General features: G+C 44.3%; 2 protein-coding genes across 3 annotated transcripts; one reads left to right on the top strand and one right to left on the bottom strand.

Annotated features, from left to right (window-relative positions):
- Positions 1–43,338: 43,338 nt before the first annotated feature.
- ALG2 (ALG2 alpha-1,3/1,6-mannosyltransferase) lies at positions 43,339–58,708 on the bottom strand. Of its 2 annotated transcripts, none has more exons than XM_073630651.1 (3): positions 58,690–58,708; positions 46,275–46,620; positions 43,339–45,178 (listed from the first exon to the last, which is right to left on the bottom strand). In XM_073630651.1, exons 2-3 carry the CDS (start codon positions 46,584–46,586, stop codon positions 44,270–44,272), a joined length of 1,221 nt encoding a protein of 406 aa, XP_073486752.1. In that variant the 5' UTR covers positions 46,587–46,620; positions 58,690–58,708; the 3' UTR covers positions 43,339–44,269. The 2 variants fall into 2 exon arrangements, with proteins under 2 accessions (XP_073486752.1, XP_073486751.1); XM_073630650.1 differs by lacking the exon at positions 58,690–58,708 and adding an exon at positions 58,341–58,650.
- Positions 58,709–58,796: 88 nt separating this feature from the next.
- Positions 58,797–66,336, top strand: SEC61B (SEC61 translocon subunit beta). The gene is made up of 4 exons (XM_073630652.1): positions 58,797–58,964; positions 61,809–61,906; positions 62,438–62,539; positions 66,103–66,336. The coding sequence occupies exons 1-4, from the start codon at positions 58,962–58,964 to the stop codon at positions 66,188–66,190; spliced, it is 291 nt and encodes a 96-aa protein (XP_073486753.1). The 5' UTR covers positions 58,797–58,961; the 3' UTR covers positions 66,191–66,336.
- Positions 66,337–72,089: the final 5,753 nt, after the last annotated feature.

Genomic DNA, 72,089 nt, shown 5'->3' with positions numbered 1-72,089 from the left:
ATTACTCCCCAAAATACTTTACATTCTTTGGCACACCCCGACATACATACCCTTAAAACATTTTAAGTCACTCGAGGCCCTTCTCAAACCCTTTGTTTGGGGAAACAGTAGGCACAAGTTAACATGGCAGGCTCTTAAAAACCCGGCAGATATGGGGGGCACAGCACTTCCAGACTTCAACCATTACTACATCACATCCCAACTGTCACAGCTTTTTCACATAGATAAAACAGACAACGAAAGATTCTTACTCCTGTCGTGTCCACGATGGGCACAACAAACCGCGGATCTGATCTATACTATCACCATGGGCACAAAGACCTCGGAAGGAACTGGAGACAAGAAGTCTTCACTGTACCATTACAGACGTATCTGGGAACTTGCTACTGGCAAACTAGACATCCCTTTACACAATGATTATACTCCCCTGTGGTATAACAAGGATCTTCAGGAGTTTCAACATATTCAAAATCCGGGGCTCTGGATTAGATAGGGTATATTTTATCTACACCACATTCTATCAAACGGGACTCTCAAAGACTTTAACACCCTCAAGCAGGAATTTGCACTGCATGACCGTATGTTCTACAGATTTCTCCAATTGAGACATGCAACTCAATCACAATTTTTACAATCCCCCCCCACAACTCACGCCTAATTCCATTATAGCAGTTTTAAAAGACACAGATCCCAAAAAATTGATCTCTTGTTTTTACAACATGCTTAACACACCAGTGTCTGCCAAAGTTACGTATAATCTTAAACCACGGTGGGAGGGGGATGTGGGACCAATGGAAAACGAGGAATGGGAAGAGGCGATGGAATCCTGTAAAGAAGTGTCACCCAAACTTTCAGACAGGTTATCTCAAATATACATACTACACCGAGCATATCTGACCCCGCTTAGGGTAGCCAGATACAGGAGGAATCAACCTACTACATGCCCCATGTGCGGCACCGCTAGCAGTACATTTTTTCACCTCATTTGGTCCTGTCCACGGGTCCAGGGTCTCTGGAAGCAAATTGTAACCTTCCTACACGACAACATGGGTTCCCCAGTAGCGCTGGACCCGAAAACAATGTTTGCTTGGAATATTTAGTGACCCCTCTGACAAATTCACTAAAATATTCTTCCAGGAAGGAAAATTATAGCTAGGAGGTGGATGCGATCGACACCCCCGGAGATTAAGGAATGGAAGGCGGACATAAAGGTAACTCTCCCTCACAAGAGGTTTCTATATATCAATAGAGGTTGCCCAGACAAGTTTAATAGAATATGGGATCGCTGGGTACAAGACTCGGAAACCTGCTCATAAATGATATATATCTTTATTACATCTGCATTAACCCTTTGTATTAGGTGTCTTGTTTCTACATGCTAAACTTGATGATAAAAACAACTATAGATAGATTTATAAAGAACTACCATGATTATGAGCTATATTATCACATTGCACTCTGTAAATGCAAACATATGTATGCCTTACAATACATGTATGCACTTTTGTTTAATAAAAACTCTTGGTTAAAAAAAAATAAAAAAATAAAACATTGCAATCTGTGCCTAAAAAAATATATGCCGAAGCATGGGGGCAATCCACCCCTGTTAGGAGCAAATCGCTCCTCCACCCCTGCCCCTATGCTTCGGCATATATGCTCTTTTTTTTAACTGTGGTGGTGAAATCACCTCCGACAGTGCTGGAGTCACTGCTTTATGTATCGTGGGAGCAAACGCTGTTGCTGTCAAGATAAATAAACCCGTGCTGAAGCTGAATGGTGTACCTGCTAAGCAAATGATGGTTAACAATAAAACAAACATTGAAGTATAACATACCATACCTGCAAAGCAAATACATTAAAACATAGTAAAAATAAAACAGAGAGAGAACGATAGCTATAGAACAATAGTGAGCGAACAGTACAGCGGACAGTAGAGAGCGAACATAAGAGAGAGAACAATAGAGAGAGAGAGAGAGAGAGAAGAAAAATCCAACCACAACTATTTTTGGCTTTTTTATTTTTTGTGTTTTTGTGTGTTTTTTTTTTCACTTTTTTCACTTTTATAAAAACTGTAAAAAATCTATAAACTGAACGTTGCAGATTAGGGTCTCTCAAAATGTGATGGCCATCACATCTTTCGAGACACTGAGACCCTGTGTACGTGTGCCTAGGACTGTGTAGTGCTGTACCCTATGCTAATACTCAACTAGTGTGTGGTAGCGTTAGAAAAAGTCACCCATGCAAAGACCAGGTTGGTCACGCCTATATCCGCACTTTATACAGACACGTTATCTTCTTTGGGGGTTTCTTTGGGGAGGGGTACCAGAGAGGAGATGCGGAAAATGCCTCTCATGCAGCTGGCTTACTGCATTTGCATTGGGAAGTTGGGCCAAAGCACCGTCTGGAAACAGAAGGGCTCTAATGATCTCTTCCTGGAATTTAAGGAAGGATCCAGTTCGTCCTAAAGCTTTGTATAGCACAAAAGCATTCAGCAGAGCCAATTGAAATAAATAGACACTTTTTTGTACCAGCGTCTGGCCTTACGGGCAATTAGTTACGGCGCCAACAACTGGTCATTGAGGTCCACCCCTCCCATATTAAGGTTATATTCTTGGACACAGAGGGGTTTCTCCACAACACCAGTCACCCTAAGAATTTGGACTGTCGTGTCTGTGTGAAGGGAGGAAAGAACGAAAACATTCTTATTATCCCTCCACTTCACAGCGAGCAAGTTATTACACTGCAAGCAGGCTCTCTCCCCCCAGCCTAAGACGGGAATCTACAAGCCGCTGGGGAGAGCCCAAGTGATTAGATTGCACAGTGCCACATGCTCCAATTTGATGATCAAACAAGTGACTAAAAAGTGGCACGCTCATGTAATAATTGTCCACATATAAGGGGTACGCCTTTCTGAATAAGGGTGACACCAAGTCCCACACAATCTTACCAGCCCTCCCTATGTACTCTGGGCAGTTCTCCGGCTCTACGTAACTATCTCTTCCCTCGTAAACCATAAGACTATATGTTTAGCCTGTGGCCCTGTCACAGAGCTTATACATCTTGACCCCGTATCTGGCACACTTGCTGGGAAGATACTGTTTGAATGACAAGCGGCCAGAAAACTTAATCAGGGACTCATCAATGCAGACAACTTGATGGGGAGTAAACAAGGCTGCAAAACGTTGGTTGAAGTGGTTTACAACGGGCCGAATTTTGTAGAGCCAATCAAATTCAGGGTCACCCCGAGGATGACAGAGTTCATTATCCTTGAAATGCATGAACCACAAGATCTGCTTGTACCGTGTCCTGGTCATGGAGGCAGAGAACACGGGCATATGGTGAATTGGGTCAGTGGACCAATATGACCGCAACTCACTCTTTTTTACTTATGCCCATGAGGAGGGATAGGCCCAGGAAGATCTTAAATTCGTAAACCGTAATTGGTTTCCATTCTCTGGCAAGGGTCAGCTGCGGATTAGCGGCGATTAATTGACCAGCATATAAATTGCTTTGGTCCACAATAGATCTATAGAGATCTTTGATGAAAAACAGCGAATATCAAGTGACGTAAAATCAACTGTTTCCACCTGAATTCCAGGTTGGCCAGTGAATGGGGGAAGTACGGGTGCTGCAGAAGTGGTGGGTTTCCAATTAGGATTGTTGAATGCATCAGGAAGGGCTCTATGGGCTCGACGGGCCTGCCTTTGTCTTCTTCTTGGTGGCAGTGGGACACTACGCGTGCTTGCCACCTCGCCAGCTTGAACTGCACTTATGGGACTAGCCACGTCACCAAGTGTTACTAAAGTGCTGGATGTACGACCAGGATGTACTAGGCCACTGGTGCTTGCCAGTTCACCAGAAGGATGAGCGGCGCTAGTACTGGCTCTCTGCTCCATATGAGGGACCTGTAGTTCTTGCACCTCGACGACAGCAAAAGAACGGGGTCTGGTATGTCTGACCTTGGCAGGGACCACAACTCTGTCATCAGAGCTATCTGTCAGGGTGCTGCTGCTAGCTACAGGTTTGTATTCTGAGCCTGAATCTGACAGATGAGTGACTTCCACTTGACTGTCATGCTCAGAAACGTGTAGGCCTCATCGCTACTGTACCTTTAATTTGACATTTTGGTCTCTAAATTTACTGGTACAGTAGTGAGACTCACAAGAAAAAAAGCACCTGACTGTCAGCGACTGATTCAAACGCTACCAAAAAAACTGTTAGCATTCGCAGGGATCAGGACTGACTCTGCGAACGCTGCAGTTATGTCTGCTATGTTTTGTAAGTGACAGTGATTGATTGATACTGCACTTGGGTGCGCTGGGCTGGGCGGAGGGGCTAAACGCAGGTGCTAGCAGGTATCTGGGCTGATCCCGCTAACACTGAGTTTTTGGGAACCCTAAACTGCTGGGGAAGCTAATATAGTTCTGATCAGAACAGATATCGATCTGTTCAGACACTATACTACTAAGGGAGGCGTATGGTGCGTGCGTGGGTGTTAGCGCTACTGGCACTAGTCTGACGCTGCCTGGGGCGATGCAGACCCTATCTGACACTAAAACCTAACTTTGATCACCTGTCGGCTGATCAGGGGGTTAAACCTTTATTGGGTAAAATATGGTGGGTGCCCTGACGCTATAAAAATTAAACTAGCTAAACTGCGTCACCCGTGACACTTATACAGTGATCACAGGTGACAGGGGGTAATCAAGGGGTTAAACCTTTATTGGGGGGGATCTCTAGACCTATCTGGGCCTAAGACTAATTACCCTAATGCTGATTTTTGTCACTAATGACACCAGTACAGCGATCAAAAAAAAATCTGAATGCTGTACTGGGTGACACAGTGACAGGTGGTGAAGGGGTTAACTGGGGGGTGATCGGGGGGCGAATGGTGTGCCTACATGACCTGGTGTCAGTGTAGTGTTGTGAAACTCACTGTTAGATGTTATCACTCCTCGGTCTGGAATGGAAAAGACCGACACGAGGAGAGATGACATCCCTTCCCCTGTCAGTGTTTACAGTTACATGACAGGGGAAGGATCTAATTCGCCAGGACCGATCACCAAGTCCAGGCCAGATTTCATTGGCCTGGGCCTGGAGACTGATCGGTTCTGGATCGAATCCGATCATCGCGGCCGCCGAGGGGGGCACGATGATTAGATATGTAGTATGACGGCGATTCACCTGCCCGTGCCATTCTGCCACAGTACAACTGTGGCGGTTGGTCGGGAACAGGTTAAAGGTAACCATCCTCACATGTGATATGTTTGCTTGTAATTAGTGTGTATAAAAGGTCAATGAGTTTCTGGACTCCTGACAGACCCTTGCATCTTTCATCCAGTGCTGCATTGACAGTTCTGGATTAGTCATGGGGAAAGCAAAATAATTGCCAAAGGATCTGCGGGAAAAGGTAGTTGAACTGTATAAAACAGGAAAGGGATATAAAAAGATATCCAAGGAATTGAGAATGCCAATCAGCAGTGTTCAAACTCTAATCAAGAAATGGAAAATTAGGGGTTCTGTTGAAACCAAACCACGGTCAAGTAGACCAACTAAAATTTCAGCCACAAGTGCCAGGAAAATTGGACAGGACTCTCTGAAAACATGGTGGTGTGGCTGTTTCAAGATGCACAATAAGGAGGCACTTAAAGAAAGATGGGCTATATGGTCGATTTGCCAGAAGAAAGCCATTACTACGCAAATGCCACAAAAGTATCCCGCTTACAATATGCCAAACAGCACAGAGACAAGCCTCAAACCTCAAAGTCATTTGGAGTGATGAGACCAAAATAAAGCTTTCTGGCCACAACCATAAACGCTACATTTGGAGAAGAGTCAACAAGACCTATGATGAAAGGTACACCATTCCTACTGTGAAACACGGAGTTGGATCGCTGATGTTTTGGTAATGTGTGATCTACAAAAGGCACAGGAAATTTGGTCAAAATTGATGGCAAGATGAATGCAGTATATTATCAAAAAATACTGGAGGAATATTTGCATTCATCAGCCAGGAAGCTGCACATGGGACGTACTTGGACATTCCAACATGACAATGATCCAAAACACAAGGCCAAGTCGACCTGTCATTGGCTACAGCAGAATAAAGTGAAGGTTCTGGAGTGGCCATCTCAGTCTCCTGACCTCAATATCATTGAGCCACTCAGGGGAGATCTCAAACGTGCAGTTCATGCAAGACAGCCCAAGAATTTACAGGATCAACTGTGGGTATAGGATTGTATGATTTTTTGATTTTTTTATTGGTTGAACTAGATGGACTTGTATCTTTTTTTCAACCTGACTAACTATGTAATTTGGAAAAAATTAAACCGCTCGATGGGAGGCATCTCCAAAGCGGTAGTGCAATGGGAAAGGTTAAAGGGCCTTTTGTCCACCATAAAAAAGATTCTGATTTCCATGCCTGGAGGGAAGGCTAGGGTATGGAATACATGATCTAGGGGACTGAAGTCGGAAACCAACACTGGGTTATTGCGAATGCGATCCTAAAGCACAAAGGAATGAAAAAGCGTAGGTGCCATAATGGGAGGTTGAGCTTTACTTTAGCTTTATTGTAGAAGGATTCTAGAGCAGAAAATCGATAGTATGGGATGGAATGGCTAGTCTTTCCAGAGACACCCAATCAGGGTGTTCCTGTCTTGAGTATATTACCGATAACTGCATGAGTTGCGCTGCTTTATAGTATGTCCAGAGGTCCAACACCTGGCCCCCTAATGTTTGGTATATATAGAGCGGCTTGAGGTAATCTAGGACCCTTAGGGCCCCAGGTGAACTTAACACCTTTTGATTGAAATTGTACTAAATCAGCACTATTAAGGGGAACTGGTAAAGAGCATAACAGGTAAAGCAACTTAGGTAGCAGGGTCATTGGCTGATCTATTGGCTCTCTGAGATATCAGCTGGAGGCAGGGCCGGCTCCACCATAAGGCAGCTCAGGCAGCCACCTGAGGGCGCCAGGGTGGGGGGGGGGGGCAGTAAATTCCCATACCTTATGGATCAGTCCTGGGGCCCCGGCGAATCCTGGGGCAGAGCCAAGTATCAGAACAAATTCCGGCACTTGGCTCCAGTCACTTGCCCGGCAGGAGTGCGCTAGTGTGGGCACCAGTGTCACCTGCCCCGCAGCTTGTGCAGGATGTTTGGTGTCTCACGTGCCATGATCTCGGCACTGCACCCGGCATCTCTGCCAATCCCTGCCCACAGGCCGCCTTTTACAGAGCAGACTGAAGCCGCAGTCTCCTCCTCCTCGGCTGTGATGTATTCCTGCACACAGACAGGAGGAGGAGAGACATCGCTGAGCATGCTCCACGCTGATGTCTGTGATGATTAAATACAATACGGATGACACTTGCAGGGGTGGGGGGATTGAGAGAGAGAGAACACAGCAGGAGGGTGAGGGAGACAAGCTAGAATTAAATACTTGCAGTGATTTGGGGGGAGGGTAGGCTAAGAGGGTACTGTATGTCCTAGGGGGAGTTTTGACATACAATACCCTCTTAGCGCCCCCCAATCAAAAAGATGCTGGCTTCTACACGGGGGACCAGCAAGGCTAGAGATGTGGGGCACTGGGTTTCAGGACTCAGGGCCAGTTCACACCATGAATTGCACAGGAACACACTGTGCATTCCTGTGTAATTCATATGCGTTCCTGGTGCAGTGCAATTTCAACCCATTCATTTGAATGGGCTGAAATCATGCCAGACCGCACAAAGAGTTATAAAATGCACAGGAACTGGATCACATGGTACTACTGTACCATACAATCTAGTGCAGGCAAACGCATTACATTTGCTATCTGCGTTTGGGGTGTCATTGAGTTAACATTGACACCCACGGCAGATTGCAACTGCAGTGCGTTTTGAATGCAGTGCAGGAAACGCACACAGAATGCAGATTTCCTGCACTGCGTGCTCAGGGCCAACTTTAATATTGATTGGACCCTGGGCAAACATTTTCTTGGGCCCCTCCCCCCTCCACGCAATTTCACTCTCCACCTGCTCTGAGACATACAATAAATAGCAGGCAGTGCTTGCCATTGGTTGCCAGAGGTTACAGCATATCATTACTGCTTACTGACTGGTTGCTAGAAGTTACAGCATATCATTACCGCTTACTGACTGGTTGCTAGAGGTTACAGCACACATTACGGCTCACTGGTTAGTTGCTAGAGGTTACAGCACATGATTTCTGCTTGTTGATTGGTTGCTAGAGATTACTGTACATCAATCCTGCTCACTGGTTGCTAGAGCTTACCGAACATCATTACTGCTCACTGATTGGTTGTTAGAGGTTACAGCACATCATCTCCTCACTGCCTGCACACCATGGACTGAAGTAATGAGGGGACCCATCAATAGATAGAAAACTCCCAGGGATCCTAGAACTTCTGGAAACAGTGGCAGTGCTGGGGGGAGGGTGTGATCAATGGCAATGCTGATTTTGTTACCGATTACCAATATAAAGAGGAGTTTCAACACTGGCCATCAATGTAATTGGGGTTTACACTGACCACTAATGTAATAGGAGCATTCACAGTATTCACCAATGTAAGGAGGGATTTACACTGACCACTAATGTAAGGGGGACCTTCACACTGACTGCTAGTGTGAATGAAAGGATTGTACACCAGGCCCCAATGTAATGAGAAGATTTATACTGACCACCAATGTTAACAGACATTTAGCCTGCATTCACATTTGTGTGTGTCAGAAATGCATGTAAAATTGCTTTCCTGACACCACAGAAATGTGCTGCCCTTTAGCAGATACCCAGCATTGCTATTAATCGTTAATGACACCCTCACACATCTGCTGACACGTGCTGTGGTTTTGAAAAAGCGTTAGGGACGTTCTTCCGTATTTCTAGCGCATAGAGCAGCCCATTGAAATGAATGGGCTGCCCAACACTTGACCTACATCTTTATCCACCCTGTTAGTACACCATTGCATTCTAAAACCCCTGCTAAAATCTGCACCCCAAACCTCCCCCATCCTCTCCACTCCAACCCTCCACCCCTTTAACTCTACTTGCCTCCTCTGCTCATCTTTGCACCCACCTTCCTTACCTCTATACATCCTCTTCTTGCTCACCTGTGCACCCAAACTGTAATTCCTTCTCTACCTATCTCTGCACACCCCACACTACCCCTGCATGTACATATCAAGAATTACACCCCAAAATACATTTTGCTACTCCTCCTGAGTATGGCGATACCACATGTGTGACACTTTTTCACAGCCTGGTCACATAGAGAGGCCCAACATTAAAGTAGCACCTTCAGACATTCTAGGGGCATAAATTACACATCAAAATACCTGACAACCTATCACAGTTTTGATGGCCCTGGAGCTCCAGGGCAAAGGAATTACCCCACAACATTACCCCATCTTGGAAAGCAAACGCCCCAATGTATTTTCTATGAGGCATAATAGGTTTAAACATGTTATTTTTTTCCACGTTTTTGGAAAAAGTGCAAAGAAATTGAAAACGTATTTTTTTTTAACAAAGTTGTCAATTTATAAGATATTTCTAACACACAGCATGTATATACCAAGAATTACACCTCAAAATACATTCTGCTACTCCTCCTTAGTATGGCGATACCAAGTATGTAAGATCCTTTTAAATGTCTGAACAGATTATGCTCCCAACATTACAAACTATGTAATACAAAAATCAACCACCACTGTATAGAAAAAAATGTACTTTAATTCGTGACTCTGTGAGAGTGGTGAGTGAATATATAATAGTATAGCTTTACCTACAGCAGTTCTTGTTCCTAAAAGCCAAGTATGCCTAACCTACTGGAACGCGGCTGCCACCACACAATTCTATGTTCACTGGCCAGGAAGTATAGTATATATGGTCATGGTCATATGGTATATATGGTCAGCACAGCCAAAGTATTGGTCCATGAAGCAGACAGAAACATGGTCCATTAAAAGTCCTGGTCAATACAGGGAGCAGGCAGAGATGTGGTCAGCACAGCCAAAGTATTGGTCCAGGCAGCAACAGGGTCTATAACAAGTCCTGGATCATTACAGGCAGTAGGTAGAGATATGGTCAGAACAACCAAAGTATTGGTCCAGGCAGCAGGCAGGAACATCAGGCTTTAGGGCCTTGGACAGAAAAGAATGGGCACAGGGCTTCCTCCCAGCCAAATCTCTTCAAAGCCTCCAGTCTCCAGACCCTGATCCGGGAATTACAAAACCCAGAGAAAACGGAGCTGTGTGCTGATGCCATTGCATTCCTGGAAGCGCGGGTGCTCTGTTAGTTTCTGCTGACGAGGATTATGTTGTATGGCGCAATATATATATATTTTTTATTTTCATTTTAAATAGATTAAGATTTTTCTCTATTGGAGTGTCTGTTCCCATATTTATATGCGAATGCCTGTGGGATGATGTCATGCGGAGGACCAACATAAGGATTTTCGCTTCTTGGGGAGGACATTTGTAGTCGTTTGATGATCTTTAATCCAGTTGTCTCTTATGAGTCCTTTGTGACTTGTCTTTAAATAGAGGGTCATTTGCAGCTGGTAAGCTTGCATTTCTACTATTGAGGTGGCTGTCTTTAATGTTTGGTGATAGACATTTACTTTGATGATATAATCCTATAAGCATCTAAGAAGAGGATCTTTATTTCGCGTTGACTTTTTTCAGTCACTGATCATACCCAACTTTATATTAAACAGTATGCTGTACACGTTTGTATTTATATTGTTATATTCTGTTAAAAAAGTTGAGGATGCACTTGAAATTTGGTATTTTATTTTAGTGCAGCTCAATATTCTGCAATTTTGAAAAGTGGAAATGCTAGGTCCCAGACAATTTTTCCATGCATGCTGATGTAGGTTGGCCACTCCGGGGCTGGATTTGGGAATCTTTGCCTTCGTACACGCAGAATGCATACAAATATTCTGTGGCTCTTTTGCAAAGCTTGTATAGCTTTACTCCGTATCTGGCCCTTTTGCTTGGAATGTATTGCTTGATTCCCAGCCGGCCAGTGAAGTGAACAAAGGACTCATCTACACAGATATTTTGGTCAGGGATATAAAGTTCAGCAAATCTCTGGGAAGAAAAAATAGGTGGGCAAATATTGTATAGTTTGTCATAGTTAGGATGATCTCGGGTAGGGCACTGGGTATTGCCACTCGTATTGTGTTCATATCCACCCTTGCTTGTTTGTGTTCTCTCTTCATTCTAGTATACTACATGGACATCCAAAGATACCTTATCTCTACATATTTATCTCACCTTTATGGTGTTTACCATTAGATCTACATACATTTTTACTGCCAACAATGTGAACATACTATATATGGCTATTGAGACACACCAAGGAACACAATTCTTTTCTTTTCCTTTCACACCATGCATCCTTTACACTCTCTTATTATCATTTTCCTTTCTTTCCTGTTTGCACCCACACCTATTATGTCATGGATTTCTCTACATAAGAGCGACATCATACTATTTATACCCTTATATTACTCTAGAAGATACATACATATATATAATTTTTATTACAGTTGTCATGACATATGTGGCCTCTGGGACATCCTAGGATATACAACATTCCTTTTCTTCCTTTTCCTCGCCATGTCCGCCTCCTACTGGACCCCCGCTCGGCTTACTGCGGGCTACGCACCTACAGCTCCCGGTTGGAGTACCTTCCGCTGTTGCCTTTGTAGATCAGTCCTATGGACCCATTGACCATAATGCAAGTATGGGGTATTTCCTTTAGGCCACGTACTTCTTCTTTGACCATTATCATCATTGAATGTTATATCTTATTGATACCTATTATTTTGTAGATATCCTGCATATACACCAACTCCTGAGGAAGCGAGCAGAGCTCGCGAAACGCGTCGAGTACTAAGTTGTATATGTATACCATGTATTTTTATACTGTAACCAATATGTCAATGGTCTAATCATGCCCTATGATGTTTTTATGCTCATTATAATTATGTTTTTGGAACTTCAATAAATCTTTATACTACTCATCATGACCTATATGACCAACTCATTTAAAGTCCCATGGGCGAATTTTCTCTTGTTCTGAAATTAAGGAAGTGCATGATCATTTGATAGCATGACCTGGGCATTACAGTATAATAAATGTGATGATTGGGGTGGGTGGGTGGGTTTTTTATTTTAAACCCCATGTTCATGGTGAGGCCCAAAAATAACTTGAACTCCTCCACTGTGAGATGTCTCCATTCAAACGGATGGGCATAGGATGAACTGGGGTTGTTTTCAAAATATTGTTGGGCAAAAAGATTGGTCCACAATAAAATTAAGTAAACTCTCAGGCAAAATTAAATAAAAAAAAAATTCTGAAAAACTTTCAGTGTTGGCCTGCACACCTGGCTGTGCAATGAAAAGGGGAATACTTGTTGATCCCACATTGGAGGGCAGCCATAATGGGTTTGCCAGTGTGTCTGGGAGAGTTGTATGGACGCTAATCTTTGGGGTCTGATGTGATATGCCAGTGCTGGTACTGGGCTCTTCATCCTAGGGTCTAGCGCCATTGGTGTTTGCCGATTCACCATTGCCGCTGCTAGTGGCTGTCTGGATTTCGGAGCACCTCATCCTTTTAGGAGGGACCCATTCCTCCTCCGATTTGGTTACTGATCCACTACTACTTTTGACAGGTTTGTACACCAAATCATAATCGAATGGTGAGAGCTCCCCACTGCTCTCATTCAGTGCTGGGACAAGGCCATTTGGTGCCCAGGGCAGAGATGGCAAACTGCGCCCCCCCCCCCCCATTTTTAAGAAAGAATCAATGTCATTTCAAAACAAGGATATACTTAAAACAATACAAATTCAATTAGGTTTAATGCGATAGAAACAGAGTTCACTCACACACTTTAATTATATGTACAGTCAGGTCCATAAATATTGGGACATTGACACAATTCTGGCTCTATACACCACCACAATGGATTCCGCCACTGGTCCACAGTGGGAGGATTCCCCCTTCCACCTGGAATGTGTAGATGGGGGAATTGGAACATTCTTTTTTTTTTCATTCAACCTAATAGTTGAATGAAAAAAGTGAACAATGTATGGGCAGCCCAAGAGCTAACACTAAGATAGTTTAACCTCTTGACAGCCACGCTATAGCTGAATGACGGCCACAGCGTGGACCTGAATTTCCGGAAGGGCACGTGCCCTGTGCATGCTGTGATCACCGAGTCACTGAGTCCCGGCCCCTTACAATGTGATCAGCTGTCAGGCAATGACAGCTGATCACATGATCAAAACAAAAGCTCTGTGATCGTTTTTTTTTTTCTCCTCACGCTGAAAGCGCGAGGAGAAAAAAAAACCTGATCACCGGCTTATCTGCAAGGGACTTTGGTCCCGAAGAGGAAGAGGCAATTATGCCTCATCTGTGCCACCTGCCATTGCCACCTACCTATGCCCATGAGTGCCACCTATCAATGCCCACAAGTGCCACCTATCAATGCCACCTAGCAGTGCTGCCTATCAGTGTAACTGATCAGTGCCCATTATTGCCACCCATCAGTGCTGCTTCATCAGAGTACATCAATGAAGGAGAAAAATTACCTGTTTTAAAATTTTATAACAAAATCTAATAACTTTTTTTTTTTTTTTAATTCGGTCTTTTTACATTTTTTTTAACAATAAATAAAAACCACAGTGGTGATCAAATACCACCAAAAGAAAGCTCTATTTGTGGGGAAAAAATGATAAAAAATTAATTTGGGTACAGTGTTGTATGACCGTGCAATTGTCATTCAAAGTGCGTCAGCGCTGAAAGCTGAAAATTGATCTGGGTAGGAGGGGGGTTTAAGTGCCCGGTAAGCAAGTGGTTAAATCTTGGCTGTTTCAGCGAGAACTGGCTGAGATTAGAACCATTAATGAGCAGGCTGAATGTACCAAGTTGATCGATCAAATTGGGTACAACCAGCCCTGCCAGATTCTTATGATTATCACTAGCGGTTGCTGTATCTGCTAGTGATAATCACTGTTTGTCGGGACAATACAATTGCTCAGCAGAAGGGATTCCGCTGTCAGCACTGACTGTGCTGACAGGAGAATCATGTAAATTTCTTCCCTGCAATCTGTGGTTACTGGAAAGAAATTTGTACCAACTATTGTCTAACTGAAAGTGAAAGTTAGTGAATCTCTTGAAAGAACATGAGGGGGGGGGGGACAGATGGGGGATGGAGATAAGGACAGTTCAGTGATCACTGTGTACTGTAGTGTGCACATGATTCACCCAGGTCCAGGCTGGAAGCTCAGGCATCTTTGGCACACAGGATTCTGCAGCTTTTCATATTTCCCACCCACACATCGCTTCTCTTCAGATACATCTGCACGTCGGGGATAGTGTGGGCGGGGTGGGAAGTCACTGGAGGAGCAGAGGTGGGAGGAGCTGTATTCCTCCCTGATCTCCCCTGTGAGGGGGGAGGTGATGTGTTCGCTGGGCTGTGTAAGTGTCGCAGACACTAGAGAGCTGCAGCCACCAGGCTCACAATTTACAGACTGATTCTCCAGTCCTGGACGGGAGAAATCAGTCTGTTTCTTCACAGTTACCAAGATAATGGGAGGCTTGTCTGCCCCTCCCCCTGCTGGTTCAATCCTTCCTGAATCGCTCTCCTCCCTGCCAATGAGGGAGAGGGAGCAGATCGGTCGGAGCGGCTCTCATATTATGCTCAGTCAGCGAGCAGAGGGAGGGGGAGAAATCCGCCCCCCTCACACTCCGCCCAGGGCACCCGCCCCTCTCGCCCACCCCTTGCACCGGCCCTGCTCTCATTTGTCATACTGAGGATTTGAAATGCCTCCTCACTAGTATAATATTTTTTGGACAAGACTGGCTCTGATGACACTGGAACAGGTACTCTGTTGATGGGAAATTTTGTTATGGGCACTCTACTGATGGGCAACTGTGTGAGGGGTACTCTGCTGATGGACAGTTGTAGGACTTGTACACTGCTGATGGCCACTGTGTGACTTGTACACTGCTGATGGCAGTACTGATGGGTGATGTGGGATAGGTACACTGCTGAAGGGCACTGATTGGTGACAGCTACACTGCTGATGGGCAGATGGATGATGTGACAGGTGCTCTTTACTGCGAGTGTTGTGCAGTACACTGTACAGTACTCAGATCGGCAACTCACAGTTCCCTGAGCTCTGTGCGTGAGAAGAAGAAGCTGGTAACAGTGGGTTACCAGTCTTTGTTTATGATTGGACACAGCTGATCACATGGTAAAGAGTCACTGTCATTGGCTCTTTACCCCGATTGGTGATGTTCTGTATCAGAGGGACACAGCTCACCACCGATCGCCGCACTGTGTGGCAAGAATGGGAGGATGTCATATGACGTTCTCCCAGAACAAAACCGGTCCCGCCCAGCTGTCATTGTATAATAGGCTGGTCGGGAATCGGTTAAACGGTGAGCCACCAGTTTACCCCGCTCTGTGATCTTTGCACACATATTTCAGATTGTACTCTGTGAAGTCGTTATATTAAAGTCTTAAAAAGAGGAGAAGGGTTGTGGGACTTTATAAGAAGCACACTTCTAAATTGAAGGAACCAATCAGTATAAACATTATAAACATTATTTATTGTTACAAAAGGCATACATACACATGTAAAATAATAGAAAAATAAGATAGTAGGTCTCGATAGATATCATCTAAACAATTCATGAATATACACAATTATTCTAACATGATATACATAGTAATGGACCTTAGGTATGAAGACCAAAATTGTAACAGTAGCAAATATGCATAATAACAATGATGAATTGATTCATTAAATTAAGCTATAGTAAAATACAGGTATTACCCGTTGACACTGGGATATAGCATCATAGAAAAGCTCTACGCGTTTTGTGGTTAAAATACCACTCATCAGAAGCAGATGCAGAGTTTGGGAGTATCTATAATAGAGTAGCAATGCCAAAAAAGATACAATAGTAAAAAAAAAAAAAAAAAAAAAAAAATTATAAAACAAGGAAGAAAGAGGAGGGACATGAAAGATCCCAAACATTCTCACCTAGCTGTAGTATATGAGTAAAATTGTTGATGATATAAGAAATGAGAGACACTATAGGAGATGTCATCCCTGGGAGCTGAGGCGGTAACACCTGAGGCGCGACGGCGGCACCAGCAACCATTTAGTAAGCATTAAGATGGGATCTCCAGTTATCAGCTGTGGTATGTATGTTGGTACTCTATATAATTCGTACTGTAAATAATTCCCAAGAATATCTGTAAAATTAATGAATTAACAATAAGGTAATTACACAACTGATAAAGAAAAGGTTCCCAAAAACGTGTAACGATAGTAGGTAAACCAAGTGGGTGAAGAAGAATAGTGTTTAGCATCAAAAAGGCATAGAGTGGAACAAAGGTAGCAGTGTGAAGAAAAGTGAGTAAGTGTGATAAACCACAAAGTACCTAAAGAAGTAGATAGCAGAAATAATCCAAGATGGTGCAAAGGTGTCTCATGAGTGAAGCAAACCAAGGTATTGGCGCAGTGCAGGTGTGGTATAAGTACCAGCCGTGGACCAGAGGCGACCCCCAACGTCACGCAGCGTAATGAGGAGGAGGCAGCACCACCGCTTGAGCAACATACCAAAAAACACCCCCCTTTTTAAACATACCAGGAATGGAGGTATTTGAACTATCATAGTCATTGCCTCATACAAAGTCCCAATCTCCTTTCTTGTTCTCGTTATATTAAAGTCACCAAAAAAGTTTCAAAATAGAGAACACTATTGGGTCATTTTTATAAAATATATATCTGCCCACCCAGAAACGTCTTTCATTTCCAGTATTCTGTTAATGGGAAAACTACAAGTACCAACAGCCTTTGCGGCTGTCGGCTTGTAGTTCCTAATGAACTTCCAGGGCCCTGTTGATCACTCTAGTCCAGGTGGTTCATTGAGCTTCCTGTCAGTGTATAACTGCTTGCCCGTATCGGAGGTACGGGCAGACAGCTACAGTGTACAGGACCATGGCATTACACCCACGATCCGCTGACAGTGGGTGCAATGCTTTACAGGTTCCTAACAAAAAAGTGCTTTAATTATTTTTTTGTAAAAGTGAACTTATCCTTTAAAGAAGGAGTGAAACCTGAACAGAGAGACTGTCGCCTAGAGCTGATCCCAGCTGTAAAGGAGAACCTTTAAAATTAAGGCTTCACATTTCAAGGTGAGCAGCCAATCTGCGTGGTGATGATTTTACTATCCCTTGCCATGAGGATATTAAAAGTTAATCCAGAACCCAAAAGAACTATATGCTCCTGACCTTATGGCACAAGGGTCCTTTTATTTGAGCGCAGCAGCCATCTTTTGCCTCAAGGTGGTAGCACTATTTATACTAACACGGTGGGCGTACACAGTGAATTGGATGTGAAAATTACAGTAAATCTTCATTTTTAATAATTTTGGGACTTATTTATGTACACCAATTGAATTCTTATTACATGAATTACATATACAGTGGGGACAGAAAGTATTCAGACCCCCTTAAATTTTTCACTTTGTTATATTGCAGCCATTTGCTAAAATCATTTAAGTTAATTTTTTTCCTCATTAATGTATACACAGCACCCCATTTTGACAGAAAAACACAGAATTGTTGACATTTTTGCAGATTTATTAAAAAAGAAAAACTGAAATATCACATGGTCCTAAGTATTCAGACCCTTTGCTGTGACACTCATATATTTAACTCAGGTGCTGTCCATGTCTTCTGATCATCTTTGAGATGGTTCTACACCTTCGTTTGAGTCCAGCTGTGTTTGATTATACTGATTGGACTTGATTAGGAAAGCCACACACCTGTCTATACAAGACCTTACAGCTCACAGTGCATGTCAGATCAAATGAGAATCATGAGGTCAAAGCAACTGCCTGAAGAGCTCAGAAACAGAATTGTGGCAAGGCACAGATCTGGCCAAGGTTACAAAAAAATTCTGCTGCACTTAAGGTTCCTAAGAGCACTGTGGCCTCCATTTTCCTTAAATGGAAGATGTTTGGGACGACCAGAACCCTTCCTATAGCTGGCTGTCTGGCCAAACTGAGCTATCGGGGAAGAAGAGCCTTGGTGAGAGAGGTAAAGAAGAACCCAAAGATCACTGTGGCTGAGCTCCAGAGATGCAAGTTGGGAGATAGGAGAAAGTTGTAGAAAGTCAACCATCACTGCAGCCCTCCACCAGTCGGGGCTTTATGGCAGAGTGGCCCGACGGAAGCCTCTCCTCAGTACAAGACACATGAAAGCCCACATGGAGTTTGCTAAAACAACACCTGAAGGATTTCAAGATGGTGAGAAAGAAGATTCTTTGGTCTGGTGAGACCAAGATAGAGCTTTTTGGCCTTAATTCTAAGCGGTATGTGTGGAGAAAACCAGGCACTGCTCATCACCTGTCCAATGCAGTCCCAACAGTGAAGCATGGTGGTGGCAGCATCATGCTGTGGGGGTGTTTTTCAGCTGCAGGGACAGGACAACTGGTTGCAATCGAGGGAAAGATGAATGTGGCCAAGTACAGGCATATCCTGGACGAAAACCTTCTCCAGAGTGCTCAGGACCTCAGACTGGGCCAAAGGTTTACCTTCCAACAAGACAATGACCCTAAGCACACAGCTAAAATAAGGAAGGAGCGGCTTCAAAACATCAAGTGTTGGTTTGGCTGCCATGGCGCATGCAGCTTCGCCCGCACACGCGCCGTAGCCTTTATCTGGGCACCCAAAAATTTGCATCGTACGTGAATACAGTCACGCCCATTCGCCGGGACCGTGCACATGCGCATGCACACACGCATAGAACGTTTCCGGCGCACACCCACACTTGCAGTGGTTCATTTTTCCTTACCCGGGTCACTTGAGTCACCAGGTGTTGCTTGGCAGGCTAAAGGTGCTTAGCAGGATGTTGCATAGGGGCTTGGGGAGCCCTATTAAAGGGTCTCCCTTCTGAGGTGTTTTTATTACACCCAAGTACTCTTTGTTTGCAGGCATTGAATGTCTTCCAAAAAAGAGGAGTGGGACTAACACCACAGGGAAGGGCACACCTACGTCATCAGTAGTTCCTGATGAATCTAGTCATATCCCTAGTTTTGTATCCCCCTAAAAGACCAGAGGCTCCCGGGCAATCTGAGCAGCTGTGCCTATCTGGTATTGTGCCTACAGTCAATGCTGCTGCTTCACCCTTTATCACTAAGGATGAACTGTCCTCAGCCCTAGCCGGGTTAGAGCACAGGATTGCTGGCATGATTGCCTCCATCCCGCAGGGTGGCAGGAAGCTTGACAGATCCCCCTCCCCAGAGTCTCCTCATCTGGAGCAGGAGAGGGTTGAGGATGGGGAAGAGCTTAAAGCTCAGGATTCGGTGGTGTGCTCGGCGGTTGAGTCTGCTTCCAAGCAATCTGGACAAGAAGATATCCACTCGATATCTGCCTCTCAGTCGCAGAGGTTTTTGATCCTGACTGACAAAATAGTTCGTTCTGTCTTTAAGTTGCCTCTTGCAGAGGTGACTGAGCCTCCCTGGTTCTCTTTGGGAGCTCTGAGACATTTTCAGGTCCCACAGACTTTCCCGCTACAACCCCTGTTGGAACAGGCGGTGTATGCCGATTGGGAACATCCTGACAGGACTTTTTTGCCTCCTAAAAGGTTTTCCCTTTTATATCCTATGGATGAAAGGTTCATTAAAAAATGGAGCATGCCAGCAGTAGATGCAGCTGTCTCTTCCTTAAGCAAGAACTTAACTTGCCTGGTAGATAACGCACAGGGCTTGAAAGACCCCATTGACAAGAAATTGGAATTATTAATAAAAGCTTCCTTTTCCTTGGCCAGTTCAGCTATTCAGCCAGCTGTTGCAGCAATTGGTATTTGCCAGTCCGTAAAGGATCAGGTCAAACAGCCTGATAGGCCTAACCAGGAGGATGATCTGCCTAAAAGTAAGACAGATATTCCTCAAGTGCTGTGTTTTGCAGTTGATGCTTTAAAGGATTCAATACTGAGGAAAATTTTATACTTACCTAACGGTAATTTTCCTTTCCTGATGTAAGCATGACAGCATATACGTATGGGTAGGCTCCGCCCCCTGCCCTATCACAGGACCGGTTATACTATAAAATTAGGTCTCCTCCCTACCTGCCTCATTCTCGTAATTTAGTATCACTGCAAGGCCTTTTGTTTTTCTTTCTTTAATTTTTTTTTTTATTTTAATGGGAGGGACCCCTATATGCTGTCATGCTTGCATCAGGAAAGGAAAATTACCGTTAGGTAAGTATAAAATTTTCCTCATTCCTGACACAGCATATACGTATGGGATGTACAAAAGCACCAGATAGATGGGTGGTTAATGCTGTACTATTTATTCTATATACACATTTATATAGTTATATTTGTTTTATGTCAATTGCTCCAACACCGAGCAGCCAAACTGTACTGTGGTTAAAGCTGCAGAATCCACTTTATAGTGGTTTAGAAAGGTATTGAAGGTTGCCCAAGTCGCGGCCCTGCAGATTAGTTCAGGGGTAATCCCTCTGAAATTCGCCCATGAGGCCGCCATCCCCCTTGTGGAGTGAGCCCTAAGCTCTGCTGGGGGATCAAGGTTTTTTGCGGTATAAGCTCTCCGTATGACCTGTACTAGCCACGATGCCAGTGTCCTTGCAGACGCTGCTAGCCCTTTTCTGTTCCCTTCTGTGATGATGAACAGATTTTCTGCCTTCCTGAATGATGCCGTCATTTCTATGTAGGTCTTTAAGGTGGACCCGACATCCAGATTGTGTGGTATGTCTGATGTCTCTGCCTGAAAGGTTGGCAGTACTACTTCCTGATTCCTATTGAATGGGGTATTGATTTTAGGTCTGTAGTGCGGTAGTGTTCTTAATATTACCCTGTCTGCGAGGTGGTAACAGTATGGTGGCTTATAGCCTAAGGCTTGTATATCTGATACCCTCCTGCCTGAGGTGATTGCGGTAAGAAATACTGCTTTTAGAGATATGTTCCATAGAGATGTAGTCTGCCCTGATTCGAAGGGGCTTCGAGACAAAAAGTCTAAAACTATTTGGAGATCCCATGGAGGGACATATGATCGTTCTGCGGGACGAATTCTCGTACTTGCTTTTAAAAACTGACAGATTAGGCACCGTGATGCCCACTTCACTCCTGACAATGCTGTCAGGGCTGAGATTTGTACTCTGAGTGTACCGACACTGAAGCCTTTGTCAAGACCTGTTTGGAGGAAGCTCAGAACCTGGGGTTCTGATGGTGCCCGAGGATCGAACTCTTGTTCTTCCGCGAAGGATATGTATTTTTTTCCATATTCGGGAGTAAGTCTGGTTAGTGGTGGCTGTTCTTGTCTTTAACAATGTTTCCACTACAGCTGCCGAACACCCTACTTCTTTTAGCCTTTTCCTTTCAGCCTCCAAGCTGCTAAATGTAGAACTCCTGGGTCTGCATGTACCACTTGGCCTTGTTGTAGTAGGTTCGGTATGTTCGGAAGGGGTATTGGAGGTTCCACCTCTAAAGATCGCAACAATGGGAACCACGGCCTGCGTGACCACGTTGGAATTATTGCTATCACCATCCCTGAGTGCGTTTTTATTCTGTTGAGTAATCTGAAGATTAGTGCAATCGGAGGGAACACATAAGCTAGTCTGCAAACCCATCTGGTATTGAGGGCATCTGTTGCTTCCGCTTCTTGGAACCTTGCCCTGGCCAGAAACTGCCTGCACTTTGTGTTGGCTGAGGTTGCCATCAGATCCAGGTCTGGGTAGTCCCAGTGTCTGCATATCCAATGGAAGACTGATTGGTTCAGGGACCATTCATTGGGGTCTAGGGTTCTCCTGCACAAGGTGTCCGCAATAAAGTTTCGCGGGGCTGGGATATAGACCGCTGAAAGATGGGCTAGGTGTTGTGGTGCCCACTCCATTATTGGTGTTACTTCAGCGAGTAGCGACCGACTTCATGTCCCGCCATGTCTTTTCACATACGTGACTGCTGTCCTGTTGTCCATCTGGACGATCATGCTTGTTCCCTGAATCTGTGGGTGAAATGCCTTCAATGCGCAGAGGGCTGCCCTCAACTCTATTACATTGGAAACCTCTGTCTGTCTGTGTCTCCACCTGCCTTGGGCTAAGAGCCCCTTGTAGTGTGCACCCCATCCCGTTGCTGAGGTATCCGATGTTATCACTTGTGGGGGGTCTGGTACTAGTTGATGGTGTTTGTGAAGATTTGCTGGATCTTTCCACCATTTTAGGGACTTTCTCATCTTTGAGGTTAGTCGAATCCTTTGTTGGACTGAGGTGTTTTTGCCATTGATCGAGGAAACCTTTCTGGAATATCCTCATTCTCCAATGAGCCCATCTGACCATTGGGATTGTCGCAGCTAATGTTCCCAGAAGACTGAGGCTACGTGATGCTGATAGATAGGTCATCTTCGATATCCCTTCTACTTTGGTCAGGAGTGCTGTCATCTTTTCTTTGGGCATCTCTATAGTGTTTCTGTGGGTGTCGAGGACTGCACCCAAGAATACTACCTTTGTGACGGTTCCAATTGGCTCTTCCGCCAATTGATAATCCACCCGAATTCCTGTAACTTTTCTATCAGTATTTGACAATGGTTTAGCAGTATCTGTGGATTCTCTGCTGTCAACAGGATATCGTCTAAATAGTGAAAGGCTTGCAAGCCTTGTCTGCGTAGAATAGCTATTATTGGTAACAGAACTTTCGAGAAGGTTCTGGGCGAGGTGGACAGGCCAAACGGTAGGCACACAAATTGGTAATGCTGATTTAATACTGCGAACCGTAGATACTTGTGGAACTGCGGATTTACCGGAACATGCAAGTATGCATCTTTTAGGTCAAGGGACAACATCCAGTTGCCCTTTGAGAGGGCCTGCGCTACGGGCTGAAAAGACTCCATCCTGAAGCTCTGGACCGAGATTAATTTGTTCAGGTCTCTTAGATTCAGGATGGGCCTTAAGTCTCCTTTTTCTGTACCAAGAAAAGTGGTGAATAGAAACCTTGCATTTGTTCCTGTACTGGTACTGGTTCTATTGCGCCCTTCTGCAGTAGCGTCTGGATATATTTGAATATTATCCGCGCTCCCGGTTGATTGTGTGGTAATCGTGTGGGAGAGAAATGGGGGGTTTTGGGTAGGGATAGGAATTTCCAACGGTGTCCTGCTTGGACCACGTCTATGACCCAAGGCTCTTTGACTTGCTTTGTCCAGACATGAGCATATCTGTGCAACCTGGCTCCTATTGCCCCCATCTGGACTGGAAAACTGTCAAAAGGGTTTCTGCCGCTCCGAAGTTGATCCTGTCTTTGGCATCCGTGCCACTGTATTTTGAGTTGTTCTTCCAGCTTTTTTATACTCTCTAAGAGGTCTGAAAGGTCTGAATTCTCTCACCTTATTTGGATACTGCTTTCTCCCCTGGAAGCGTCTTTGTTTTGGTTTCATATCTTGCGGGAGCATACCCGACTTGCCTCCAGTGACTTTTGAAATCGCTGACTTTTATTACCAAACAAGGCAGTTCCATCAAACGGAATGCCGCACCAGTTTATCCTTGATGATATATCTGCTGTCCACGGTTTAAGCCACAGCGCCCTCCTCGCCACTACTGACACCTGCATGGCCCTGGCTGAGCAGCGCATGGCATCAATTGCTGCTTCGCCGACAAAGTCACCCGACAGTTTAATGTTGGCCAATAATTTGAGAGCTGTAGTCATAAAGGCTCTTTAAAGGACACTGCATTATCCATAGGAAGGGTTACATGGCGGGCGAGTCTCATAACTGCCGCATCTACAAGAGGTGGTGTTTCCAAGGGGTGCATATCCTCCGTTTTGAATGGGTACATGCGATTAAATCTGTTGACTGGAGATATTTTCCTGTGCACCTTCTCCCACGCTTCTTTAATAATGTCCTTCACCTCTTCAATAAGAGGGAACGAGAGACTTGTTCTTTTCAACTGGGGTAATACCTCCTAGTTTTAATAGGTTGCGTTATTTCTTCTTCCCACTCTAGTGCTTCTCTAACTGCCTTTACTAAAGGTTGTACTGAGGAGTATCTGAAACTTATGGTGTCCTCTTGCTGGGATTCCTCTCCAGAACTGGACCCTGGGGAATGATCTCTTGGTGTCTGGGCTGCCGTCAGGCTCATACCACTCTCCCCAGGTTGACTAGTTGTGGTCGTTAAGTCTTGTAAAGACTCTTTGTCTGTTTGTTTAATCATGCGGATCATTTCAGTCTTTTTGGCCTCTTTATCCATTGCCGCTTCTAGTAGGAAAGCTTTACATAAAATTTTCCCTGTAAGGGCTCTTAGTCCACATCCTACACAGAGATCATCTCTAGACTCTTCTTCCTGATGTGTATATTCTACTCTGTGCCGGTTTTGTTCGTGGGCTTTAGAGTGTGTAGCTGACCTCTCAGAGCTTGAGGCATAATGCTGGTGTGTCTCTTGGAGGATTATTGTGGCTGATGAGGGCTGAAATAGATTACAGCCTGTCAGTATGTGCAATCTTTTTTAGGATGTCATACAGACACATTTACCTACCTGCCCTCACCTTAAGATACGTGGCTGGTCCCTAGGAGAGCTCAACTTTGACTGAAATTCACATACAGTACTGTCTCAGTCACTTGTCCCAACATTGGCAATGTAAACTTTGATTTGCATGTCTCCTACCTGTATCCTCGGATCGATTCCTGTGACGCCTGACAACTTCACGCTAATGCATTTGTGTCCTCACAGGTTGCGCACTGTCCTCCATATCTTGAAGTTATTTAAGTGCTGGGGTGGGTGAGCCCCTTCTGCGGCTTCCTGAGATGCTTCTCGCGCTGTTTCCGATACCGGAAGTACCTCCGCCACCATCTTACTACACCCGGAAGTCATAGCTTGTATTCAGATGTACAGCTTACCGGAAGTTGTATTTCCGCCATCTTGCTTCAATCAAAATGAGGCTGCTAATCCTGGAAGTAGTGATTCCGCCATTTTGAGAATGGGCAGCCCACTGCACGTTTGCTGTTTTCTGATGGCTCTCCTAGACCAGATACCTGCACCCCTCTCCAGGATCCTTGTGGGGTGAGGTCTCTCCCATATAGGCGTTCATGTCAACCTTTACAGCGGGGAGCTTCGACACAGGAGAGGCTCGAACCTGTGCGGCTTGGTCAGAAGTGTCTGACAGGTGAGGGAAAAATTAAAAATCCTGCTCTTTTCAGCACCAGCATAACCGGCTGTTAGCAGTGAGGAAAAAAAAAAAAAAGAGAATGAGGCAGATAGGGAGGAGACCTAATCTTATAGTATAACCGGTCCTGTGATAGGGCAGGGGGCAGAGCCTACCCATACGTATATGCTGTCATGCTGTGTCAGGAAAGCAGGTTTCTCCTCTGGCTCTCTTGTCTGTACATATGCGCAGACTTTTATGGCTTAACCACTTAACAACCGGCCCATAGCCGAATGACTGCTACAGGGCGGTTTCTTAACTCCGGGAGGGCGTACCGTGACGTCCTCCCAGAATTACGCTCTTGCGCGCCCCCTGGGGTGCGCACACGAGAATATCCATGACCGCCAGGTACAGAGGACCCGGTGCATCACGGATCATGGTAAACGGCCGCTGATCGCAGCCGTTTACCATTAAATGGACAACTTTGTGTTAAAAAAAAAAAAATGCGTTTTAACCACTTCCCGCCCGCTGTCATACGACGTTCTTGACTTGTGCGGGGGATATCTGAATGATGCCTGCAGCTACAGGCATCATTCAAATATCAGCTTTTTCAGCCGGCGATTCCCTACACCATAAGAACGATCATAGCGGCCGTTCCGCTGTTTGATCATTCTTACGGGAGGCGAGAGGGGACGTCCCCCCCTCCCGCCACCCTCCGGTGCTTCTACCGACTCACCGCTGCGATCAAAGCCAGGATCTTTTTTTTTTTTTTTTTAGTTTATTACTTCAGGCTTCCCAGCCTAGAGGTGAGATGTGGGGTCTTATTGACCCCATATCTCACTGTAAAGTGCACCTGTCATGCCATATTCCTATTACAAGGGATGTTTACATTCCTTGTAATAGGAATAAAAGTGATCAAAAAATATTTTTTTTGGAAAAAAAGTGTCAAACTAAAATAAAGTAAAATGAACAATAAAATTTTTTTTTTTTTAAAGCGCCCCTGTCCCCGTGTGCTCGCATGCAGAAGCGAACGTAAGTCCCGCCCACATATAAAAACGGTGTTCAAACCACACATGTGAGGTATCGGTGCGATCGGGAGAGCTAGAGCAATAATTTTGTCCCTAGACCTCCTCTGTAACTCAAAACATGTAACCAGTAAAAAATTTTAAAGCGTCGCCTATGGGGATTTTTAAGTAGCGAAGTTTGGCGCCATTCCACAAGCGTGTGCAATTTTGAACGGTGACCTGTTAGGTATCTATTTACTCAGCATAACTTCATCTTTCACATTATGCAAAAACATTGGGCTAACTTTACTGTTTGTTTTTTTTTAAAGCACAAAACAGTTTTTTTTCCAAAAAAAATGCGCTCGAAAAATTGTTGCGCAAATACCGTGCCAGATAAAAAGTTACAATGACCGCCATTGTATTCTCTAGGGTCTTTGCTAAAAAACATATATGTTTTGGGGTTCTATGTAATTTTCTAGCAAATAAATGAGGATTTTGACATGTAGGAGAGAAATGTCAGAATTGGCCTGGGTGTTCCAGAACGCCTGAAGGTGCTCCATGCATGTTGGGTCTCTGTATGTGGCCACGCTGTGTAAAAGTCTCACACATGTGGTATCGCCGTACTCAGGAGTAATAGCAGAATGTGTTTTGGGGTGTAATTTGTGGTATGCAAATGCAGTGTGTGAGAAATAACCTGCTAATATGACAATTTTGTGAAAAAAAAAAAAATCTTGATTTTGCAAAGAATTGTGGGAACAAGTGACAACTTCAAAAAACTCACCATGCATCTTTCCAAATACCTTGGAATGTCTTCTTTCCAAAAAGGGGTCATTTGGGGGGTATTTGTACTTTTCTGGCATGTTAGGGTCTCAAGAAATTAGATAGGCCGTCAGTAATTCAGGTGTGATCAATTTTTAGATATTGGCACCATAGCTTTTGGACTCTATAACTTTCACAAAGACCAAATAATATACACCAATTTGTACTTATTTTTACCAAAGATATGTAGCAGTATACATTTTGGCCAAAATTTATGAAGAAAAATTACTAATTTGCTAAATTTTATAACCGAAACAAAGAAAAATTCATTTTTTTATCGAATTTTCAGTCTCTTTTCTTTTTTAGCACAAAAAATAAAAAACCCAGCGGTGATTAAATACCACCAAAAGAAAGCTCTATTTGTGTGAAAAAAAGACAAAAATTTCATATAGGTACAGCGTTGCATGACTGAGTAATTGTCATTCAAAATGTGAGAGCACCGAAAGCTGAAAATTGGTCTGGTTATTAAGGGGGTTTAAGTGCCCAGTGGTCAAGAACTGGTCAGCTGAGCTTCCTTGTAAAAAGTTATTGGCTGGTTTCTGGTTTCATGGGGAACGTTTATTCGGTGATAATTTGGACAAATATATCCAAAAGATTTCCGGAGGGAAGAGTTCTCTACTTCCTGTGAAGAAAAGCACCAAACGTCCCTCGTTTAAAAACCCAGGGACTGCTTCCTCAAATGCCTCAACGTCAGGGCGGTTCCGCCGCCAACGGGGAGCTAGGGCCAGGGGCAAGCCGCGAGGCCAGGGCCCTGGGTCCAAAATTCTTCTAAACCCAGCACCAAGCCCTCCTTTTGAGGGGACGCCCCCACTCCATCGGGTGGGGGGAAGGCTGCTGCACTTTTTGCGCACATTTGGAAAACAACAATTCAGGACGAGTGGGTCACCTCAATTATATCTTGTGGTTACAAGCTGAAGTTACGAGGGGTGCCCCCTCAGAGGTTTCTAAGATCCATCATTCCCTCGGATCCTCCATAAAGAAACTTATTGCTTCAGGCACTACATCACCTGGTACATCAAGGAGTTGATGTAGAGGTTCCGGTATCCGCAAGGGGCACAGGGTTTTACTCAAACCTATTTACGATTCAGAAGCCAAACAGGGACACAAGGCCCATTTTGGACCTAAGATCCCTGAACAAATATCTTTTGATACAGTCCTTTTGGATGGAGTCTGTTCACTCAGTAGTAACCACACTCCAGAGGGGAGACTTTTTAGCCTCCATCGACATAAAGGTCGCATACCTACACATTCCTATCTTTCAGCCTCATCAGAGGTTCCTACTTTTTGCAGTAGAGGAACGTCATTTTTAGTTTGTGGCTCTACCCTTCGGGTGTTCACAAAGGTCCTAGCACCAGTACTGGGTCATTTAAGGGCCCAAAGGATCCTGGTGCTCGGGTATCTGGACGACCTCCTCACTCAGTACAGGCTCTAGAACACAGCATAACATACAGTGAGGGATTTGTAAAGCTTAGGCTGGATCATAAATACCGAAAAGTCAGCCTTGAGACCAGCTGAAAGTCTAAAATATTTACGTTTGATTCGAAACACGGTCCAAGCAAGAGTATTATTGCCACCCGTAAGGATCTGTGCCCTGAAGGATCAGGTGCATCAGATAAGGGGCACCAGACAACCCTCCATTCGGCTCTGTATGAGCCTTCTAGGGAGGATGGTATCCTCCTTCGAGGCAGTGCCCTATGCCCAATTCCATTCCAGGCCTTTACAACAAGACATCTTGTTGGCTTGGAACAGAGGTAGAAAAGCCCTGGATTATCCAATATGCTTATCTCTTCAGGCATTCTTAAGCCTAAACTGGTGGCTGCAGGATCAGAACCTGCAAAATGGAAAATCTTTTCTCCTGGTAACTTGGAGAGTACTGACTACGGATGCCAGTCTCTCAGGCTGGGGAGCGACCCTAGACAGGCTCAGAGCTCAGGGAAAATGGTCAGGGACAGAACAGACCCTGCCCATCAACGTCCTTGAATTATAAGCAGTACATCTGGCCCTGTGGTCCTGGACGGTAGAGCTTCAGGACTGCCCCATCAGGGTTCAAATATGACAATGCCATGACAGTGGCCTAAATAAACCACCAAGGCGGTACCAGGAGTCATTCAGCTCTGAAGGAGGTGAACTACATACTGGCCTGCGCAGAGGGACATGTGCCAATGATATCGGCAGTCCATATCCCGGGAGTAGAGAACTGGAAGGCAGATTATCTCAGCCGCCAGCAGATCTGCCCAGGGAATGGTCCCTATGCCCAGAAGTATTCCAGGAAATTTGCCAATGTTGGGAATGGCCAGAGGTTGACCTACTGGCATCCAGGTTCAACAACAAGCTACAGCAGTTTGTGTCTCGAACAAGAGATCCTCTGACAATTGGAGCAGATGCTCTGATAGTTCCATGGAGCCAGTACTCCCTGGTTTATACTTTCCCTCCGATCCCTCTCCTTCCAGGATTCGGAGAGGGGGTTCCAGTCATTCTGGTGGCACCAGCCTGGCCCAGAAGGTCCTGGTTCCCAGAAATTGTGAGACTGACAATAGACGGGCCATGGATGCTTCCATGTCGCCCCTATCTATTGTCTCAAGGTCCTATATTCCACCCCAATTTAAGTCTCCAAATATGACGGCATGGCTATTGAAGCCAGGGTGTTAAAAGACCGTGGCATCTCGGGACCAGTGGTGTCTACTCTAGTGAATGCTAGAAAGGCTATCACTAGGAAGATTTATCATAAGGTCTGGAAGACTTATATTGCTTGGTGTGAAGCCAGAAAATGGCATCCTCGGAAATATTTGATTGGGAGAATTTTCTCTTTTCTACAGTCAGCTGTGGAAATCAAATTGGCTTTGAGTACAATCAGAGGTCAAGTGATTCACTGATCCGAAACATTATGCAAGGGGAAACTCGCTTGCTTCCCCCATTAGGTCACCAATGTGTCCTTGGGACTTGAACTTGGTGCTGTCTGTTACAGAAACAACCATGTGAACCTATTAAGGCAATTCCATTAGACTTGCTGTCATGCAAGCTAGCCTTACTGATGGCTATCACCTCGGCTAGAAGGGTGTCAGAGTTGGCGGCCCTTTCATTCAGGGAAACGTACTTAAGCCTTCACCACGACAGAATCGTGTTACTACCGGTTTCATCCTTTTTGCCAAGGGTGGTGTCGGGCTTTCATTTAAATCAGGACATTATTTTACCTTCTTTTTTTTCTCTCAGCCTCGTTTGGCAGAAGAGAGACGACTGCCTTCTTTGGACATTGTCCGGGCAGTCAAGGTTTACTTGTCTAAATCTGCGGAGATCTGGGGATCAGACTCTTTTTTTTTGTTTTACCAAAAGGACCCAAGAAGGGGCAGGCAGCTTCCAGAGCTTCCATTGCCAATTGTGTCCATCAATTGATCATTCAGGCCTATGGTCTGAAACATAAAGCTCCACCCTTTAGGGTAAAAGCTCATTCTACCAGGGGTGTAGGAACCTCCTGGACTTTTCGCCATCAGGTATCTGTGGCTCAGGTTTGTAAGGCTGCTACCTGGTCTTCAGTGCATGCGTTCGCAAAATTTTATCAAGTGGATGTTCGAGCAGCCGAGGATTCAGCTTTTGGCCTCAGTGTACTGCGGGCCGCCGTATAAGTTCCGATGGCTATTTGTTTGGCAGGGTGTCTCCCTCCCCTCAAGGCTATTGCTCTAGAACGTCCCAGCAGGTAATAAATATTAGCCTGACTCTGTGTCCCATGATGTATGAAAAAAAAAATAGTATTTTTATGTCATACTTACCTGTAAAATCATTTTCTTTGAGTACATCATAGGACACAGAGATCCCTCCCCTCTTTTTTGAGGATTCAGTGCTTGCTACAAAACTGAAGTGCTTCCCGTATGGGAGGGGTTATATAGGGGATCACTTCCTGTCTGAAGACCTTTGGTCTACCAGTGTCTATTCACCTGATGATGAAGTATAACCCAGCAGGTAATATTAACCTGACTCTGTGTCCCATGATGTACTCAAAGAAAAAGATTTTACAAGTATGACGTAAAAATCCTATTATCATCTGGGGGCCCTTCTCCCCAGTTTTTCTAGTACTTAAGGCAAGAGTTTTCTGGCCTGTTTCAGTTTGAAGGAATGGAATGTGTTCATACACACCAAGAGGTTCAAGATGGAGTCCATGCAGACAGTCACAGAGACAGTTCAGCAGGAGAACCAGTTGGTATCAACTGACCTGCCGACTAATACTTCCATGTACTGATCAATGCTAAGCACCAGAGGTGTGTGAGATTTGTGGTGGCCAGATGTCACTTCCAGTTCAGGTGTCTGCCTTTTACAGAATTGGCACAGCCCCAGGAATCTTTTTTAAGATCTTGTTGGCAGTGGTGGTACCTTGGGCCAGGTGGTAGATGAGGACTTTTCAATTTGCCTTCTTTAGCCTATGAGCTGGGCTGTCTATGGATCTGAAAATCTTTGTGCCTATGCAAATTCAACAAGAACTGGAATTTTGGACATCGCCACTGTGGTTCTTTCAGAGGCATGCCTCTCAGCCCAAGAGATAGGATGATTCTGGGGCTTGGGAGTACACAATCTGAAGAAACAAGTGCAAGGCCATTGGAGCGCGGTGAGTGCAGACTCCCCAAGTATCATGAATGGAAGGAAGCCTTTTTCTAGCAATGCAAGCCTTTCAGGATCTTCAAGGAGGACTGAGTAAGGTTGACAACAAGACAGTAGTACCCTACATTGCATGACAAGAGGACACCAAAAGTCTTTTCTTGTTATAACTTGCAAAGAAACTTTTCGTGGGGCAGAGAACCACTTATGCCCCGTACACACGGTCGGACATTGATCGGACATTCCGACAACAAAATCCTAGGATTTTTTCCGACGGATGTTGGCTCAAACTTGTTTTGCCTACACACGGTCGCACAAAGTTGTCGGAATTTCCGATCGACAACCACGCGGTGACATACACCACGTACGACGAGACTAGAAAAGGCCGGTTCAGAACCAAGCGCGGCACCCTTTGGGCTCCTTTTGCTAATCTCGTGTTAGTAAAAGTTTGGTGAGAGACGATTCGCGCTTTTTCAGACTCGTGGCTTTCAGATCGTTTTCTGCCGTTCAGTTTGTGCTTGTGGGTTTGTATCTGCTCTTCAGTGCATGCAGCAAGTTCCGCGTGACTTTAAGGAGTCATTGTATTCTTGTTCGTTCGTTACTGGTTTTCAGGTCGCTCTTTACAGGCCTTGCTGTTCTTCAGTGCGTTCTGTTACTTCGTTCTGAGCAGCCGACCGTTTTCTAGCCATGTTTCGTATGCGTACTCCTCGTAGAGTTCGTGCTGTGCGGGGGCTTGGTGTTGGGGTCCTGACCTTGACACAAGTCCAGTCCATGAACAGGGTGGGGAGGAGTTCATGGACCAAGAATTGGTTGCTTCAGCGTGACCAGTTCTGTCATATGCCTTTGCTCCGTGAGATCCGTGAGAATAATCCTGATGATTTCAGGAACTTTCTCAGGATGACGGACCCCGTATTTCACCGTTTGTTGGCTTCGCTGACCCCCTATATCAGCAGGCAGGATACCTGCATGAGGCAAGCCATCACTCCGGAGCAGAGGTTGGTCGCTACCTTGCGGTATTTGGCCACAGGGAGAAGTCTGCAGGACTTGAAGTTCTCGACAGGCATCTCCCCCTAGGCTCTGGGTATCATCATCCCAGAGACCTGTTCTGCCATCATACAGGTCCTGCAGAAGGAGTATATGAAGGTAAGATTTTTTTCCTTTTATATCACATTTTATTGTATTGAATGTTTGCTAATATATTGTATTTCTTTCCTCATTCCCTAATGGCCATGATTGTAATATGCTGTGAATGTCCCCTTTGTTCTCATGCATGCTGGATTTTTATGTAATTATTATTTTATGTCCTTTATACATATTTGCCCTTCAATAACCTCTCCAGCATGGTGTCTCCTGCCCTATATTCACCTCATGTAGTCACTTAACAATGTATTTTATCAGCTCTATAGTAGTGCTTTACCCCAAACACCCCCTAAAATGTTTGTTAATGTTATTTTAGCTTTAAATTCAGGCAGAGTGCCAGAGGCTTTTTTTGTGGTGTCCACAAATTTTTGGTAACCCTCCCTCCCCCCAACTGCTAAGTCAGCTGATCCCAATTCTCTATCCTCAATCATCTATCTGCTGACTTTGCCAAACCCATACACACTATACCCACCTCTTTACTGGTCAGATTTATGGATGAATTCCCCAAAGCATGTAGTGCAAGGGCCTGCCTGTATACTTTCCAATGGAACTGTTTAAAGTTTTTGTATCCTATTATTATCTTGATAGGTAATAGCAGAATGTCCAAATGTCCTCAAATGTGTACAATGTGTATTTATATCTTTGTATTCAGACACTTCTTACCTGTCCAGTGGTCTGCTAATAGTGTAACTAAGGAGGGGCTGTTCCAAGTAATACCCTGTATTTAGGCATTCATCTCTCAATGAAGTGAAGAGGGTTACCTGTCCAAGAGTTCCCCCCCCTATAATGTTAGAAATGGCCCATGAGAGGGGGGGAGGGGGAATATGATAGGTGTACCTTATACTTTGTTGTTGTTAAATTCCCCTTAGTAAATGCTATCTGGAGGTTGCCCCATAATGTTTGTGTATAATCTGCTTGCCATGTTTCTGTGAAAAAATAGTAATGTTTATTGTTTTTTCCTCAACAGTTTCCTTCCACGCCACAGGAATGGCAGACTGTGGCCTCCCACTTTGCCCAGCGGTGGGACTTTCCTAACTGCGGAGGGGCAATTGATGGGAAACACGTCCACATCGTCCCACCACCCAACTCGGGGTCATACTATTATAATTACAAGGGGTTTAATAGTATAGTGATGTTGGCGGTGGTGTCGGCTAATTACGAGTTCTTGTATGTGGACGTGGGGAAGAATGGCCGGATGTCCGATGGTGGAGTGATCGCCCAGACGGAGTTCTACAGGCGTCTCCAGAATGGCAGCTTGGACTTGCCACCTCCAGAGGACAATGTTGAAGGCCTCCCATTTGTGTTCGTTGCTGATGAAGCATTTGCGCTGGGGGACCACCTGATGCGGCCATTCCCGATGAGGACCCTCACCCCGGAACAGAGGGTTTTTAATTACCGGCTGGCCAGAGCCCGAAGAGTGGTGGAGAACACATTTGGAATCCTGGCCAGCCGGTTCCGATTATTTCTGACACCCATCCATATGGCGGAGTATAAACTGAACCATATAATACTTGCCTGCTGTGTTCTCCATAATTTAAGAAAACATTCAGCCAACTATGCTGGCTCAGTTGGGCCTGAGGCCGGAATCCCAAATCCATCAACACTGACGGCGCTTGAAAGTGGCCGTCCTGGCTTGCCCTCCCTGAATGCCCGTGATGTCCGGTTACGCTACCTGGAGTTCTTTGCGGGTAGGGGGGCTATCAATATGCCAGAGAATCCGTGACACCTTTTTCAAATAAAAAACAAACAAAAGAAATTCTTGGTGGACATTTACTGCTTGTGTTTGTTTTAGCTGACCCTGACAGAAATGTTTTGAGTGCAGAAAATGTCGTGATTGGGTAACCTTATAAAAAATAGTGTTGGCTGGTACTTCCTAAATGCCAAAACACATTTCACTACAAGTGCACTTGCAACTGCACTGAACCTGCACTTGTAGTGCAAAGTGTAATTGCCCTTAGGAAATAACCCCCATTTGTGCATAAAACAGCTATTACATCACCCCAAAAGTGTTGTAGTGTTGAGACAATAATCCACACATTCTTGAGTAAGGCACTTTTTTATAGCTGCACAATCACATGTGCATTTACGAAAGGTTTTTAAAACAAACCAACATGTTTGTTGTATAACAATGTTTGCAGTAGCATTATCAAAAATCGAAATATCCATTTTAGATAAAACAGGCCTGTGTAAAACCAACAAGAAAGCCAAAAAACTTGAACTTACAAAGTTCACATATGGTAAAACCTGAAGGCTATATCAGACATGAGTATTTAGGAACTGTGTTTGATATAGCGTTCAGATGGGGGGAAATCACCCCTGGAAAAGCCAAATTTGGAAGATGCACACCAATTTACGAATGTCAACATGTGCTATCTGCCATCAGGGGGGATCAAGGGACGTATTTTGGGGGAGCAAGCCCTTCCTCAATGCGACTTTATAATTGAGGAAGGGGTTGCACCCCCAAAACGCATCCATTGATCTTCCGTGATGGCAGATAGCACATGTTGGCACACTGTGTGCATCCTCCAAATTTGGCTTTTCTAAACATTGTAAACATTTTAGTAACATAAAACAGGTGATTTTGTGGGGTTTAAATTCGCCCCAAAACATCAATGATGTTATTATTTTTTTTAATAACATCAGTGACTTGTTGCTGGATGTTTTGCAATTGGAGATTACACCCCATGATCTCCCCGATGACTATCTGGGCACTTTCAGATGTAAAGCGTTCTGGATCACGATCACCTAAAAAGAGATAAAGAACAAAAAAAAAAGGTCTCAAAAATCTGCCACCATTCATCTCTTTTACCTGAGTCTGTGGTCGCAGACACTCACCTGTTGTGGTGCCAATCTCCACCACGTCTTCTTCTTCCTCCTGCTCAGCTTCTTGGGTTTGCGGTATTTCCCCTTCTTCCAGGGGGGGGGGTCTCTGGTCTCCTCGGATGAGGGGTGTCCTCCGAGTCTTTTCTCCCCTATGTAAAACAAAAATGGTATAATTAGCACACAGATATTTGATGGCAGAACTAGAACTAGGAAACATTGCTTGGAAGTGGGGTACAATTGTCTATTTTAGCCGAGTTCCAAGATGTATATTTTTTATTGCCCTTTGTCAAGCTGCAATACTTTACCGGTTTGGTACAAGCTTCACAGATGTAGCCCCCCCTATAGTATACACTGGAGCACCTGTGTGGCCCCCCTAATAAAAAGGGTGTTCTGGGGTCCCACACTAGTGCTCCAGTGTCCAGATGTGAAAACAGCTGCTCAGTGTCCTCTCCTTACACACAATCTAGTTGGCATTTCATTCTAGTAACAAACCCATCTACACAAACATTTGGCATCCAAGTAGGCCCCCAAAAATGTGTGAAAATGCAATGGTGTTCTAGAGGCCAAAAGAAAAATGTTTGATACGAACGAATAATGGGCCCATGAACATTAAAGTTGACCTTTTGAAACGTTACAATTACTAAAAGCATATGGAGCAGAACGAATGGAATAAAGACAGAAAGAATAGGAACACAGCACAACTACTTACTTTTTTGCAGCACTCTCCGGATCTTTCGGTACTGCTCTGGCTCTCTCAACTTCAGGTCCGACCACCGCTTCCTGAGCTGATCTTTCGATCGTCGTACCCCGAAATTCCTCTCAAGACTCCTGACCACTTTCGCCATGATCTTGGCCTTTCGGATGTTGGGGTTGGGGTAAGGCCCATATTTTCCGTCATAGTCGGACTTCTTCATGATGTCGACCATCTCCAACATCTCCCCAAACGACATATTTGTGGCCTTAAAACGTCTCCTTCTGGATCGGGACGTGCCTGGATCCGGGCTTTCCTCCTCCTCGTTGCTAGAATTAGCACGCACCTGCTGTAACTCCGCCATGTGCTCTTCACCCACTGCGCCGAACGAAAAGGGCGGGGAATAGACTAGAAAGAACGTCAGGGGCGGGCGGAGTTACACGCATGCGCAGTGTGTATAAAGCGTAACACGCGTGCGTATTACGTACGATCTGTGAGCGGAGGAAGGAGCATTGGACGCGCCGATCGTAAGAACGAAGGTAAGAGACAAACTTGTGCCTATACTGCTTCTAGATTGAGGCCTATATTGTAACAAGATTAGGAGAGTTTTGTCTGACATTAGGCTTTGTCTTGTGTTGTGTCTTGCAGTGAACATGGATATCTTAATGAGAGATACTGACTTCATGTCACTATTCATTGATATGCTAAGTGAGCTGCCCTGTCTGTGGGAGATTACCCACCCCCATTTCAAGAACCAAGCAAAGAGGAAGGCAGCACTGGAGCAATTGTGTGAAATTGTGAAGCAGGTGATCCCCACGGCAGACATCACTTATTTAAAGATTTTCATTGGTGGCCTGAGGAGCACATATCTAAGGGAGCGCAAGAAAGTCATGGATTCACAGAGATCCGGAGCAGCAGATGACATCTATGTCCCAGGATGTTGTACTACGACAGGCTGCACTTTCTGGCAGGCCAGACTGAACCCAGGCCATCCCTCTCCAGTCTTCCTTCCACGCTTCCTTCCCCCCTGGCTGAGGCTTCTGACGCCCAACCTGGGCCTTCCAGGCCACATGTGGAGGAGCCCAGATTGAGCCAGGTATAGCATTTCTCTAAATATTTCTGCTTGTCCAATCAATGATGATAACTAGATGTTAGTTGGGAGTACTAATTTAGGATTGTGATTGATGATGCAAAACATTACAACCATGTCCCTTTTTCATACACAGGGAAGTCTCAGCCAGGAGGTGGCCGGGCCGAGCCGGCTGGCTGATATCAAGGTCCCTCCACCACACCTGAAAACAGAAAGTGGCAGTAGGACGAGTACCCTAGAGGAGGCGGCTATAGCATTCTTTTGGAGGGCTACAGAGGTCCTGGGAGCACCCCACACCATGCAGGAGAACATTGCTGCATTCATAGCATATAAAATGCAGGAGGATGGAGGAGGGCCAAAAAGCCATGTGTGAGGCCCTCATATCAGAGGCTCTGGAGAAAGATATGAGGGGCCAAATTACACCTCACACACATCTTTGGGATGGTCCTCCTCCTCCTCCAGGTCCTCCCAGTCCTCCTCCTCCTCCTCCTCCTCCTCCAGGTCCTACTCCTTCTGCCACATCTCCAACTGCACAGCCACAGCCCAGAAGGAAGCGTGGAAGGAAGACCAGACAGTGATTGCCCTGGATCCAGTCTGGTTGGCCAAAAGATGCAGCCTCTTGTGGTACCACAGCCTGGGGACACAGATGTCATCTGCTACTATCCGGATCTCTGCGAATTCTGGACCAGATTGCCCTCCCTTACATATGGACTCCTCAGGCCACCAATTTTGATGTTGAAGAATTGATGTCTGCCGTGGGGGTCCCAGGCTTCGCTAATTTCTCCTGTTGATCCAGTGTTGCCTTCCTCTTTGTTTGGTTCTGATCCCTTAATAAAGGATTTTTGTTTTGAATTATACTCTCCTATGTGTTTTACTTCAAAAATGACAGTTGGTTTGTGAGGATTCAGGTACATTTCAAATATACAATGTGAAATGAACAAGGGACACCAAACAATCTCCTGGAGATTAAATAATAAAAGATATCAATGGTGTTGGGGTAACTTCACACACAAAAACACACACAAAAATATTCTGGAGTAAAAATAAAAATAACATTGAACAAAGATCAGCCTTGGAAAAAATCCAAACATTAAAGAAAAAAAAAGACTGAAAATCCAAAAAAAAAAAAAAAAAAAAAAAATATATAAAAAACTGTCAGATGTGACAACTAATAACAATATATTCAGGGAATCCCACTAAAAAAACACAAATAAAACTTTGTGAGAAGTGTGTGTGAATACGAGCAGCAAAACGACTTAATTCTTGTCACATTATAAAGAAGAAGAGAGTGCGCTGTATTAAACCATTTTTAACATTGCAGCGTGACGAAAGTGCTGTATCCATTACGAACGCTAAGTTTACCAGAACGAGCTGTCCCGTGTCGGAATTTCTTCTGAGCATGCGTGGCACTTTGTGCGTCGGAACAGGCCACACACGGTCGGAATTGACGCGATCAGATTTTGTTGTCGGAAAATTTTATCTCCTGCTGTCCAACTTTGTGTGTCGGAAAATCCGATGGAAAATGTCCGATGGCGCCCACACATGGTCGGAACTTCCGACAACACGCTCCGATCGGACATTGTCCATCGGAAAATCCGACCGTGTGTACGGGGCATTACAGTCAGTTAAGGTTGGTCTTCTTGCCAGAGAAGCAAATCCAATTATTGGTTCGGTTAGGCAGAATATTTTTTTTCAACAAGTGCCTCATACCAATATTGGCACTATGGGGCGTTCCAGCAGTAGTTCTCAGGGAGACTTCACTAAACATGCAGCTTCTAATATTTACAACAGAATACCAATGCAAAGACTACATACAAGATAGGTTCACAGTGCCATGGAATTTTCTATTTTATCTTTGTCTCTGGTCGAATGAAATCTTTTATGACAAGGTCAGTAACAGCACCCCAATCCAATGAGACTACTTTTAATAGCCTGGCTATGGAATAGGCTACACAAGAGGTGCAGGGATTCTCATCTGAGGTTGTTCAGACCTTGGTGACCAGAAGATCATCCATGAATGCTACACAGGAGAGGATATGAAAGAAGTCTGTTTTGTCTGCTCAGCAAAAGCTTTCTCTCCTGTATTCCCTGCTCTAGTCAATATCCTTGACATTTTACAGTCAGCGCTAGAGATTGGTCTGGCATACAACTCTATTTAAAGGTACAGATCTCTACTTTATCTTTTCACAGGCTGGGTGGATGGGTGCAAAAGCCAGTGACCAGATGCTTCTTCCAGATGACAAATCCTTGTTCCCTCTGTGGGACTTGGGCTTGGATCTGAGAGCACCCATTACTCCAATAGGTTTAATTTCCATTAAAGGACCTCACGGTAAAACTAGTTCTCCTGACAGCAACTACTTCAGGCAGAAGAATGTTAAAGATTGCAACACTTTCCTGCAAGGGGCCTCTGGTGTCTTTTTTTTTTTTCTGTTCTTTTTTTTTTTTACCAGAGATAGGGATACCACGTCTATCTCCAAAGTTTAATTTGAAAGTGGTTTCCAGAAAAACTGGGAAGTAGTCCCAAGTTTTTACACGAGAGTCACTGAGTGTACAGGCCCTCAAGAGTCATCCACTCTTGTTACCAGGGTAATTAGGGTAATTATAATAGCATGCAGGAAGTAGGCTTTTCTGCTCTAAAACAATTGCAAGTCTATTTGACTAGAGGGGTGGCAGCCTTTGGGGCAGTTATGCCAGGATTGCTTTGAAGATATAGGTAAGGGCTAGCTTGAAGGTCTGGTGCCGCCTTCATTCAACCTTACAAACTAAATATGCGACCAGCAAGTTTGGGGCAAGAGAGATCAATTCTTTTTGGCTTTAGAAACCTTCTTTGATTGTCAATATCTTTTTTCTTTTGTTCTCTCCAGCCCTATATTAGCTTTGGTAAATCCCGTTGTGTGCTGACGTGAGGTGGGCAAGGAAAATGGTTATCAAATACTTACCGTAATTTTCCTTTCCTGGCCCATCCTCACAGAACTCCTTTCCTAGTGGCCTGTCGCAGGCTACGATTTTGAACATCTTAGTTGGGGGAGGGGCCGTCTTTTCTACAGCTAGGTACAGGTGGTCATGTGAGTCTCCAGCGGAGGTGTTAACCCGTTGTGTGCTGACGTGAGGATGGGCCAGGCAAGGAAACTTACGGTAAGTATTTGATAAAAATTTTCCATTATGTTGCGGTCGTTCAGGTGCTTATCTAATAGTTTTTTGAAATAATCGATGTCCCCCCCCGCTGAGACCACCGCCTGTGGAAGGGAATTCCACATCCTTGCCGCTCTTACAGTAAAGAACCCTCTACGTAGTGTAAGGTTAAACCTTTTTTCTTCTCGTTTTAATGAGTGGCCACATGTCTTGTTAAACTCCCTTACGCAAAAAAGTTTTATCCCGATTGTGGGGTCACCAGTACGGTATTTATAAATTGAAATCATATCCCCTCTCAAGCGTCTCTTCTCCAGAGAGAATAAGTTCAGTGCTCGCAACCTTTCTTCATAATGTCCTCCAGACCCTTTATTAGCTTTGTTGCACTTCTTTGTACTCACTCCATTTCCAGTACATCCTTTCTGAGGACTGGTGCCCAGAACTGGACAGCCAGGTGCAGCTGGACCAGAGTTTTGTAGAGTGCTTTGTTAGCAGCAGCTTGGCATTTTGCATGCCATTGCTGAGCCTATCACCTACTAGGACCCCCAGGTCCTTTTCCATCCTAGATCCCCCCAGAGATTCTCCCCCTAGTGTATAGATTGCATTCATAGTTTTGCTACCCAAATGCATTGTTTTACATTTTTCTACATTAAACCTCATTTGCCATGTAGTTGCCCACCCCATTATTCCTTCAGATCTTCTTGGAAAGTTTCCACATCCTGCGCAGAAGTTATTGCCCTGCTTAGCTTAGTATCGTCCGCAAATACAGAGCTTGAACTGTTTACCCCATCCTCCAGTTTGTTTATGAACAAATTAAATAGTATTGGTCCCAGCATCGAACCCTGTGGGACCCCACTATCCACCTCTGACCATTCCGAGTATTACCCATTTATCACCACCCTCTGAACTCGCCCTTGTAGCCAGTTTTCAATCTATGTACTCACCCTATGCTCCATGCCAAAGGACCTTATTTTGTACAGTAAACATTTATGGGGAACTGTGTCAAATGCTTTTGCAAAATCCAGATACACCACGTCTACGTGCCTTTCTTTATCTAGATGGCAACTCACCTCCTCATAGAAGGTTAACAGATCGGTTTGGCAAGACTGATTCTTCATGAATCCATGCTGATTACTGCTAATGATACAGTTTTCATTACTAAAATCTTGTATATAGTCCCCTATCACCCCCTCCAAGAGCTTGGACACACTATTGATGTTAGGCTAACTGGTCTGTAATGCCCAGGGATGTATTTTGGGCCCTTTTTAAATATTGGTGCTACATTGGCTTTTCTTCAATTCGCTGGTACCTTTCCAGTCAGTAGACTGTCAGTAAAAATTAGGAACAATGGTCTGGCAATTACTTGACTAAGTTCCCTAAGTACCCTCGGGTACAAGCCATTCGGTCCCAGTGATTTATTAATGTTACGTTTCCCAAGTCTAATTCTAATTTTGTCCTTTGTTAGCCAGGAGGGCGCTTCCTGTGATGAGTCACAAGAATAAACACTGCAGTTTTGGTTATTGAAGCCCCCCCCCCCGATTCCCTCATGAAGACTGAGAAGAATAAATTCAATACCTTCGCCATCTCCCCATCCTTTGTAACCAGATGTCTTTCCTCATTCTTTATGGGGCCAATATGGTCTGTCCTCCCTTTTTTACTGTTTACATACTTAAAGAATTTCTTGGGATTTTTTTGCTCTCCTCCGCTATGTGTCTTTCGTGTTCTATCTTAGCCATCCTAATTCCACCCTTACATTTTTTGTTGCATTCATTTTAAAGTTTGAATGCTGATGATGATCCCTCAACCTTGTATTTTTTGAAGGCCTTTCTCTTGCTTTTATATGCATTTTTACATGGGCGTTAAGCCATCCAGGACTTTTTTCGCTCTTTTAAATTTAAATATACTGGCAGATTGTCGTCATGTGGCACTGCTTTTATGGCTGGAGGCAGACTGTGCTATTCTTATTTTTAGCAGAAATAAGTCCATCACATGATCATTTTGTTCTTGCCATATCATCGGGACAGAAAACATCATTGACGTCCCTCTGAGCTACGCTCTACGTTTGACAGTATACCTTGCACAACAAATGTGAGGAGCCCAGGCCTTGTCTTGATCACTAATCTTACAACCAAAATACAGTTCATACGCTTTCTTAACAAGTGCAATCATGGTTCATCATTGAGGCTTAAACCTGTACTTCCCACAAAAGTGAGCAGAATGTATCACAGTTTTTCTTCTGTCATCAATTGTCCTATAGCAAGTCAATAACCCAAGCTGGCCCAAATTATCTATTTTCATTACATAATGAGGCAGCCGTTCTGTGTGCTGCAACATACTGCTGTAGCATTCTCTACACACAGTAAGCAGCACAGTGTTTCAACAGCAGCACTGGTAACTTCCCGTCTGCTGCTCAAATTAAAAAAGTGTTGGGCTGAGTGCCTCTCCAGCATTCAGAATTTTTGGAAAGGGTTAACATCTAGGGGGTATCAAGGGCTAAAATGTGTGCGTTTTGTTGTGCTTTTACTAAGTGAACTTGCTGATTTTTCCCCTGCTTTGCAGGGAATAACAAAAACAGAAAAATCGCCTGTCAGTATTTGGCGCTCTGTGTTCCTTGGATGGCAGAGGCAATAGGGCCGGATTGCGCTATAACTAATCACTGCACAACCGGGGTGGCAGCTGCGCATGCCCTCTCCCCGGAAGTGCTAGATCAGATACATGACCCAGTGCAGAGAGGCCACTTTGCCGCCATACTTTTAAGTGAGGTGGTTGGCAAGCGGTTCAAATATCTAAACTTCAAAACAAAATTCACATACACACACATACACATACACACACACACATACACATACACATATAAAAAAAAACACAACACACTGCCCCTGGGTGGCTATGTTAATTTCTCCACTGTATTTATGGGGGGAGCCATGGTTACCATCCGGGATAGACTACAAACATCTGCCTTTTTTCATTACATGGAGGATGGGGAGATTAGTAGTTTACAGGCAATTGAAGACATTGTTTTTGCTTTCCATTAAGCTCACACTAAGTGACAAAGACACATGTAAAATTTACTACAACATAAAAAATGAGCAGATTTGAAACCTAACAAAATGTACATGTACCGATGGTTCAGTAAAATGTAATTGTTGTATGCATTAAGCATACTAAACACAAATAACAGCTTAAGAAAGCTTGTGCATAGACCTTTTAAAAAGGAGAAATGTAATTAATGCAGTATATGAAAGGCCACTTTTTCTACAACCTGAGTTTCAGCAGTGGAGATAATGTTTGCCCATCCACCTATAATAATGTTCAATACATTTGTAAACATTTGAAAAATCTCGTGCCTGGTAAATCACATAGGCTAGTCCAAAAAGCCACCAGCCAACCACATTATCTAACAGAGCCAAATAAGTCCTTTAATGACTGTCTACTGGGATCTATGCCTATATTCACGAAGCACTGCGCAAACTGTCGGCGCTATAATACTGTATGTATTGGTTGCTCCCATGGTGTCATATTCCTTTGAATACCCATCTATGCCTGATAAGCAGTCCTCTTCTATGACTACAAGTTCAGAGACTTTTCTATCCCCTGTTTGTGCAAATGGCTACACATACTGAGAATGCTGGGGTTGTAATCACAGAAGAGACGTTTTCACTGTATTTTCACTGTATTGTCCTTTAAAGCATTCTTACTGGCTGTCCCTAGATACATTCTAAAAACTATAGGAAATTATAATCACATATTTTGAACAGTAATACAGGCTTTCTGATTTAACCCTGTTCAGTATCAGTAACAAAAGAACTTGTATGCAAATCATTTATATTCAGTTAGTTTACAAATATAATGATAGATCTGATCAGTAAATGCTTCAGAGGAAAATTTTTCCAAAACTCTTGCATGTCCAGACTTTCCCATGGTTGCTTTAAGAGAAGAGTTTCTAACAAATTTTTCCATGGCATCAGCAAATGCTTCCGCAATAGGAGGGCATAAAAAACCGGTCACATTATTTACAACTGATTCAAGAGGACCACCTGAATTGACAGCTATTACTGGGCAGTGCATGTACATAGACTCGACTGGAACAATTCCAAAATGTTCATTACTGGGAGTGTATAATATGCATGTACAATTATGAAGCAGGTTAAGTTTTTGCTTGTCAGAAAATGATCTTAGAAAAGTAACATGATTACCAATTTCATATTTTTCTGCAAAGTTTTTCAGCTCTTGATAATATTCAATATTCTCCAGAACTCTCTCATCATAACCCCCAGCTAGGATGAGATGAATCTTTTCCCAGTCCACAGAATTCAGTTTAGCATGTAGAACACATAAGGATTCAAGTGCAAGGGTAAGATTTTTCTTTCGCTCATATCTATTGATTGAGAGAAATACGATTTCTCTGCCCACTGGAACAAGTTCACTGAGATCATCAAAATTGCTGCATTCAAAGTTGCTAATATTTAATGATGGATATAAGACATCTGGCTGTATATGAGATAATGAAGAAAAGGTTTCTTGGAATATTTTAGCAGTGAAATGACTGTTGACTACAATGCAGTCGGCCATGCCAGTGGTCTTCTCTTCTAACCAGTCAATGGGAGCTCTGTAGACTTTCTTAATTAATGACATCCTCTGAGTAAGGAGCTGATCAGGAAAATGGCAATAAAATAAAACAGGTTTTTTGTTTCTAGCCAGTTTGAAAACAGGAATGCATGCAGATACCTACAAAAGAGCAAAAATTAGAAATGCACCATGTGTTACACAAAAGAACTACAAGCATTTAGACAAGTTTACCTCTCCTACTTAATAAAAGTAGGTATCACTGGCATGCTGACGGTGATACCTCAGCATTATATTTCTTAAAGAACAGTTTTTTCTCTTTAATATGCTTGTTTACCCTCGAATATAGATTTCTTTCATATTTGTATATTGGTATAGTGTGTGATGTTTATGCAGTTATTGTAGTGCTGTATTAAGGGGTGGATATTTCTCTCTTTCATTTTACTATGGTTCAAATACATGTCACAGTTTAACTCCTGTCGGTCAATAGATTAACATTACAAACATAATATAGGCACTGGGAATGATGTGTGCTACTGTGTCCAGTAAACTGGGAATAGTGTGTGCTGCTCTGTACTGAGTCCAGTATACTGGGATTTGCGTGTCACATTGTGCCAATTAAACTGGGAATAGCCTTTAATGCTGCTATATCCAGTATACTGGAAAAGGAGTGCAATACCTTGTACAGTGTATTGGGAAAGTTAAGAGATGCAGCGAAGCCTTGACAAGTGTACTGGGATCTGTGTGTCTTGCTGTGTCCACTGTACTTGAAATGGTGTATGTACCGTATGTCAAATCTAAGATGCTGGGAGTGGTGCATGCAGCAGTGTCCAATGTGTTGAATATATTGTGCACTGGATTTGGATTTTGCTGCATGCGGTGCCCTGTCTAGCGCACGATTATGGTGCGTATTGCTTTATGCTATGTCCATTGTGATGGCCTCTGCACCTTAACTTCTTTTAAGCAATTTATAATTAGTAAGCACTAGCATGGGCACAGTAATAGACATTGGCTAAACCTAAATAACATCAGGGAATTATTGGAACAGAGTAAAAAAAAAAAAAAACAAAAAAAAAAAAACAAAAAAAAAAAAACAAAATGAAATACACGTCAAAAATCAGACAATTCCGGGCACACAGTTAACATAACACAATGGTAGCTCTGAATCTGCAAATTTGAAATCACAGTGATTTACCGTATGTAAATGAAATAAAAAAAAAAAAAAAAAATTTAAAAACTACATTTTAGTTTAACATACCTGGTCACAGAACACCACATCAAACTGCTCCCCGCTGAGGAATACTATATAAAAAGCTAGAAATATCATGCGAATGTAAGCACAAAGCGCAAAACATTTCCCAAAAATACTTCGAGGAAGCCAGTCTCCACAACATCTAATGGAAATTCCAGAGTCCAGGGTCTCCGAAAAACAGTGGTTAGTATCATAATGAGCTGTCCACACCTGTACTTTACAACCACGAGATTTCAAGGCCAGAGCTGCATCTACAACCAATCTCTCAGCGCCACCAATTCCTAGGTCTGGATGAATAAAAAGCACTGTTGGTTCCATGACTATTGGCAACAGCACACAGGCAGGAAAACAGCTGTGAGAAAAAAAATATTGCATTATTTACATTGGTATTTTCTTTTAAAGAGCTTGAGGAGTAGTAAAATCATAAGTATGCAGTGATTTTAACTACTTCAGCCCCAGAAGAATTTACCCCCTTAATGACCAGGCCATTTTTCGCGATACGGCATAGCTGACAATTGCGTGGTCGTGCGATGCTGTACCCAAATAAAATCAATGTCCTTCCCCCTCCCACAAATAGAGCTTTCCTTTGGTGGTATTTGATCGCCTCTGCGTTTATTTTTTTGCACTATGAACAAAAAAGAGGACTGACAATTTTGAAAATAAACCAATATTAATTTATATTCCGCTATAAAAACATACCCAATAAAAAAAAATTAAAAAATTGAATTTCTTTATCAATTTAGACCAATTTGTATTCTTCTACATATTTTTGGTAAAAAAAACCCAAATAAGCGTATATTGGATTGGTTTGCAGCGCAAAAGTTATAGCGTCTACAAAATAGGGGTTAGATTTATGCCATTTTTTTTTTTTTTTTTTATACTAGTAATGGCAGTGATCTGCGATTTTTAGCGGGATTGTAACAATGCGGCAGACAGATCGAACACCTGACATTTTTGACACTTCTTGGGAACCAGTGACATTAATGCCCTGTACACACGGTCGGACATTGATCTGACATTCCGACAACAAAATCCATGGATTTTTTCCGATGGATGTTGGCTCAAACTTGTCTTGCATACACACGGTCACACAAAGTTGTCGGAAAATCCAATTGTTCTAAACGCGGTGACGTAAAACACGTACGTCGGGACTATAAGCGGGGCAGTAGCTTTCGTCTCTTAATTTATTCCGAGCATGCGTGGCACTTTGTGCGTCGGATTTGTGTAAACACGATCGGAATTTCCAACAACAAATTTTGTTGTCAGAAAATTTTATAGCAAGCTCTCAAACTTTGCGTGTCGGAAATTCCGATGGAAAATGTGTGATGGAGCCTACATATGGTCGGAATTTCCGACAACAAGGTCCTATCACACATTTTCCGTCGGAAAATCCGACCATGTGTACGGGGCATAAGAGTGATCAGTGCTAAAAATATGCACTGACATTGTACTAATGGCACTGGCAGGGAAGGGGTTAACATCAGGGATGATCAGCTGGTTAAATGTGTTCCCTGGGTGTGTTAACTAACTGTATGGGGGATGGGCTGCCTGGGACAACACAGATCCGTCTTCTTGCGTAGGAGGAAGACAGGATCTCTGTGTCATCCCGACAGAATGGAGATCAGTTTGTTTACTTTGGCAGATCTCCGTTCTGTGTCTGTGGGGAACGATCAAGGGCAGCCATAGAGTCTGCCGGACCCGCTGATTGGCCCCCCCGCTGGCCAATCGCCCACAGAAAGCCGTGTACGAGCCCGATGTACACCTACAGCGTTTCGCGCAGCCGAGCCAACCTGCTGAAGTATAACTGCGGCGGCTGGTCGGCAAGTGGTTAAAGGCGAAGTTCTTTTTTATTTTTCTAAATTCCAGCTACCCTATGTACCAATATACCATTAATGTACCTCTGTTGCTGCAAAAAAATAAAAGCTTGCTATGTTTTTTAAGACATGGCCTTTAGCTTAGCCCCTGGTGTGTTCCATAGAAAAGTTCATCACTTCCTGGTATGTAGATTGAGGCTGGGTTCACACTAGTGCGACAAACGCTCCAGCATTGGGAGCTCATGTCGCATGACGTGTGAAAATCAACACAAGTCGGTTAGACTTTGAAAATGCTCCCTGGACTACTTTTGGTCCGACTTTGATCCTACTTCAGCCCATTGACTATCATTGAAGTTGGATCAAAGTCGGATCGCTGTCCTGCATGATCCGACTTTGGCATGCGACTTCTGCTCAGATGATCTTGAGGGGGAACTCTGTGCCAAATTTGAAATGAAAAACCGGCATGGGCTCCCCTCCAAGAGCATACCAGGCCCTTGGGTCTGGTATGGATTGTAAGGGGAACCCCCTACACCAAAAAAACAGCGTGGGGGTCACCCCCAAATCCATACCAGACCCTTATCCGAGCATGCAGCCGGGGGGGGTCAGGAAAGGGGGTGGGGACGAGCGAGCGCCCCCCCTCCTGAACCATACCAGGCCACATGCCCTCAACATGGGGGGGTGGGTGCTTTGGGGCAGGGGGGCGCCCTGCGGCCCCCCCACCCCAAAACACCTTGTCCCCATGTTGATGAGGACAAGGGCCTCTTCCCGACAACCCTGGCCGTTGGCTGTCGTGGGACTGCGAGCTTATCGGAATCCGGGAGCCCCCCTTTAATAAGGGGGCCCCCAGATCCCCGCCCCCCACCCTACGTGAATGAGTATGGGGTACATCGTACCCCTACCCATTGACCTAGGAAAAAAGTGTCAATAAAAAAAACAAAACAAAAAAAAAAAAAAACACACTAGACAGGTTTTTAAAATAATTTATTAGGCAGCTCCGGGGGGTCTTCTTCCAACTTCGGGGGTCTCTTCCGACTTCTCCACGCTCTCCGGTATCTTCTGCCGGGCTCCTCCGCTATCTTCTGCTCTTTTGCTAGCGGTGGCCCGGTCTTCTCCGCCATCTTCTTCCCTCTTCTCTTCTTCCGATGTTGACAAAACGCTCTCTCCCGATGTAAGGGGTGGGGCGTGGTCACCAGGTGACCCCGCCCCTTATGACGTCACAGTCCATCATGCCCCGGGACTGTGACGTCATAAGGGGCGGGGTCACCGGGTGATGTCAAGCCCCATTCCTATATAAGTCGTTGCACACACGGCATTACAGCGGGAGAGAGCGTCGTGTCAACATCAGAAGAAGAAAAGAGGGAAGAAGATGGCGAAGAAGACTGGGCCACCGCTAGCAAAAGATAGCGGAGGAGCCCAGCGGGAGAAGAACCGGAAACCGTGGAGAAGAAGGAAGAGACCCCCGAAGTCGGAAGAAGACCCCCGAAGCTGCCTAATAAATGACTTTAAAAACCTGTCTAGTGTGTTTTTTATTGACACTTTTTTTCCTAGGTGAATGGGTAGGGGTACGATGTACCCCATACTCATTCACATAGGCTGGTGGGCCGGGATCTGGGGGCCCCCTTATTAAAGGAGGCTCCCGGATTCCGATAAGCCCCCCCGCCCGCAGACCCCGAAAACCAACATCCAGGGTTGTCCAGGGTTGGGTTGTCGGGAAGAGGCCCTTGTCCTCATCAACATGGGGACAAGGTGCTTTGGGGCGGGGGGGGGCGCAGGGCCCCCCCCCGCCCCAAAGCACCCACCCCCCCCCCATGTTGAGGGCATGCGGCCTGGTACGGTTCAGGAGGGGGGCTGCTCGCTCTTCCCCACCCCTTTTCCTGACCGGCCGGGCTGCGTGCTCGGATAAGGGTCTGGTATGGATTTTGGGGGGGACCCCCACGCCGATCTTGAGATCCATATCAGACCTATGGGCCTGGTATGCTCTTGGAGGGGGAACCCATGCCGTTTTTTTATTTAAAAATTGGCATGGAGTTCTCCCCCAAGATTCATACCAAACAAAGTGCCTGGTATTGGCGGGGATGCAAGTCAGATCCCTGTTCATTGAAAGTTGGACGTATGTCGGCTTCAAGTCGCAGGGCAAAGTCGGATCCAAATTCACCAGCTGACCTCATTAGCACACACACGCTCTGCACCCATCAACTACGTTTGCACAGCATCCCCGGCATCTCTCCAGGTGTGCATTTGCCTGGCTTGTCAATGTAGGCTGCCACGACTTCCATGTTTGCACAGCATCCCCGGCGTCTCTCCAGGAGGGCCTGGGCCTCATGCTAAATTCTCTGGGGTCACAAGCGGCCTGTGGGCTGGACATCCCAGATGTAGTACAAGGGCCTGCCTGATTGGATACCGAGTGAATGGATAGATAGTTGGGTCTTCCTATTCCATAGTTTTGGCAAAGCTAAAGAAAATTGTACAGAGATTGTACAATCATATTGTATAGTGTATGGCCACCTTTTATACACCTAAAATGAGCTAGTTGCGCTTTCATTGCCTTAATTGTTAGGAAACACACATTTTGCCGCATGAAAAAACAAGAGTCAAACACAGCAAAACGCATAGTAAAAATGTGCAAACCGCAACACACCAAAATGTCCCATAAGCTACTTTGCTGCATGTAGGGCAGCCCATTGAAATCGATCGGCTGCGCTGTGCATGTCATGGGAAAAAAACAAGCCAAAGAACAAATAGTCCCACTATGTTAGATGTAAATGGGGCCTGAAAGTGAAATTGGTGTGTTTACACAAGAACAATGAGGCTCCATTCACATCTGCGTGCTTTTCAACAGAAAACGTTTTTTGCAGCGTGTTTTGGAAAAGCAATGCAAAGGCACATGGCGGTTGCATTACCATTACATGGTAATGGCACCTCAAGCATGGGTATCAGGCGCATATTTGCCGTGCATTTTGTTGTAGGACAAACATGCTGCAAACACACCAAAAAGTGAGGTAAAGGAACGCACCACGATCCACTCATAAAACGGTTCTGGAGCATCCTGGAGCTGTGAATGGGGACTGATAGCTGAGTGTCTCTGTCCACTCCTTCCTATGTGCATGTGTAAAAGGTGGCCATACACTATACAATCTAATTGTACAATTTCCTTTATGCCGCATACACACAAGCGGACTTTACAGCAGACTTGGTCCAGCGGACTTTGACGGACTTTCCGAATGAACGGACTTGCCTACATACGATCAACCAAAGCCCGACGGATTCGTACGTGATGACGTACGACCGGACTAAAACAAGGAAGCTCATAGCCAGTAGCCAATAGCTGCCTTATGCCGCGTACACACGGGCGGACTTTTCGACCGGACTTGTCCGAAAGACGCCGACGGACAATCTGATCGTGTGTGGGCTTCACCGGACCTTTCCAGTCGCAAATCTGACAGACTTTAGATTTGGAACATGCTTCAAATCTTTAAGTCGTAACTCCGCCGGACCCAGAAATCCGCTCGTCTGTATGCTAGTCCAACGGACAAAAACCCACGCTAGGGCAGCTATTGGCTACTGGCTATCAACTTCCTTATTTTAGTCCGGTGTACGTCATCACGTACGAATCCGTCGGACTTTGGTGTGATCGTGTGTAGGCAAGTCCGGTTGTTAGAAAGTCTGTTGAAAGTCCGCCAAAAGTCCGTCGGACGGGCTGTCGAACTTTTGTAGCTGAAAAGTACGACCGGGTTTACGCGGCATATGCGTCGGTTTTTGTCCGTCGGACTAGCATACAGACAAGCGAACTTTTTGACCGGACTCAAGTCCGTCGGAAAGATTTGAAACATGTTTCATTTCTAGGTCCGTCAAACTTTTGGGAAAAAAAAAGTCCGCCGGAGCCCACACACGATGGAATTGTCCGATGGACTCCGGTCCGCCGGACCAAGTATGCCGTAAAGTCCGGTCGTGTGTACGTGGCATCAGATTTACCAAAACTTTGGACTAGGAGGACCCACCTATCTATCCATTCACTCTATATCCAATCAGGCATGCTCTTGCACTACATCAGGGGTGTCCAACCCATCACCCCAGAGAGTTTATCTTGCGGCCCAGGCCCGTCTATTTTAAATAAAAACTGTCATTTTTGGCCAAGTGCATCCTGCATTTTTGATTTCGGCACCAAAATTTCTATTCGGTGCACCTCTATTTGACAGAGATTCCAAACTTGCACCACTCTACTGAAATATGTCACTTTCTGTGTCCCTTTTAAAAGCATCCCTTGCTATAGTCAAACTTTATGCAACACCCTCTACCTTAGATGGGTAGGTTGGTAGAGTAGTGTTTTTGTCAGTACAGCCAGTGCAGGTAAATTAAGGCAGGCCTAGCTGTGAGCTAGGCCTGTATGTTTTTGATCTGGGGGCTGGGGAGTGGTTTAGTGTAGCAGCAGGTGACTGACATGTGCTTTATCTCCAGAGGGTTCTGGAAAAGAGGCAGGATAGAGGGTGAGAGTGACATAAGGTATATCTGGGAGGAGAGAGAGGAGGAGAGAGGGGGAGCTTCATTGTCAGCCTGCTGGGGAGTTGTCAGGTGGAAGAAATGAATGCTGGAGTGCTAGACTGTCGTGGCCCTTGAGGGAACCCCCTTTCTGGGGGGAGGGTTGAACTCGGGTCTGGAGCTCAGGAGCTGGGAGGGAGCCTCTCTCTACATGGTCATTGAGAGGTATCTTGGAACAGGAGGACAGTGGGGAGCACTGCCGGGCAAGTCATTCAGGAGGGATCCATGCCGGGGTCGGTGAGTGAGAAGCATAGTGAGAAGCTCTGGGAGAGACATGCCAGGATTGGATGTGAAGCCAGAGGGAGAGACTGTGGTGTCGTTGGAGTCAAGTTGCTGCAGCCAGGAGGGTTGGCAGGATTTGCAATGGACTTTCTGGGACCAGAAGTTCACCAAGTTTCAGTTAGCACATTGTCTTTTTTTTTATCAATAATGGTTGCTACCACAGGGGGGACTGCAGACCCCTGCCAACAAATGGCTACTAGTAAAATGTTGGGACTTATTTAGAGTGAGGCCTAACCATGTGCCAACGGTGACAGGAATCTAAGACTGTACAGTGGAGAAAGCAAAGTGATCTTAAACAGTGTGCTGGAGGAGTTTGGGAGATGGTCAATTTAGATTCAACTATCCTTTATTCAATAAGCGAAATTAATCAACTGGGCATCCCATGTCCCTTTTCCCCATCCAAGTTTAATCCCCTAAATAAAACAAAAAAACAAGCTAAAGACTGCTCATTGACTGGCAAAGTGTGTCTGAGATGAATGCCTGGCCAAGCAGGGCGATGTGTGGAACTTAAACATGCAGCGACTCCACAGGGGGCACTGCTACATCTATAATTAATAGCACTTTGAAAAGAAAAAACATTGAATATTCACTTTTCCTGCTGCTCACCTCGTGATCTCGGCAGAAGTTAGGATAAACTGTACACTGGAGATCCTGCAGAATCAAATTTTGGGAGTGTCAGATTTTTGGTTCCTTATTGCACTCAGTGGTTTGATTTGCTGGCCACTATGTTACAACTAGGTCCTGTAGTTATGTAATGGCAGTGGGAGGAGCCAAAGTATGAAGCAGGGGACCAGGAAATTGACATTTCTGGATGTTTTGGACTCTGATCTTCAACCAGTGGTTTATATTCACTGCTACAGAGATCAAAGGTGCGGGCGGAGGGAGAGGTGAGCATTTAAGGCCCCTTTCAAATGATCGGACCGTTCAGGTCCACCTGTCAGTTTTGACGGCGGACCTGAATGGGCGCTCCATGTTAGCCTATGGAGCGATGGATGTCAGCGGAGACATGTCCGCTGACATCCGACCCCGTCCGATCCGCTAAAAGCAGACGATGGCCCTACGTCCGGATCCGTCGTTGGCGGATCGGATCGGGTGAGATCTGTCAAAAACGGACATGCTGTCCGTTTTCATCCGATCCCTTCATAGGCAGCAGCGGCGCCTGACAAGCCCCTCCCCGCTCAGTGAGCAGAGAGGGACCTGTCATCCGCCGGCTCAGCGGAGATCAACGGGGAGATCTCCCGCTGAGCCGGTGGACCGAGGCGGGCTCTGTGGAAACGGCGTCCGCCTCGTGTGAATGAGGCCTAAAGCTTATTTGCATGGGACCATTAAATGTAAAGTTTGACTCTAGCAACAGGATTCTATTAAAAGTAAACTGTAAGTTGAACACTTTTTTGTTTTAGAAAGAGGGAGTTTCAGAAACCCAGAAATTCCCACCCGCTTCCCAGCCCAGAGAGCTCTAAGGAAGTGTAGGAAAATCCCTTCAACAGGCACAGACTGCAATGATAAATTTGACAGGGGTGCTAACCCTTCCCCACTCTGCTATAAACACATTGGCGCCTCAGTTCTGATTGAGATCTGCCCTCCCTTCATGGCCCAGTCACCATACTTACTATGAAAAAAAAAAAAAACAGTTCCACTGTAATATGGACCTTCACCACTCACTGTGCTAAACTCAATTGTCAATTCATAAAACTATTATTGCTTGTTTTGTCTTGAATGGGATTTTTTGCATGAGCTAGGGGAAAAAAAAAGCCAATTTATTGTTTTTCTTCAACACAGATCTGGCAGTTTTACCTATGAGAATTCCTTGGCAGACACAGGTGACACAGCCTTCCCAGGGAAGAGCTGTGAGGCCCTGACTACATTAGCTGTACCTCTAGAGACCAAAAATTAGGGTTGAAAAATGTAAACTCATGTTTTCAGATCAGCATGCAGAGTTCCTTGCATCATAGATTTTTATTGCTGCGGGGTACAGGTCTGCCCATTTATTACAAAGCGACAGGTTTGTTTTCATCCCTGACCAACTCTTGAGTTTGTTCAATTAAAGTTTGACAAAAAACCTGGAAGCTGATTGGTTTCTTTGCAGAGCTGCACCAGATTTTGCACTCTCCAGTTTTAGTAAAACAGCCCCATGGCCCTCTTATCATGAACACGACACTACCTGCCTGGAGTTTGCATGTTCTCCCTGTGTCTGCGTGGGTTTCCTCCGGGTACTCCGGTTTCCTCCCACACTCCAAAGACATGCTGGTAGGTTAATTGGATCCTGTCTAAATCGGCCCTAGTATAGGTATGAATGTGAGTTAGGGACCTTAGATTGTAAGCTCCTTGAGGGTATAGGGACTGATGTGAATGTATAATATATATATATATATATATATATGTAAAGCGCTGCGTAAATTGACGGCGCTATATAAGTACCTGAAATAAATAAATAAAAATAAAATAAACACTGTGGGTGATTTGGACCAGCCTGTATCCTGCCTTCCCCTCCCTCCCCACTTGCTTTCTTCCGGCCTATTCAAATTATATGGCATAGCCCATATGTTATTATCTATGCCAAGTTTATTTTTTTTTTGTCTGTTTTTTTTATTTTTGTTGGCTGCTGATATTGAGACCATGCCAATCTTTCCTCTATGTCTCTTTTTTTAAGCACTTTTCCTTCGGGCCATTTTACTGTTTGTATTTGCATTAACTCTGTTCAGTGCATCCCTGGTTATGTAAACAGACCTGTGTTATTTGGCTACATTTATAATGTCTAATCATTTTGCTTTTTCTCTCTACATTGCATGTCATCCCTATCCCCCCCCCCCCATCCCCTGTACTCCTATACAGTCCCCTCATCCCCATCCCCTGTACTCCTAGTAATGTGAAACCAGCATATGTACATGGAAGGCTCCATGACCTCAATCACATAGAACAATCTGAACAGCCAATAAAATGATGAAATATTAGCTCTAATTGTTTTTTTGCAGTAAATGCAGGCAATGCTGACAAAAGCCAGTGTTGTATTTTACTTTAAAAATGTATTCTTTGCATTATAAATTTTAGCAGGAAAGTAGAATATAATACACTGTACAGAGCACTATCCCTGACTTCTACACTCACTAATACCTGCTGCTTTTCTTGAATGTGTGCTGAGATCGTTCTGTCTGTAACGGGGAGGAGCGAGAGGGGAATGGGGAGCAGCTCTGTGTGTTGTGTGAAGTCTGAGAACGAACAGAGAGCCCAGAGCCGATGTCAATCACACAGATGACACGAAAGGGGGTGGATCCAGACTCCCCATTGTTGGTATGAGCTTCAAGAAAGTCTGCTGAACCTCCCACAGGTAATTAACTCTATTTTAACAGAAACGGTGCACTTCTCAGAGGGCGGGAAAGATTTGTATATACACTAGCAGCTCGTAAGGATTAGGATTAAGCAAAAAAAAAAAAAAAAAAAAAAAAAAAAGGAAACCCATACTTCTCTTTTAAGATGCTGCAGTAAACATTGGAGGGGGGTGTTTACATGCCACGCACAAAACAAAGTGTACCTGACATTTAGAAATCAGTGGGCAGCAAGCCCACCAAACGTGACACATACAAGCAAATGGGGTAGCGCCGAAAATGCCCCACAAACATGTGCAATGCATGTGGTTGTTCTGCGTTTGTCAGCAAAAAGAGGGTTAAAACAGGTGGTGTCACATCTCTTCCTCGACGTCTGTCAGTAGTCTGTGAGGTATGATCCTAATGTGAATAATGCTTCAATCGAAAGGTAGATTTAGACGCACATCTAACTCTACCATAAATAAAAGGGCTGTAAAGCCTAAATATTTTTTACTTTAAAGCGGAGTTCCAGTTATATTTTTGTTTATTAAAAGTCAGCAGCTTTTAAATAAGTGTAGCTGCTGACTTTTAATAAACAGCCACTCACCTGTCCCATGGTCCAGGGGTGCACTCACCCGTGCTGTGTTCTACCCGTGTCCTCCCTCGGTGGCACTGACATATCTACTATGGGTACCCAGCTGGGACAGCTTGCGGCTTCAGAGCCGGGTGCGCACTGCGCGTGCACGAGTGGCGCTGCACTCTGTGACTGGTCCCGAAGTTTTCTAGTACCCGTCAGATGTCCCTGAAGACTTCAGGAGGGGACCCGAAGATAGGAGGTTTGCGGCCGCTCTGTGCAATTCCATTACACAGCAGGTAAGTATAAACATGTTTATTATAAAAAATAAATAAATAAAAATAAAAAGTTAAAAGTTAAGTTTTCAATCACTTTAACCACTTAAAGACCAGACGCCGCAGTTATACTGCGGCAAGTTGGCTCCCCTGGGCGAATCGCTATTAACTGTACGTCGGCCGCTTTAAGAGCTCTAGTAGGCGAGCGATGCTCATGGCCAGCAGGCGCAATGCTTGCCAGCCACCTGCGATCGCTCCTGACAGAGACAAAACGAAGATCTGTCACTGTATATAGAAAGATCTCTGTTCTGTCAGTAGAGAGGAGACAGATCTGTTGTTCCTACTGATTAGGAACAGCGATCGGTCTCCTCCTCCAGGCAGTCCCATGCACCCACAGTAAGAAAGCCTCCCTGGGTAACTCATTTACCCCCATGATCGCCCCCTAGTGTTAACCCCTTCCTTGCCAGTGACATTTATACAGTAATCAGTGGCTATTTTAGCTCTGATCGCTGTATAAAAGGTCAATGGTCCCAAAAAAGTGTCTGCTGCAACCGCAGACACTTTTTTGGGACCACTGACCTTTATACGGTGATAAAAAAAAAAAAAAAAAAAAAAAAAAAAGCCATAAATATACCCCCTATTTTGTAGCCGCTATAACTTTTGCGCAAACCAATCAATATCCACTTATTGTGATTTTTTTGTTATCGCCATAAAATGATGAAAAAATTTGTTTAAAAAAAAAAATTGTATCTGCATTATAGCAAAAAGTTTTTGTTTTGTTTTTTTTTCAAAATTCTCATTCTTGTTTTGTTTATAGCGCAAAAACTAAAAACTGCAGATTTGGTCAAATACCACCAAAACAAAGCTCTATTTGTGGGGAAAAAAAGGAAGTCAATTTTGTTTGGGTACAGCATTGCACGACAGCGCAATTATCAGTTAAATCAACGCAGTGCCTTATTACAAAAAATGGCCCAGTCATTAGGCAGGAAAATCTTCCGGGGCTGAAGTGGTTAAACCAGGGGTCTCAAACTGGCAGCCCTCCAGTAGTTGCAAAACTGCAAGTCCCAACATGCCTCTGCCTGTGGGAGTCGTGCTTGTAACTATCAGCCTTGCAATGCCTCATGGGACTTGTAGTTTCGCAACAGCTGAAGAGCTGCTATTTTGAGACCCCTGCTTTAATACAACTGTATTCTCGAAACACAGGATTACAAAACGTTTAACAACACTCAATGCCTTTTGTCTGGAAATGGCAGGAACATAAGGCAACATATAAAGTGGCTTTTACTTACAGCGAATGAACTGGTTAGTGTGGTTGTCACAGAAGACGATTCCCTCCAATAACACCTTCACAAGCACAGGACATTATGCTTGTCTGGTTAACGTCGTACCGCACTTATCATTAATATATTACAATGGTTCAATGAAGAGTACTGCATGTTGAGCACTGTCCATAACCCCAGCGATACCAATCACTTCCGGCTTATCCCACACTCGGGAAAAGGACTCCCCCCACCGTCTGACACCTAAACACGTCTTCTGCCAGACAGCCGACGTGTCCCTCACACCCACCTGGCACTCTACATAAAACAAGCAAAAAATAGTCGCAAACCATGGCGCCATAATTGATGAGACATTTACCATAGGGCCTAACGACTTTAATCTTCGACAAAATGGCTGTCTCCCCAAACATCAGACCAATGGAACGGAAGACGACGTGGACTAAAGAGGGCGTAGAACAGAGGGGCTGCTCTGCCCGTATGAGGGAGAATCGAGGAGCGTGATTGGTCAATAAAGAAGCTTCCTGTTACGTGAGAACTCTTTTCAGCATTGAAGTGACGCTGCCTTCCCATTTGTACCGAAGCCGAGCGGAGTATTCGTGTGTGTAGTAGGCTCATTCACCTCTCAGCAACATGGTAAGACGGAGATTTCGGTATTTATGTGTGGGTAGGAGGTTAGGTCTATGCAGTGCTCTTCTATAGTTCTCATATCTGTGTGGGATCGGGGTCTCCGATGTCGTTTTTCTAAATGGATGCAGTTTTGGAGCTTTCCATACACTTCAATGTCATTGGTTTTAGGGCTCATGCCTTAAACGTAGCATTATTCTATTTCTCTTTGGATCTAAACACAGGTGTGTTATTTGTATGAACCCCGTGTACACATCTGTGACATGATTAGTAATGTTGCACGGCGTTCACATTCCAAGCAAACAAATTCTGCTTATAGACCAAACTTAATTCCCCATTCGCATTTTGGCGTTTTGGGACTTCAGGCAGAACCTACGTGATTCTGCCTGCGATTTCTAAGCACACAATGGTAGCAAAACGCACTATGCGCATTTGGGTGCTATTCACTTTCATGGCACCTAAACACAGTGCAGTTTTGCTGTGTGAATCCTGTCACCCAAATAGTAGCGGAAGCTTCTTTTGGACAACAGGCTTTGCACAATGTGGACTGCAGCATGATTTACCACCGCGAAACCACATCGTGTTTTAGGTGCCATTGAAGATTCATATCAACAGAACACAGTGCATTTATTTGCCACTACTGGAATGCGATTTGGGATTGCGGCCAGAATTGCAGTGATTCTGCCTGAGATCCCAAAATGCCGTATGTGAACAGGGACTTATGATGTTCACATGTGTACGGAGCAGATGTACCCTAGTGGAATACAAGAGCCACCTGTGTCCTGCAACCACTTGCCTACAGTGTATAGAGCCCTTGTTTTTTTAAATGTATTTTCTTATGTCTGCATGTACCCTTAAAGTCGAAATAAGAATTCCAGGTACACATACTTAACGGGGTTGTAAATCCTCGTTTTTTTTCACCTTAACCACTTCAATACCAGGCACTTTCCCCCCTTCCTGCCCAGGACAGTTTTCAGCGATGTCGCACTTTGAATGACAATTGCGCGGTCATGCAACACTGTACCCAAACTACATTTTTATCATTTTCTTCCCACAAATAGAGCTTTCTTTTGGTGTTACGTGTTCACCACTGGGGTTTTTATTTTTTGCTAAACAAACTAACAAATACCGACATTTTTTTTAAGAAAAGAGTTTTTCTTTGTTTCGGTTACAAAATGGGCACTGATGAGGGGGATGGGGGGGGGGATGGGGGTCCCTTAAATCACAGGAAAAATCTATTAAAACCACTGAGGTGCCATTCAAACAGAATTTAGTAATTTTTTTTTTTTTTTTTTTGATAAAGCAGTTTTAATAACTAGTTCTGAACCTGGGAAATTTAAACTATGGAGAGAATGCTGCTGCATTTAGAAGTGCCAACAAAACTACCAGGTGTATCACTAGCATAATTGTGATGTCAAGATGGTAATTTTTAAAGCGGAACTAAACCCTCCTATCCTTTACAGTCAAGGAAGCTGCCATCTTGGCTTCTGTTTGACCAGCAGTTGCCATAGTGCTCAGCTGTGACACCAACCATTTATCTGATGGCTTGACAGGTCGGTTGCAAGCAGAAGCAGCTGTGACCATTCACATTCACAGTTACCTTGAACTTGCAGACAGCAGAACTAAACCCATCAATATAGGGCCTCATTCACACCATACAAGCAGAAAAACTGATTGGGGGGGGGACACGCAAATTTCCTTTTACAGGGACACGAGTTTTACATCAGTTTTCATGTGAGTTTTGTACACATTGCAGATTCCTGTGCAGAAAAAAATCTGCACATGATACTAGTTATGTGGTGGGAACTGAGGCACATAGAGAACAAACGGACATGTCTACAAGTCCGTACACAGCTTTCGAGAGCTGATCATGACAGTTCATGCAAAAATATTTGAAGGGACAAACGGGAGAATTTTTCTCATACAATAACAGAAAAACATTTTTGTGTAGCTAGTATGGTAGCTGTATGAAACAAAGTGTGACCAGAACCACGCATGCGCGGAAACTAAATAATACAATACATCGCTTCCGAAGTTGTAGTCTGTCATACGAGAATTTTTGGAACTTTAGTAACCTACTGGCTTTCAGTATGAGACTAGCATGCGCAAAAAAAAACAAAAACCGGTTGATCAATTCTCCGTTATTCTCATCCTGTGTAATGAGTAATTGTAAAGCTTGTTTGTTTAAAAAAAACAAATTCTACTTGCCTCCTCTGTGCAAAGGTTTTGCACAAAGCAGCCCAATCCTCCTTTTCTGGGGTCCCCCCAGGGTGCTTCTGGCTCCTCCTCTTTTCGATTGCCCCCACTGAGAGCCACCTTCCATGGGGCACGCGTGCGGGCGCGCTCCCGAGTCCTGCTGCTGCGTCTATTGACACAGACAGCAGGACTTGGCCCTGGCTCCTGTGTCACTGGATTTGATTGACTGCAGCGGGAGCCAAAGGCTATCAATCTATCAAATGAGGACCCGAGGCAGCGGCTGGAGCTGCTGTGCTCCTCCCCATCGCTGGAACGATCGGGCTCAGGTAAGAAAATTGGGGGGGGGTAGTTTGACTTTTAAGTTTTTCAATGTTGAGCTGCAAAACGAACCTCCATCATGGAAAATAATGGTCTGGAATTACCCTATGGAGATAAAATTAGTCTCTGAACACACCACCTGAATGTTTCTGTGTTAGTGGCACAAAGATGGTTGTAGTGCACACCATTATTTGCCTGTAGCCTAATCTAAAAACGCTTTCATCCTTCAGCTCTAGCCTAGCGTTATTGTGGGCCTTGTCCATTGATCTCATGTAGAGCTATGATTCTGCGATGGTGGTTTTTATAGGTGATACCAAATGTACACATCTTATATTTCAGCCTGGCCCTGCAGCAAGTTCCACCAATGTTGGTGCCTCTAGTCGATCACCAAGTAAAGCAGTTTCCCCAAGAGCAGCAGGATCTACTGTGAGACAAAGGTAGGATGAACAAACTTCTTGGGTGACACTATATTATACTTTAAAGTCAAAACGACTTTCTGAGGAGTCTGCATGTAATGCATTTGGAATAGAACTTCTGAACTTTTATCGAATGATTGAAATTATTGGAGCTAGGTCCATCTAATCAACCAGGTTTTAATTGACAGAGACTTATTACCTCATGTGGTTTTGGTATCTGGCAACAGACAGGTCTTAAAGTGGACCTTCCATAAAAATGAAAGTTCTTTTACACACCATTCTCCACTCCCCAAATCCAAATGGTTTAAAAAAAATCAACTCAAAATTAGTTGCCCCAAAAATTGTAAAAAAAAAAAACCAAGAGATTTCAACTTGGCCTGGCTTCTGATGTTTTCAGGAGGGGTAGGTGATGTCTCTGTGCCTCCCCGGAGAGGTGGAAACTCAAATCCTGGAAACAAAAACAAAAAAAAACTGAACTCCAGCTCTGTGAATGTCACTATTTGTTTCTAAGTACATTCTCTTTATTTTTTTTCTCTACTTCCTAAATAAAAGAAAAACTACAAGCAGTGGTGCAAGAAGTGCTGGACGGACCACATCTGCTGGCACAGGAGGCATGTGGCGATTCTATACAGAGGACTCTCCAGGTCTTAAAGTGTAAGTTTCATGTCGTCTTCTGCCCCCCCCCCCCCCTTTTTTTTTTTTTTTTTTTTTTTTTTTTTTTTCCCCTCAGTATCTGAACTAAATATAATCAAAATATTCTTACACCTGCAAATTGTGTGTACAGCCTTGATTTAGTTCAATCAAACATACTAGAGATAATTCAATATAACGGAGTGGACTAAGGAAGCAACTGTTTTGGCACAAGGGACAGATTTCATGGCAGGCAATTTTCCTGGGGGGTGAATCTTGGGTTGTGGTGGGTGGGTCAGGGGATGGGATATTCACAAAGTCTGTCCTCAGCCCCCTTTTCACGCCACAACCCCCCTTTTTATATCAGTGTCCATAGTCTCCCTTTACATCAGTTCCCCTGTTTTTTTTTTAAAAGCTGTCCAACAGTGTCCTCAGTTCCCTTTCACATCACAGCCCCCCTTTACATTAAAGTACACCCCTAGTAATCACATCTGAATATAGGGGGGGCCTCAAGTGCAGCCTCTGACATCAAAGGACCACATACACTATTCAGTGAATGTATTGTTACAGAAAGCGATCAGCCAATGGCAGAGAGCACTGATAGGGGGATGTCCCCCTGGCCAGAGCACTCCGGTCAGAACACAACAGCTCAGTGGGGGAGATTGCTGAACCAACCTTGACCAGAGCTGCGGGTTGCACGAAAAAAAACTGTGTACCGAGCTTCAGTGCAGAACGAAAAACTGTGATGGCTCAGTCTGAGAGGTTTGTTTACTGACAAAACCCCATGCTTGCTCTCCTATTATATCTGTCATGTTTATTATGTGATTGGGAACATCATTGATTGGTTATCAGTTGTTACTTGAGAGAGCTGTCTAGTGCATGCTCCTTAAGGTTTTACATAAATGAATAAAAGCTATCCATTGTAAGCATCCCTATCAGTGTTCACTTTTGTCTCAAACTCTCTAACTGCCACTTGCTGGACAGGTTGGTCTGTTAAAGAATGCTGAAAAATAACAGACTTATTGGTTGGATCGCCAGGTTAAAATTAAGAAGGGGGGGACAGCCTAAAGAGGAAACAAATGCAGCCATTACATTTAAGAAATGGTAGGCTGCAATATAATACATTTTTTCTTTCAGGCTTAGATGCACTTTACCCACTTAAGGCAGAGTTCCACCCAAAAGTGGGACTTTCACTCATTTGTCTCTGACAGGTATCCTGTCTCTACTTCCAGGAGTCTGGGCCGTGGCGCATTATCACAGCTCGGCTCCCTCCTTCTTCCCCTGCGGCTGGGCCAGTATGAGAGCGCAGTGGTGCCTCACGTATGTGCAGTAGGGACCCGGCATGAAGCCGTAATGCTACACTGCCGGGTTCCCTTACCCGCAATGGCGGCAGCAGCACCCGACAGCCGATGGAAACATCAGCTGCGGTTCCGACATCGCTGGACTCCAGAACAGGTAAGTGTCCTATTAGTAAAAGTCAGCAGCTGCAGTTTGTGTAGCTGCTGGCTTTTAGTGTGTGTGTGGGTGTGGGGTGGGGGACGACTACCTCCTCTTTAACCACTTACAGACCGGAAGATTTTCCCCCTTAATAACCAGGCCATTTTTTTTGAAACGGCACTGCATCACTTTAATGGACAATTGCGCTGTCGTGCGAAGCTGTACCCAAACAAAATTGACATTTTTTTTCTCCCCACAAATGGAGCTTTCTTTTGGTAGTATTTGATCACCTTTGCGGTTATTTTTTGCGCTATAAACAAAAAAAGTGACATTCTTGAAAACTTATATTGTATACCTTTTTGCTATAATATCCCCCAAAAAATAAAAATTCTTCATCAGTTTAGGCCAATATGTATTCTTCTACATTATTTTTTGATAAAAAAAAAAAAAAACAAAATAAGCATATATTGAGTGGTTTGCACAAAAGTTATAGCGTCTACAAATATATATATATATATAATTGTATTTTTTTTTACTAGTAATGGCGATCTGCGATTTATAGCGGGATTGCGGCGGACAGATCATATACTTGACACTTTTTTGGGACCATTGACATTTATACAGCGATCAGAGCTAAAAATAGCCACTGATTACTGTAGAAATGTCACTGGCAGGGAAGGGGTTAACACTAGGGGCAAATCAAAGGGATGTGTGTTCCCTGGGAGTGTTTCTAACTGTATGGGGGCTGGGCTGACTGAAGGTGGCGAGGGATCGCTGTTCCTAATCACTAGGAACAGCAGAACTCTCTAACTCCCCTGTCAGAACAGGGATCTGTCTGTTTACATTGACAGATCCCCGTCCTGGCTCTCCATCCCAGGGATCGGATCTTTTCCACGGCTTCCCATGGCTCCGGTAAGCGGCTGAGACGCCTGGGGGGAAGGGGGGCACCCGCCACTCATTAAAGTGATCTCGTGGCAAATTTGCCACTGAGACCACTTTTTTTTTTTATGTGAACGAGGATCGCTCGCCATGGGTAAAAATACCAGGGATATGGCAGCTAACGTCAAAGTAGCAATGTATTTAAACAGTGGGTGGTCCGGAAGTGGTTAAGGTTCCTTTACCACAGGAAGCCATGTCTGGCAATATTAATTTACAGATTGCAGATCTGAAGTGGTCAAGCTTCAGCACTTTTGCAATGCATAACAGGTGCTAAATTGCAGACCTCTCAAAAAACTAGAAATGCTGCATTTATTAATAATATTCACGATTTATATAGCGCCAACAGTCTACGCAACGCTTTACAATGTAGAGGGGGGACAGCACAATTACAGTACAATACAGAAGGGACAGGAGGACCCTTTATTACCGGTACTTGTATAGTGCTGTCAATTTACACAGCACTTTACCATGCCTCCCAACTTTCTGAGATGGGAATGAGGGACACCTATTAGCAAAAATATGTAGGCATAAGACAAGAGAATTGTACAAAAAAGATTGGTTAAACCCACAAGTGCTTTTTTTTTTTTTTTTTTTTTTTTTTTTTAACCACTCTTATTCCTGTATACTGGCTTTTGGAATTTACAAATGCAGCAATTTAGAAATTGGATGAAAGGTTTAGCACTGTAAAACACTTTTTGATGGATGCATTTTATATACAACTATATAGATCAGGCCAAAATGAGGGGGAGAGAGAGGGACTTTGTGTTAAATGAGGGACAGTCCCTCAAAATCACGGACAGTTGGGAGCTATGTTTACATATACAGTACGTTGTATGTTCACATCAGTCCCAGCCCTCAAAGATTGCAATCTAAGGTCCCTAACTCTCATTCATACACGTACTGTACTAGAGCCACTTTAGACAGGAGCCAATCAACCTACCAACATGTCTTCGGAGTGTGGTAGAAAACTGGAGTACCTGGGGGAAATCCAAGAAGGGACAGGGAGGACAAGCAAACTCTGTGCAGGTAGTGCCGTGGTTGGGATTCAAACCAATGACCCTAGCGCTGCTGGACGGAAGAGATAACTACTTTGCTCACCATGCATCATGTTTCTGTAGGTTACATAATCTCCCACCCTATAAGTATTGTCTTATGTTTTACTACATATTAATTTGAAACAATTTTTTTTTTTTTTTTTTTTTTTTATATAGAGGGCCTGTTCCAGTACTGGTGATGAGTCTACTTTTTATTGCTTCTGTGTTCATGCTTCACATCTGGGGTAAATACACACGTTCTTAAACGTCTGCGCTCAAGGCTACTTTGGACCAAATAAGCTTTGGACTTCTTCAGAGAACTACCATCTTGCATTTAAGTGTAGACCTAACTTGTGGTTTTGGCAAACTTTTAAAATATCAATTTTGTAAATAAAACAAAAAAGAACAAAACAGTGTAAATGCTTTCTTCTGGTTTGTATAGAAATACAGTGGCTGCTGTCATTTTAATATTCTGGATGATGTAAATTCACACAAACCTATTGCATTAATTGTCTATTAGTTGCTAATAAACTAAAAAATCAAATCCTATTACATTTTAAAATGTATTTAATGGGGCCTCCTGAGAATATTGATACAGATATTAGTGTGTTTGTATATTTTGTAAATGGATTTAGATGCACTTTACAACAAATGATTACAAATACACTATTAAAAAATATAGGGGTTGATTATCTTCTCTGCTTACTGTTCTGACATTTTAAGTGTCTGTTGGCATGACCTGATGAATGTCATTTAAAACAAATCTCAAATTGCAGTTACTAATAGTTTACCATTATGAAGTATCAACATAATGGTAAACCCTAGGAATATGTAACCCGATTCTACCGATTAGAGATCTTAAGAAGTAGTCTTTATCAGCATGTATCCTGGAAGAAGGTGGTTATTACAACACTCAGTCTTTTCAGCATGGCACATCTTGACTTGGCAATATTTGCCCACCCTTCTATGCAAAAACACTCAATCTGTCAGATTGTGAGGGCATGTCCTGTGCACAGCGCTATTCAGATCGCCCCACAGATTTTCGGATTCAGGTCTGGGTAATGGCTAGGCTGTTCCAAAACTTTAATCTTCTGGTAAAGCCATTCCTTTGTTGATTTTGGATGTATGCTGTGGGTGGTTGTTGTGCTGAAAGATGAAGTTCCTCTTAAAGGGGTTGTAAAGGTAAAATTTTTTTTTTTTTTTTTTTAATAACAAACATGTTATACTTACCTTCACTGTGCAGCTCGTTCTGCACAGAGTGGCCCCGAACCTGGTCCTCTGGGGTCCCTCGGCGGCTGTTTCAGCTCCTCCCCGCAAGCATTAACCACCTTAATGCGAGCTCCCTCGCATGGTGGTTAGTGCTTGCGGGCGCGCTCCCGTGATACAGCCGGCAGCTATAGCCGCTCACTGTATCACTCGGCCCCGCCCCCCAGCGCGCCGCGTCATTGGATGTGATTGACAGCAGCGCGAGCCAATGGCTGCGCTGCTTCCAATCCATCCACTGTAGCCAATCAGCGGCCAGGGTGAGCGGAGGAATAGATGTCGGGAACGAGAAGCTGACTTTCGAGGCGTCAGGTAAGTAAAACGGGGGGGGCTGGGGGCGGCGGTATTGTCAGAAGTTTTTTCACCTTAATACATAGAATGCATTAAGGTGAAAAAATTTTTACCTTTACAACCCCTTTAATGTTCAGCTTTCTAGCAGAAGCCTGAAGGATTTGTGCCAGTATTGACTGGTATTTGGAACTGTTCATAATTCCCTCTACAGTGGAACCTTGGTTAACTAGTAAAGCGGTTAAACGTTTTGAAAGACTAGCAACCCCTTCTTCCTCCCTCCCCCCCCTTTTTTTTTTTTTTTTTTTTTTTTTTTTAATTCTGACTGTTTGCGAGTGTCTCGCAAAACGAGCAGAATTCAAGCTAATGGGGTGTGCCGTACCGCATTTGGCCAGAGGTGCGGGGGCGCCGGTGACACTCAGACGGCTCGGAGCCGTTCGGAAATACTCTGGAATACTCCGTTCCCGAGTGTTTCCAACACCCCCCCACCCACCTCTGGCCACATGCGGTATTGCATGCAATAGAAGTCAATGCTGAACTAATTATCTTTGTTTCCATTGACTTCTACAGGGAAACTCTTTGATATGTGAGTGCTTTGGATTACAAGCATTCTCCTGGAACGGTTTATGCTCGTAATCCAAGGTTCCACTGTACTGTGCTGCAACCACCATGCTTCACTGTGGGTATGGTGTTCTTTTGGTGATGTGCAGTGTTTTTGCGCCAAACATATCTTTTGGAATTATGGCCAAAAAGTTCAGCCTAGGTTTCATCAGACCATTACACATTTTCTCACATGCTTTTGGGAGACTTCGAATGTGTTTTTTTGCAAAATTTAGCCGCGCTTGGATGTTTTTCTTAAGAAAAGGCTTCTGTCTTGCCACTCTACCCTATAGCCTAGACATATGAAGAATACATGAGATTGTATTCACATGTACCACACAGCCAGTACTTGCCAGATATTCTTGCAGCTCCTCCTGCCTCTTGGCAGCCTCCCCAACCAGTTTTCTTCTTGTCTTTTCATTAATTTTGGAGGGACGTCCAGTTCTTGGTAATGTCACTGTTGTGCCATATTTTCTTCACTTGATGATGACGACTGTGTTCTATGATATATCTAATGCCTTGGAAATAGTTTTGTACCCTTCTCCTGACTGATACCTTTTAACAATGAGATCCCTCTACATAGTTAGGTTGAAAAAAGACACAAGTCCATCCAGTTCAACCTTAAAAACAATAAATAAAATAAAAAATATCGTACAATCCAATATACCCAATTGTATACCCTCAGCTGATCCAGAGGAAGGCAAAAAACCCTCTAATGCTTTGGCAGGTGCATGTCCCATTTTAACCTGGGTGTGTAGAGTATCTCAAAAAAAGTGAGTACAGCCCTCACATTTTTGTAAATATAATAAAATATCTTTTCATGTGACAACACTGAAGCAATGACACTTTGCTGCAATGTAAAGTAGTGCGTGTACAGCTTATATAACAGTGTAAAGTTACTGTGACCTCAAAATAACTCAACACACAGCCATTAATGGCTAAACTGCTGGCAACAAAAGTGAGTACACCCCTATGTGAAAATGTCCAAATTAGGCCCAATTAGCCATTTTGCCTCCCCGGTGTCATATGACTGGTTAGTGTTACAAGGTCTCAGGTGTGGTAAATTTGGTGTTATCGCTCTCAATCTCTCATACTGGTCCCTGGAAGTTCAACATGGCACCTCATGGCAAAGAACTTTCTCAGGATCTGAAAAAAAGAATTGTTGCTGTACATAAAGATGGCCTAGGCCAATGATGGCAGATGTTTTGAAACTACATTTCCAATGATGCTCAACTACACTGCAGAGTGCATGAGCATCTTGGAAAATGTAGTTCCAAAACATCTGGGGTGCCAAGGTTCACCATAACTGGCCTAGGCTATAAGAAGATTACCAAGACCCTGAAACTGAGCTGCAGCACGATGGCCAAGACCATACAGCGGTTTAACAGTAGAGGTTCCACTCAGAACAGGTCTCGCCAGGGTCGACCAAAGATGTTGAGTGCATGTGCCCAGCGTTATATCCAGGGGATGTCGTCGGGAAATGGACATATGAGTGCTGTCAGCATTGCTGCAGAGGTTGAGGTGGGGGGGGGGGGTTAGCTTGTCAGTGCTCAGACTGGGTCTGCATGGCTGTCATCCCAGAAGGAAGCCTCTTCTAAAGATGATGCACAAGAAAGCCCGCAAGACAAGCAGACTAAGGACATTGACTACTGGAACCATGTCCTGTGGGTTCAGATGGAGTCTGTGGTGGCAATCAGGTGAGGAGTACGAAGACGACTGTGTCTTGCCTACAGTCAAGCATGGTGGTGGGAGTGTCGTGGTCTGGGGCTGCATGAGTGCTTCCGGCACTGGGTAGCTACAGTTCATTGAGGGAACCTTGAATGCCAACCCGTACTGTGACATACTGAAGCAGAGCATGATCCCCTCCCTTCGGAGACTGGGCCGCAGGACAGTATTCCAACATAACGACCCCAAACACACCTCCAAGACGACCACTGCCTTGCTAAAGAAGCTGAGGGTAAAGGTGATGGACTGGCCAAGCATGGCTCCAGACCTAAACCCTATTGGGCATCCTCAAACAGAAGGTGAAGGAGTGCAAGGTCTTTAACATCCACCAGCTCCGTGATGTCGTCATGGAAGAGGATTCCAGTGACAATCTGTGAAGCGCTGGTGAACTCATTACACAGTGTTTTCTTTTTTTAAACGGGATAGGAAAGAAGGTGAAAAGAAAGAGATGGAACAATTACAATTCTACATCAGGCATACATGTACTGGGCATCTGTATGCAAATTTGTTACTCCTTCCCTAGGAGAACTGTGTACATCCAACCCAACTCTCTTACTCTGTCCATGTACATATTACCAAGATGTCAAACCCACATTTTTGCACTCTACCTTGGTATTTCCAGTGGGGCCGGTTGGTAAATCCAGGGTGTCATTAGAGGGTGCGTAGTGCAAGAGCAGAAGTTTCCAGATCTGCACCTAACAGCACTAGGGAATCCCATCTGAATCTCCAACCTCTGTTATCCCACTCCCAGCCCCCCAATCTATGAAAAACCATGCATGTGGTAAACTGCAGCAGGTTCCCCCAACTCCACAGAGTAAAGAACTTATCAAGGATGATGTTGTTTTTGTCCATCAGTTCAGGCAAAAGAGTGTGACTTCTGCTCCAGTCTCTCAAAAGTCAGTAGCTGTTACCCACAATGACAGGCTGTAAGGTTGTTTATGTTGCCCTTTGCTTTTCCAGGACAGCACAGAGGAAAGGGTGCTGACCAGCTGAAGTTGGTTTCTTCTGCTCAGGACAAGTGTTCCTAATGTGTCCAGGCTTGCTTCAAGTATAGCAACTGCAGGTATTAGGTGATGTCTTCTTGGTACCAGTAGTTTCAGCTGCTAGTCACAGGAAAACTTGTCTGACATCTGAAAGAGTTGGTGGTGGTTTCCCTCCTTTCCAGCTACTAGGTGGAGCCCTATGGCAGTCAGACACCCCTTGTTTATGTAGATATCTGCATTTTCTGCTGCCACTTTAGCAGACTCTGGAAAAACATCACGTTATGGCGTAAGATGTAAACAAGTGGCTCCTCTACACTGGATTCCCAGCTAAAAGTTTATAAGCTCCATATTAGGTACATCAGGTGTTTAATCAGCTGGCTTCCAAAGACTTAAGGCCCGTACACACAATACGAAAATCAGATGGAAAAATTTGTACGATGAGCTGTCTGCTGATTTTGGGATCGTTAGTACGGTGCTTTCAACAGCCGATTCCGCTTTTTCCTCAGACAAAAGCTGGATGTGCAGACTATAAAATTTTTGTCGGATGTGAACTCAACATCGGATTTTCGTTTCATTAGTACAGTTTTCCTCTGAAAAGTGCAAGACTATGCATGCTCAGAAACAAAAGAATACATATAAAACTATACAACACATTACATCACTTCTGACGTTGTATTCTGTCATATACGAAAATTTTCGTATTGTAAGTTACCGCTTCAATTTCGACATGAGACTAGAATGCCACAAAAAACGGACGTTTGGTCGTCTGAAAATCTTAGAGTGTGTACGAGGCTTTAGTGTAGCTCCTCAATAGACTAAAGGGATCTCTACAGCAACAGAAAAATGACATCAGAGGGCGCAAGCTAAGTGCAGTAAAAACTAATATTTATTAATGAAAAAAGAGAACTAGGTAGCTCAGAAACTCAAGCGCCAGTCATAGACTTAATCCACTAAAGCTGTCATCTGAATGGCAATCATGCACACTGCAGCAGGAATCCAGTCCATGATCCATACACCTCTGCTGGCTGAGGCTTGAGAAAAAGACCCCTTTGATGCCCCTTGTCTCCAGGCAGACCCAGGCCGGCAGAGGTGTATGGATCTTGGACTGGGTTCCTCCTGCCTTGTGATAGGCTCAGCAATGGCATGAAATGCCAAGCTGCTGCTAACAAAGCACACAGAATATTGGAATGCATTAAAAAAGGGATCAACTACAGAGATAAAACGATAATTCTCCCGCTCTACAAGATTCTGGTCCGGCCTCACCTAGAGTATGCTGTCCAGTTCTGGGCACCAGTCCCCAGGAAG

Source organism: Aquarana catesbeiana, linkage group LG05 (assembly GCF_042186555.1).
Source record: "Aquarana catesbeiana isolate 2022-GZ linkage group LG05, ASM4218655v1, whole genome shotgun sequence".
Classification (NCBI taxonomy): Eukaryota; Metazoa; Chordata; class Amphibia; order Anura; family Ranidae; genus Aquarana; species Aquarana catesbeiana.
Note: the sequence above shows the minus strand (reverse complement) of the source record. Positions and strands in the feature narration are given on the sequence as shown.

Coding starts and splice junctions, on each gene's coding strand:
- ALG2 (XM_073630651.1), bottom strand. CDS start 46,586: ATGGAACCAACAGTGCTTTTTATTCATCCAGACCTAGGAATTGGTGGC. Junction 45,179..46,274: donor ATGTGGTGTTCTGTGACCAG/GTATGTTAAACT, acceptor GCTCTTTTGTAG/GTATCTGCATGCATTCCTGT.
- SEC61B (XM_073630652.1), top strand. Junction 61,907..62,437: donor GGATCTACTGTGAGACAAAG/GTAGGATGAACA, acceptor CCTAAATAAAAG/AAAAACTACAAGCAGTGGTG. Junction 62,540..66,102: donor GACTCTCCAGGTCTTAAAGT/GTAAGTTTCATG, acceptor TTTTTTATATAG/AGGGCCTGTTCCAGTACTGG.